The sequence below is a fragment of the Hippopotamus amphibius genome, chromosome 7 (assembly GCF_030028045.1).
Source record: "Hippopotamus amphibius kiboko isolate mHipAmp2 chromosome 7, mHipAmp2.hap2, whole genome shotgun sequence".
In the NCBI taxonomy this organism is placed as follows: Eukaryota; Metazoa; Chordata; class Mammalia; order Artiodactyla; family Hippopotamidae; genus Hippopotamus; species Hippopotamus amphibius.
Genome location: NC_080192.1, coordinates 133,468,203 through 133,538,919, shown reverse-complemented (window position 1 = coordinate 133,538,919; position 70,717 = coordinate 133,468,203). Strand labels below are relative to the sequence as shown.

Genomic DNA, 70,717 nt, shown 5'->3' with positions numbered 1-70,717 from the left:
AGTCATCCCCTTAGGACCCTGCTGAGCAGGGAAGGTGGGCAAGGTGACAGCCACACTGTTCATCAGGGCCCACCCTCCAGGTCTCAGCCAGGTAAGGAGGAGAGGCCCTGAGTCTGCTGAGTGGCCAACAAGAGGCGGTGGCCAGGATACAGAGCCCTGGACTAATCAACAGGAGCTCCCAGCATGGCTTACAATTGATTTCTCGGGTTGTGTGTGTGTGTATATGTGTGTGTGTTTTAAAGAACTTTTATTGAGATATAATTGACATACAATAAACAGCATAAAATTTAAAGTGTACAATTTTATACATTTTTTCTTATTAGTAATGTATATATGGCAATCCCAATCTCCCACTTCATCCCACCCCAACATCCCCTGCTTCAGGTTGTGTTTTTAATTACTGGGAACTTAGTTCAGAGTTTCTCCTGTGGGGAGGCCCAGAATATAGAATGGAGGAAGGAGTGAGCCAGCTCTTCCTCCCCATCCACCCCTTCAGGCCCCGAAGCACCCCCACCAAGCCCAGGGCTCCAGTGATTTGTTGTGACCCAGATGTCCACATCTCTTCATGACTCTCCCCTCTGTCCCACCGACACCCCTCCAACCCCACCTCTGGCCACTCTAGCTTCTCCTTGTTCCTGCCCTGGCTCTCACATGTTTTGACACTCTCTGCTTTGTCATCCTGGAATGCCAGTCTCTCTCTTCTCCTTACCCCCGCTTCCTCCCATTCTTCTCCTGGAAAACTCCTAGTCATCTTTCAAGACCCCAGCTCCTCTGAGAAGCTTACCTTGCTCTCCCTCCTCCCTGCTGCCCACACACAGGTAAAGTGGTCCCCTTCTTCATTGTTCTATACTCCATCGTCCTCACCATCGAAGGATTCCTCCCACTGCGTTTGAAGTACCCACTTCCCTGTTTGTCCGCACACATGTCTGGGCTCCTTCAGAGCCTGGTGTTTTTTCATAACTGCATTCCCTGGCTAGGCCGTCAAGGTGCTCCATTGGTGACTACTTAATGCAGACCTGGGGCAGCCACCAGGGACCTCAGCAAACTGGACCCTGGGTGGGATCTGGGCCACTTGAGTGTGTCTGGGGTCCAGCTCAGGGCCCCCCTCATGGCCACATAAAGTGGCTTAGCCTGCATCACTGCTAATCTCCACCTGAGGAGGAAGGCCCAGAGGAGGCAAGGCTGCGAGACCTACCACTCAGAGGTGCCTCATCCCCCACCCCAGGGCCCCTGGGCTCCCTCCACGTTCATGGCGCGGCCTTGAAACATGGGATTCACAGGCCACGGGCAACATGAGGCCCTTGGCCTCAGCCCTGGCCATTTCCCCCAGCCCAGCAGGAAATAAGCATCGGCTCCAGGACTCTGGAGCAAAGGGTCACTTCCTGGGCCAGGGTAACCATGGCAACACCATCTCTCCCTGCCCCCTATCCTTCCCCAGCAGCCTTGCACTAGCGAAGGGAATCTCCAAAGTTCGAATTTTGTCCAAATTTACCGTTTCAGGCTAAGGCAGGTCTTGTGCTGCTTTTTGAATGCTGGCCAGATTTCCAAGAGTCTGGGGCAATCTTGGATCTGCCGCTGACTTGCTGGGGGCTTCAGCAAGGCCCTGAGCCTTCTGCCTCCGTTTTCTCAGCTGCAGAAGAAGGAAGTTGATTTTGATGAGAGGTGATCAAAACTGGGTGTAGGAACCTTAAGGATTCCCCAGACATTAGAATACTTTTGCCAAGCAAAATACTTTGCCTGGAGAAAACTTTGATTTTTTTTTTTTTTTTCTGTCAAAGCTCTGGGCAAGATTTTTTGCTTGAAAAAGAAAATAAAGATTTTCACTGATTTAAAAAAACTCCTGATAATAAAGCTCTTAATAATTGGAAGGTAGGAAAACACAGTGGCTCAGAGTGCTGTGGGCTCTGGACCCACATTTCCAGTGTTTGACGGCTAGCTCTGCCTCTCACTAGCTGTGTGGCTTTAGGAATCTTTCATCCACCTCTCTGTTCTCATAGTCCTCATCCGTGAAATGGAAATAACAGTATCTCCTAGTTCTGCTGAGGATTAAATGAGTTAACATATGTAAAGTCTTAAAAGAGTGCCTTGGCAGTAATTTCTTGCTTCTGAATTTGCACCACTAAAGTCAGAAGTTTGAGGCATCATTTAAACGGAAAATAGTATTTTTTCCCTTTAAAAATATTGTACTTTTGTTTCAAGTCATGAACCATTAAGAAATGTTGGCCAACTATCACTAACATGTATTAGGGTGATATTTTAAGCTATTAACTTCAAATTTGGAAACACTTGGGAATTTTCCTTTTAACATTTTTTTAAATTGTAGTACACTGTACATCAGATAAAACTTACCATTTTTTAAGTTCTGTAGCATTAAGTACATTTATACTATTGGGCAATCATCACCACAATCTAGCTCCAGAACTTTTTCATCATCCCAAAATGACACTCTGTATCCACTAAACAGTAACTCCCCACTTCCTCCTCCCTCCAGCCTCTAGCAATCACCACTCTACTTTCTGTCTCCAAGAATTTGGCTACTCTAGATAATGCATATAAATGGAATCCTACAATAAAAAAAAAATCCTGAAAACTACTGGATTTGATTCTATGCATTTAGAAATCTTGACAGTGTGCACTGAAACTGTGGTAAGTTCTCAAAAATTAGGACTGGGAGAATTCACCGGAAAGAGGTGCTTTCTGTTTTCTAGTCCATAAACTGTTGTTGCTTTCGTGACTATTATCTTTCCCGGGCATGGCTAGAGGTCCTGGCATCCTCCTTAGCAGGGGCTTTACTGCCTCAGTGTGTGGCCTTGAAACATGGGATTGCTAGAGCAAGGCTCGGCCCCAGGTGGTTAGGGAGACAAAAACGGGGACCCCTGAGGTTCCCCACTTGGTGTGAGATAGGTGTAACCAGGAAGGCCTCTTTCTACCCTATACTTGTCTTCAGTGTCGGAATTTCTCTCATGTAAAACTAACTTCTTCAAATATATCATAGCGCAATTTAAACTCTTCTTTTAAACCTCCCTCTTCCTTCTCCAGGGGGGTACTGAGATGGTCAGCTGAGCTTCTCCCTGGCAGAGGGTCCCGGACACCTGGGAGGGAGGGGACTGATGCTGGGGAGGTAAGGCGCGGAGTGGGGAGTGGTGAGAATGGGCAGGGCGTGGAAATCCAAGACAGGCACCAAATCCAAAGTCTGAGCATGTCCTTTGGGGCTTGCTGGAGAGATTGCTGAACGCTGGTGGAAAAGTTTCCGTTTTTCAGCTTAGACAGCTGGCATCCAGTCCAGGCCAGTAGCAGAGGCTGTTGGGATTCTGAAACCGGAAATGGGGCAAGAAGATGGAGGAGCTGTCACAGCCCAGGGCTGAGTGAGGACACAGCAGTGGCAGCATGTCCCACACTCCCTGCTGCCCTGGGCCCAGGGAAGTGCGTCGTGCGTGGGCAGTCCTGCCAACCACCGCGAGCCACCTGGACTCATGCCCAGTTGGGGACACGGGTCTGCGTCACCCCAGCTGTCCTGGCCACCCAAGTCAAACAAATGAGATTTGGGTACTTTGAAATCAGATTTGGATATCTACCAAACCAGGACTCTGTCTCAGGGGACAGGACTGGGATTGGAGACAGCGGCCAAAGGAGCTTTGTGCCTCCTCTGCAGTGTTCTGTTTTATTTTGTTATTTTTTCAAGAAAAATGTATTCATGGACTACTTGGGGAAGAAGAAAAAGAAGAAGAAGGAGAAGGAGAAGGAGAAGGAGAGGAAGAGGAAGAGGGAGAGGAAGAGAAGAAGTTTATTTTTATTTTTTTTAAGATCAGACCTTAAGAACTTACTGTAAAAATATAAATTGTCTTACAAGAGACTCCAGAGTTCCTTTTCAGAGCTGGCATGAGGATTGCCTGGTTAAGAAGGTGCTCCTGACTTGCCAAATGGTTTGGAATCAGATCTGGCTCCTTGGGTCTCAATTTCCCCATCTGTACCAAGCGGAGGTAGACCCCACAGTCTCCAAGGTTCTTCAGCCCAGATATCAGGTAACAAGAAGCTTCACTGTCTGGCTGGGTTGCACAGGGCCTTCTCTGCTCTGCGAGAGTTCACTTTAGAAGCAGAAGCTTGGGCCATCGTTTGGGAGTGGTCCCAGGTCTGTGGGGTGACAGCAGAGCAGCCTTGGGGCTCTGTGGGCAGGTGAGCTGAGCTGCCCTCCTGGGGAGAGTTATGCCAGGCCCCAGAAAGCCTTTGGAGTCCCCAAGCCTCACAGCAGTCACACCAAACACTGGCATCGTGGTGAGGTTAGTCACGTCTCTCTCTCTCTCTCTCTCTCCCCGAGTTTGGGATTGAACAGCCGTGACCTGCGTGTGTCATTAAGACAGAGATGGTCTGGTTAGGGACATTGGCCCAGTGACCCTGCCCCCCAGCACCAATCACTATGACAACAGCTCAATAGGGTCCCAAGGGCCTAAGAATCCTGCTTCTACTGAGAGCGAGGTTGGCTGAGGTCAGACAAAGAGGGATTAATAGAGCCCTGTTCTCATTAAGCCACAAAGCGCCATTATTACCAGTCGCAACGGCCCTACCAGGATATGCATGATGCTTTCAAGTCACAGAGAGCCCAGTTCACTAAAGAGAATGGTTCCAGCCTCAGCCTCAAAGTCACCCTGAGCCCAGAATCAGGGGAGGAGGAGGAAAACTAGAAATAACCCAAGTGTCCAAAAGACGGTTACATAAAGCAAGAGACAGCCAAACGATAGCACAGACTGCAGTCATTCAAATGATGGTGTCCATTGTTTTTATTACATTAAAGTCCTCATGAGTCATGGAAACAAAGGTCACAAGTCTTTCAATAAGATTCCATTTTTGTAAAAAACAACAACAAAAACACATGCACATATGTACCCAGTAAAAATGTAGAAGAAAATATTTCAAAATGTTAGCAGTGGTTATCTTTGAAAAGTGAGATCATGTGTAATTTTCTTTTGTTTGGTTTATCTGCATTTTCTCTAATGAACATGTAGTTCTCTTGTATTTCTAAAAACTTTATTTCCTTAAAACTCGGTTCAGAGAATTAGAGGGTGCTCGGTCTCTCCCTCTGTAATCAAACTTCAGTTAATAAAACTCGTGAGAGGGCTTTGTTTTGGAGAATCAAGTTTTCTTTATAACTAATATTTTATTAATTCAAGAACAAATTTTTTAAAAAGTTTTATGTCAACCAGTATATAAGAAAATTATTCTAAACCACACTGCATATTCTCATGCCATCTTACAACAGAGTACAATGAGAAGAATTTACCACTAATTTCATCATTGTGAAGTGTCCAAATTCCAACTTATTATATAATAGGCTGATCTTCAGGGCTGTTGGATGAGCAGAACTATTTGTGCCTGCATTAAAAGGCCTCAGATTACTCGGCTTCTTATGTATTCAGATTTACCTTTTATAATTTTTCAGTCTCTTCCACTGCTGATGAATTGACAGTCTTAGTATCCCACCTTAGCAGCTATTTTACACTGTTTTTAACTTGGTGCTTCTAATCTGCTGTCATCTCAGAAAAAACACATACACAGTATTTGTTAGAACTGTGAGTAAACTAAGAGAACGTAGACCTGAGCGAGGGCTTCACAGTGGAGGCGTTGACAAGCTGAGATCCTGTGTGGGGAGGGGTTCAAAACTAATGGCTCTTGTAGGCTGGGGTTAGATCATGTAATATCATGTAAGTCATGTTAAAGAGTTTGGACTTTATCCTGAGGGTGATTGGGACCTATTGAAGGATTTCAAGAAGGGAAGTGAGGTGCTCATATTTGCGTTTTTATTTTTTATTTTTAAGATGTTTCTTTATTTATTGGCAGTGTTGGTTCTTCGTTGATGCTCGAGGGCTTTCTCTAGTTGCAGGGAGCGGGGGCTACTCTTCATTGCAGTGTGCTGGCTTCCCATTGCAGTGGCTTCTCTTGTTGCAGAGCACAGGCTCTAGGGGCTCTAGGTGCATGGGCTTCAGTAGTTGCGGCACACAGACTCAGTAGTTGTGGCATACAGGCTTAGTTGCTCCTTGGCATGTGGGATCTTCCCAGACCAGGGATTGAACCTGTATCCCCTGCATTGGCAGGCAGATTCTAAACCACTTGTGCCACCAGGGAAGTCCATGAGTTTTTAAAAGATTACTACAACAGCGACAGTTTCATATATGGCAGAACTGTTGGCAGGCAGAGATATGGATATGGAAACAGAAAGGGAAAGAAACTGGGCTGTGAAGAGATAGCTTATCAGGGACATTATATGTGTGCCCGCTTCTAGTTGATAAACCCAAACATATTCTCCCTGTAAGAGAAGCCATAGGAAAAATTTGTTTCTCTATGCCAGGAAAAGCAATGCCTCCCCTAAGATATAGATATATTTTTATCTCATGGACCTGTGAATCTTAGAAATAATTGCTTTTCCTCTTTGCTTTGGTCACTAGGAAGCTCTACATATGTAATTCTACATACTGACTTTACCCTTGGCTTCATTTCAGATACATTTTTTTTTTTTTTTTTTTTTTGCCTAGGGTATGGTATTCTTTTGTATTACTCAAATTTTCATAAGTGGCAGTGGCATCAAATGTTTTTGGAATGAAGTGGAGTATAATGAAAGAATTTTTTAGAAGTCTGAGCTTGAAAAAACATAAAAAGAATCACTACCTCTTGCTATTTTGGAATGGGCATATTTCTCTATGTTAAATATTGCTTTAAAAAACTGGGAAGTCTATGACACCAAAAGCAAAAACTGCCAAAGAAAAACTAGATAATTTGGATTTCATAAAAACCTAAAGTTTTTATGCTTCAAAAGACATCTCTTCAAAGGAAGAGAAAAGATAGCCGACAAAATGAGAGAAAATATTTGCAAATCACATATTTAATAAGGGACTTGTATCTAGAATAAGTAAAGAACTCTTAGAACTCAATAATAAAATTTAACCCAGTAAAAATGGGCAAATGATCTGAATACACATTTTTCGAAAGAAGAGAGAAAATGGCTAATAAGCACATGAAAAGATGCTTGGTATCATTAGTCATCAGGGAAATGCAAGTCAAAACTATAATGAGGACTTCCCTGGTGGCGCAGTGGTTAAGAATCCACCTGCCAATTCTGGGGACACAGGTTTAACCCCTGATCTGGGAAGATCCCACATGCGTCAAAGCAACTAAGCCTGTGTGCCACAGCTAGTGAGCCTCTGCTCTAGAGCCCGCGAGCCACAACTACTGAGCCTGCATGCCACAACTACTGAAACCCACGCACCTAGAGCCCGGCTTTCCAAGAGAAGCCACTGCAATGAGAAGCCCGCGCACCACAATGAAGACTAGCCCCCGCTCGCCACAACTAGAGAAAGCCCAATCACAGCAATGAAGACCCAACACAGCCAATAAATTAATTAAATTAAATTAAAAACTATAATATCACTTCCTATTCATAAGGATGGCTATAGTCAAAAAGACAGATATTAACAAGTATTGGGGAGGCTGTGGAGAAATCAGAACCTCAATACACTGCTGGTGAGATTGTAAAATGATGCATCTGCTTTGGAAAACAGACTGGCAGTTCCTCAAGAAGTTAAACATAGAATTACCTGATGATCCAGCAATTCTGCACCTGGGTATATACCCGAGAAAAATAAAAACATCTGTCTGCACAAAAACTTGTACATAATATTCATAGAAACATTATTCAGAATACCCAAAAGGTAGAATCAACCCAAATGTCCATTAACTGATGAATGGAGAGATGAAATGTGGTTTAGTCATACAATGGAATATTATTTAGCCATAAAAAGGGATGAAGTACTGATACATGCTACCACACAGATAAGTTTTGAAAACATTATGCTAGTTGAAAGAAGCAAGCAACAAAAAGCCATATATTTTCATTCCACTGACATTAAATGCCCAGAACAGGCAACTATAGAGAGACAGAAAATAGATGAATGATTGCTTAGGGCTGGAGGGGCTGGGGGAATTGGACTGTGATAGCTAAGGGCTGTGGAGTTTCTTAGGGGATGAAAACATTCTAAAATAGATTGTGGTGGTGGCTGAGCCACCCTGTGAATATAATGAAAACCATTGACTTGTACACTTTAAATGGGTGAACTGTACAGTGTATGAACTACATCTCAATAAAGATGTTAAAAAAAAAATGAGAAGTCACCATGCTTGGCCCCCTCAGTAGACTGAGAGTTAATGGGAACCCAAGTCTATGTAGCAGCAGAGATAGGTTCAAACTCCAGCTCAGCCACTTCCCAGCCATGCAACTTCCCCAGACAAATAGCTTCATCTCTCTGAAATGGAGACGGTGGTATGTGATGCACGGTGGGCTTGTGCTGGGTCGAAGGGTGCTGGCAACTCAGTAAGAACTGAATACACTGCTCCCCCGAGGACCCTCCAAGGTCACCTTCCTCAGAAGGTGCCAAACTTCCTAAATGAGTGGGACTTGCAGACTCTCTTCATGTGAATTGGCTAACATTGGCCTTGGTGATGTTTAAGTATTTAAATAATTCATCAGACTTTACAGGTCTGAGAAACTCAGGGAGGGCGTGTAGCTGGGACCATCTCTGCCATCTCTGTTCCCCAGGGAGCCTGGCCCACAATGGGACACAATGGGTCTTGTGGTCTCAGAGATGGTCTGAGAGGAGCTGTCTGCCCTCGGTGGTCATGTAACTCCTTGACCCTCAGTTGAGGAATCAACAGCTTTTCAGTCTATCCCCTACACCCTGCTGCTCTCACATGTTTACAAGCCAACCTACTTTTAAACAACTCCCAGGGACAGCCCTGGGTCTGGAGTTCTCAGTCATACAATCACAGAAAGTCAGTTCCAGACCCCCTCATGTTCAAGACGTGGAGACTGAGGCACAGAGACAGGCAGGCCAGGCCGCAGTGGCCTCCCAGCCCAGTTCTCTGGAGGATTTGGAGGCGTTTACTGAGCCCCTCTAGTGTGCTGCACTCTGCACCATGGTTCACGTGCGTCCCCTCACATAATTCCAACAACACACCGAGGAGGTAGATATTATTTCTCCCTTTTACAGATGAGAATACAGGGAGGAAGGTCAAGGTCACACAGGGAGTAAGCAAGCTGGATTCAAGCCCATGCTGATGGCAAAGCCCATGCTCATTCTCCGGGACCAGTGCTCCAATTTCTCATTTCAGAAGTGAAGCAGGTCACAGAGAAGAGGGGTCTCCTCCACTCCCACCGCCAAGAGGGATTCTGCTCCCAGACTCTGGATTTTCAGGACATTCTTGGGCCTCACCTGGTTGTGCTGCCTGCCCTCCCCTACCCCCCCCCCGCCCCCCCACTTTTGCTCATTTCCCTCCCCAGATGCTGGATTCTCTGCAGCTCAGCCTGCTCTGGTTTGACCCTCTCTAAACATGAGCTTGGGAGCTTCCACTTAAACTCCAGGGGGAAAAGGAGAAAGAATTATGGATACTTCCAGTTGTAAGCCTTGAGTCTATCTCTCAGGATGCTTTTTGTTGCCAAGGAAAAGGAAACAGATGTCTTGGCAATAGTTTCAAATGCTTCCTGCCAAACCAGGGGAGAGCTTGTCTTCAGTTTAGATTCAGCCAAGAAAGACAAGTCCCAGCCCTTATCATTCCCAGGAAACATGCAGACACACGGGGGCTTCTTCAGCCTGGGAGGCCTGCGCTCCCAGCAGACTCTCTTACCAGATTCAGCGTCAGCTGTAGAAACACGCTGCCTCCCTCTGCCTTTACTGGCTTCATGCCTTGCATTCCCTATGGCCCGCCAGGTTTCACATCACCCCCTGCTCTCCAACATCCGGTGACTCCTGGGCCTCTTGGCCTGGCAGGGCAGGGCCACCTTCCCCACTGGGCTTGTTCCCCATCATGTTCTTGATAGACTTGTGCATGCGTGCGTGCATGCGTGCATGTGTGTGTGTGTGTGTGGTAAAATACACACGGCATAAAATTTACCTTTTTAACCATTTTACAGTGTACAATTCTGTGGCATTTCATACATTCACAATGTTGTGTAGTCATTACCACCATCTACTTTCAGAACATTTCATCACCACAAAAGGAAAGCCCATACTCACTAAGTAGTAATTCTCTATTCCCCCTGCCTCCAGCCTCTGGCGGCCTCAAATCTGCTTTCAGTCTCTTTGAATTTGCCTGTTCTGAGTGTAGCACATAAATGGTACTGTACAATATGTGGTCTTTTGCGTTCAGTTTCTTTTGCTCAGCTTAATGTTTTCAAGGTTCTTCCATGCTGGAGCATGTGTTTCCATGTTGGAGTATTTCATGTGCTGAGACTTTATGGCTGAATAATATTCCATTGTGTGGATATACGCACAATGTATATTTCAATTTTCATTCATCAGTTGGGTTGTTTTCTTTTAGCTGTTGTGAATGGTGCCACTAAGAACGTTCTTGTACCGTTTTGTTTGAACATCCATTTCCAGTTTTGGGGGGTTATATACCTAGGAGTAGAATTGCTGGATCTTAGGCTAATTCTATGTTTTAACTCTTTAGGTACAACCCAACTTTATTTGACAGCAGCTGCACCATTTTACATTCCTATGAGCAGTGTATGATGGTTCAAATTTCTCCATATCTTTATCAACACTTGTTATTTTCCAATTCTTTTTTTATTATAGCCATACTAGTGAGTATGAAGTGGTAAGACATTGTGGTTCTGCTTTGCATTTTCCTGATGGCTAATGCCATTGAGCATATTTTAACGCACTTGTTGGTCATTTGTACATCATTTTTTGGAGAAATGCCTTTCAAGTCCTTTGTGAATTTGAAAATTGAGTTATTTTATTTTTGAGTTGTAACAGTTCTATGTATAACCTGGATACTAGACCGTTATCAGATTGATGGTTGGCAAATATTTTCTGCCATTCTCTGAGCTGACTTTTTACTCTCTTGATAGTATCCTTTGAAACACAAATGTTTTAAATTTTGATGAAGTTCAATTTATTTTTTCTTTTGCTGCTTGTGCTTTTGCTGGCATATCTAAGAATCCATTACCAAATCCAAGGTCATAAAGATCAATCTCTACATTTTTTTTTAAGAGATTTTACAGCTTAGCTCTTATATTTAGGCCTTTGATCCATTTTCTTTTAATTCTTGTACGTGGTGTGAGGTAGGGTCCAACCTCATTCATTTGCATGTGGATAGCCCCTCTGGCACCATTTGTTGAAAGGACTATTCTCTCCAGATTGAATGGTCTTGGCAGCCTTATCAAACACCCATTGACCGTATGTTTACAGATTTATTTCTGGACTCCTAGTCCATTCCATTGATCTATATGTCTATCTTTGTGCCAGTACCATACTATACTATTTTGATTATTGTAGATTTGCTGTAAGTTTTTTTTTAATTTTAAAGAATAAAGTTATTGTAAAATTTTTTAAGGTCTTTATTGGAATATAATTGCTTTACACTCTTGTACCAGCTTTTGAGGTACACCAAAGTCAATCAGCTGTATTTATACATATATCCCCATATCCCCTCCCTCCAGCAAATCCCTCCTGCTCTCCCTGTCCTGGCCCTCTAAGGTATCACCCATCATCAAGTTGATGTCCCTTTGTTATACAGCAACTTCCTACTAGATATCTGTTTTACAGTTGGTACTGTACATATGTCTATGCTACTCTCTCACTTTGTCCCAGCTTCCCCTTTGCCCCCCACCTCCCCAACCCCGTGTCCTCCAGTCCATTCTCTGCATCTGCATCCTTATTCTTGCCCTGTCACTGGGTTCATCAGTATCATTTTTTTTCTTTTTTTAGATTCCGTATATATGAGTTAGTATACAGTATTTGTTTTTCTCTTTCTGGCTTACTTCACTCTGTATGACAGACTCTAGCTCTATCCACCTCATTACATATAGCTCCATTTCATTCCTTTTTATGGCTGAGTAATATTCCATTGTATATATATGCCACATCTTCTTTATTCATTCATCTGTTGATGGGCATTTAGGTTGCTTCCATGTCCTGGCTATTGTAAATAGTGCTGCAATAACATTATGGTACATGTTTCTTTTTGGATTATGGTTTTCTCTGGCTATTTGCCCAGTAGTGGGGTTACTGGATCATATGGTAGTTCTATTTTTAGTCTTTTAAGGAACCTCCCAACTGTTTTCCATAGTGACTGTACCAACTTACATTCCCACCAACAGTGCAGGAGAGTTTTCTTTTCTCCACACCCTCTCCAACATTTATTGTTTCTAGATTTTTTGATGATGGCCATTCTGACCGGTGTGAGGTGATACCTCATTCTGGCTTTGACTTGCATTTCTCTGATGATTAGTGATGTTGAGCATCTTTTCATGTGTTTGTTGGCCATCTGTATGTCTTCTTTGGAGAAATGTCTATTTAGGTCTTCCACCCATTTGTGGATTGGGTTATTTGCTTTTTTGGTATTAAGCTGCACGTATATTTTGGAGATTAATCCTTTGTCCGTTGCTTCATTGGCAAGTATTTTCTCCCATTCTGAGCATTGTCTTCTTGTCTGGTTTATGGTTTCTTTTGCTGTGCAAAAGCTTTTAAGTTTCATGAGGTCCCATTTGTTTATTCTTGATTTTATTTCCATGATTCTAAGAGGTGGGTCAAAAAGGATCTCACTTTGATGTATGTCATAGAGTGTTCTGCCTATGTTTTCCTCTAGGAGTTTTATAGTGTCTGGCCTTACATGTAGGTCTTTAATCCATTTGGAGTTTCTTTTTGTGTATGGTGTTAGGAAGTGTTCTAATTTCATTCTTTTACATGTTGCTGTCTAATGTTCCCAGCACTACTTATTGAAGAGGCTGTCTTTTTTCCATTATATTTTCTTGCCTCCTTTGTCAAAAACAAGCTGCCCATATGTGCTTGGGTTTACCTCTGAGTTCTCTATTCTGTTCCATTGATCTTCCTTTCTATTTTTGTGCCAGTACCATACTGTCTTGATCACTGTGGCCTTGTAGTATAGTTTGAAGTCAGGAAGCCTAATTCCACCAACTCCGTCTTTTCTTCTCAAGATTGCTTTGGCTATTCAGGGTCTTTTGTGTTTCCATACAAATCATAAGATTTCTTGTTCTACTTCTGTGAAAAATGCTGTTGATAATTTGATCGGGATTGTGTTGAATCTGTAAATTGCCTTGGATAGTACAGTCATTTTCACGATGTTGATTCTTCCAATCCAAGAACATGGTATGTCCCTCCATCTGTTTGTATCATCTTTGATTTCTTTCATCAGTGTCTTATAGTTTTCTGCATACAGTTCTTTTGCCTCCTTAGGCAGGTTTATTCCTAGGTATTTTATTCTTTTTGTTGCAGTAGTAAATGTGAGAGTTTCCTTAATTTCTCTTTCTGCTCTTTTGTTGTTAGTGTATAGGAAAGCAAGAGATTTCTGGGCATTAATTTTGTATCCTGCTACTTTACTAAATTCATTGATTAGTGCTAGCAGTTTTCTTGTAGAGTCTTTAGGGTTTTCGACGTATAATGTCATGTCATCTGCAAAGAGTGACAATTTTGCTTCTTCTTTTCCAATTTGGATTCCTTGTATTTCATTTTCTTCTCTGATTGCTGTGGCTAACACTTCCAAAACTATGTTAAATAATAATGGTGAAAGTGGGTACCCTTGTCTTGTTTCTGTTCTTAGAGGGAGTGTTTTCAGTTTTTCACTATTTAGAATGATGTTGGCTTTTAGTTGCTCATATATGGCTTTTATTATGTTGAGGTAATTTCCTTCTATGCCCATTTTCTGGAGAGTTTTTATCATAAATGGATGTTGAATTTTGTCAAAAGCTTTTTCTGTGTCTGTTGAGATTATCATATGGTTTTTATCCTTCAATTTGTTGATATGATGTATCACGTTGATTGATTTGCATATATTGAAGAATCCTTGTATCCCAGGGATAAACCCCACTTGATCATGCTGTATGATTTTTTTAATGTGCTGTTGGATTCTATTAGCTAGTATTTTGTTGAGGATTTTTGCATCTATATTCATCAGTGATATTGGCCTGTAATTTTCTTTTTTTGTGACATCTTTGCCTGGTTTTGGTATTAGGGTGATGGTGGCCTTGTAGAATGAGTTTGGGAGTATTCCTCCCTCTGCTATGTTTTGGAAGAGTCTGAGAAGGATAGGTGTTAGCTCTTCCCAAAATGTTTGATAGAATTCTCCTGTGAATCCATCTGGCCCTGGGCTTTCGTGTGTTGGGAGATTTTTAATCACAGCCTCAATTTCTGTACTTGTGATTGGTCTGTTCATATTTTCTATTTCTTCCTGGTTCAGTCTTGGAAGACTGTATTTTTCTAAGAATGTATCCATTTCTTCCAGGTTATCCAATTTATTGACATATAGTTGCTTGTAGTAGTCCCTTGTGATCTTTTGTATTTCTGTGGTGTCTGTTGTTACTTCTCCTTTTTCATTTCTAATTCTGTTGATTTGCATCTTGTCCCTTTTTTTCCTGATGAGTCTGGCTAATGGTTTATCAATTTTGTTTATCTTCTCAAAGAAACAGCTTTTAGTTTCATTGATCTTTACTCTTGTTTCCTTCATTTCTTTTTCATTTATTTCTGCTCTGATCTTTATGATTTCTTTCCTTCTGCTCACTTTGGGGTTTCTTTGTTCTTCTTTCTCTAATTGTTTTAGGTGGAAGCTTAGGTTGTTTAGTCAATATTTTTTTTGTTTCTTGAGGTAGGACTGTATTGCTATAAAATTCCCTCTTAGAACTGCTTTTGCTGTATCCCATAGGTTTTGGGTTGTTGTGTTTTCATTGTCATTTGTTTCTAGATATTTTTTAATTTCCTCCTTGATTTCTTTAGTGATTTCTTGGTTGTTTAATAGTGTATTGTTTAGCCTCCATGTGTTTGTATTTTTTAGTTTTTTTTTCCTGTAATTGATATCTAGTTTCATGGCATTTTGGTCAGAGAAGATGCTTGATATGATTTCAATTTTCTTGACTTTACCAAGGCTTGATTTGTGACCCAAGATGTGATCTATACTGGAGAATGTTCTGTGTGCACTTGAAAGTGTATTCTGTAGCTTTTGGATTGAATGTCCTATAAATATCAATTACGTCAAGATGGTCTAATGTGTCATTTAAAGCTTATGTGTATTTATTTATTTTCTGTTTGGATGATCTGTCCATTGATGTAAGTGGGGTGTTCAAGTCTCCTACTATTATTGTGTTACTGTCGATTTCCCCTTTTATGGTTGTTAGCATTTGCCTTATGTATTGAGGTGCTCCTATGTTGGGGGCATAGATATTTACAATTGTGATATGTTCTTCTTGAATGGATCCCTTGATCATTATGGAGTGTCCTTCCTTGTCTCTTGTAATAGTCTTTACTTTAAAGTCTAATTTGTCTGATATGAGTATGGCTACTCCAGTTTTCTTCTGACCTCCATTTGCATGGAATATCTTTTTCCATCCCCTTACTTTCAGTCTATATGCGTCCCTTGGTCTGAAGTGGGTTTCTTGTAGGCAGCATATAGAAGGGTCTTGTTTTTGTATCCATTCAGCCAGTCTGTGTCTTTTGGTTGGAGCATTTCATCATTTACATTTAAGGTGATTATTAACATGTGTGTTCCTATTACCATTTTTCTTAATTGTTTTGGGTTTGTTTTTTTAGGTCTTTTCCTTCTCTTGTGTTTCCTACTTAGAAAATTTCCTTTAGCACTTGTTGTAAGGCTGGTTTGGTGGTGCTGAATTCTCTTAACTTTTGCTTGTCTATAAAGCTTTTGATTTCCCCATCAAATCTGAATGAGATTCTTGCTGGGTAGAGTATTCTTGGCTGTAGGTTTTTCTCTCTCAGGACTTTCAGTATATGCTGCCATTCCCTTGTGGCCTGCAGAGTTTCTTCAGAAAGTTCAGCTGTTATCCTTGTGGGTTTTCCCTTATATGTTATTTGTTGCTTTTCTCTTGCTGACTTTAATATTTTTTCTTTGTGTTTAATTTTCATTAGTTTGATTAATATGTGCCTCAGTGTATTTCTCCTTGGGTTTATTCTGTATGGGACTCTTTGTGCTTCTTGGACTTGATTAATTATTTCCTTTCCCATGTTGGGGAAGTTTTCCACTATAACCTCTTCAAATATTTTCTCAGACCCTTTCTTTTTTTCTTCTTCTTCTGGGATACCTGTGATTCAAATTTTGGTGCACTTAACATTGTCACCAAGGTCTCTGAGACCTTTATTCTTTTTTCTCTTTCCTGCTCTGTGGCATTTATTTCCCCCATTCTATCTTCCAACTCACTTATTCATTCTTCCGCCTCAGTTATGCTGTTGTTTATACCATCTAGAGTATTTTTAATTTTGGTTATATTGTCCTTTACTGTTTGTTTGCACTTTAGTTCTTCTGAGTCCTTATTAACTGTTCCTTGTATTTTCTATATTTTGTTATCAAGATTTTGGATCATCTTTGTTTTCTCATTTTGTCTAATTTATAGGATTTGCTGTCTCCTTTCCCTATGCTGCCTAGTAGTAATTCGTCTTGTTTCTGCCCTCTGCCCCCTGTGGTGGGGTTTGTCCAGTGTCTTGGGTAGGCTTCCTGGTGGGGGCATCTTGTGTCTGCTTTCCAGTGTGTGGCTCTGTGTCTTTTCTCTCTGATGAACAGGGCCACGTTAGATGGTGTGTTTTAGGGTATCTGTGAGGCTAATATGGCTTTAGGTAGCCTGTGTGCTGGTGGGTGGGTTCGTGTTCCTGTCTTGTTTGTAGTTTGGTGTGAGGTGTCCAGCACTGGCAGTTGCAGACAGTCAGACAAAGCCAGGTCTTCAACGCTGATACAGGGCTCCACGAGAGTTCTCTGCAGTTAATCTTCCCTGTGGCTGAGGACTCCCTAGTAGCCTAGCATCCTGGATTCAGTGGTCCCTCCCCAGAGCCTCCTACTTGACTTCTGATGGAGTAGTCCAGACTTCAGAGGTTGCTTGTCCTGGCAATAAAGGGGTATAAAGAAGACTGTCCAAGCCCCAGACTAATGTCAGAGTGTTGAATCAAACAAATACTAAATCAAGGAAACACATGCATGTATAAGACACACAAATACTGACTGAATCCAATAGAACATAAGGCACTAGAAAGACCTGACGGAAGAACCCCAGTATGCCATCAGACAATCAAAGAGAAAACCAACAGAAATTAAACACACACACACACACACACACACACACACACACACACACAAATCCATGGAGATTTTGAAAGCTAGGATCAAATATAATAAAGAGCAAGAGTACCACCAGACAGACGGAAGATTCTCAGAACAAAATCAGACAATTATACTTAGAACTAAGATAAAGACCAAACCTAATAATAAAAACCAAAGCAGTGTGTCATCTGGAGAATAAAGCAAGGAAACAGAGTGGACCGATAATATTGCTTATAAGTACATTAAGATAAAAGAAACTAAAAAACAATAGAAGACAGAGCCACAGAAGAGCGCAGTGTGACTGGAAATATGAAAAGAAAAAGAAAGAAACAGAAATGCATAAAACATAGAGATGAAAAGAAGGTAGGAGAGATATAGTCAGCACTACAAAAAACTTAGCTAGAATTAGAAATATATGAAAAGGCTAAAAATAAAAATAGAATAAAAAATAGAGTAAAAAAATATGTTATAAAATGTGTAGATCCCTTAGGACTAAGATTGTAATTAATAAAATAAAATAAGATAAACTAGAACTGACCCCAGAATGGACCAGATCAATAGAATTAATAATAATATTTCTTTTTCCTTAGGGGTCTCAACTGTAAGTGTCCTTCTACTTGCCTTGGGCTTTTTGTATTACTCTGCAACGAGCAGAGCTTCCTTTTCCATTCATCTGTAAGCACTGGTGTGTGGGGAGATAGAGGGTACAATAGTGGCTCCTTCCCCTGGGAGTGAGTGAACAGTGGCACCCTGCCTGTGTAACAGCGGCTTGGGCGGCTCAGGTGGTGCCTATTGCAGAGGGACAGTGGCAGCTCAGGCCAAGAGAGCGACTCCAACTTCAGCTCCTCCCCTCTGCTACGACTCCACAGGGGGCCCCTGTCTGGGTCACGGTGGCTCGGTGGGCTGTGGCAGTGCCTATTGCAGAGGGACACTGGCGACTCAGGTGTAAACAGTATGTCTCCAGAAGTGGGCCACTCTGTGGACTTTTGGCTCTCAGCTGCAGGCACTCTAGGCCAGCCCCCATCCAGGGGGCCTTTGTTATCCCTGAGTGCATTAGCCAGGCCCACAGGGGTCCTTCCTTTGTCCATCACAGGTGCCAGGAGAGAGGCTACACCTGTGGCTCCTGCCCCTTGCTTGTGAGTCAGCAGTATTGAGCCACTGCCATGGCTGCCCAGCTTTCCGCCGTAGGCACTCTCTGCTGCGGATTTCTTCCCTCCTGTCTTCTCAGTCCGTCTCCCCACTGCCAGCAATGTTTCTCACCCTAAACCAGTTCTCTGGTTCCCACTTTCCAGCTCCCAGACCCCCTGTTCAGCTGTGAACTGATGTCTCAGTCTGGACAAGCTGAGCCGTGGTGCAGACCCTCCATGTGTTTCTCGCTCTTTCCCATCTGCCACAGCTCAGCCGCTTCACCCTCTTTGAACAGTCCCAAATGCCTCCCTTCTGACCCAGGGAAATTACCTGTTGGAGAAGGTGTTTCCCATCAGATAAGGGACATTTCCCTGAATTCAGCATTCTCACCTCTATTTCAGATCCCTCCCCCACCCCAGGGTGTGGGGCCGATCCTTTTCCTTTCTTCTCCTCCTCTTTCTCCTTTTATCCCCCCTCTGTCCTACCCAGTTATGTTGGGATCTTTGCAGTCCTTTCTGGTGTCCAAGGTCATTTGCTGGTGTTCAGCTGTTTCTCTGTGGGAATTACTGCATCTTTTGGTGTATTCCTGATGCATCTGTGGTGAGGGATGCATTCCACATCCTTCTACTTTGCCACCATCTTTCTTCTCTTTCAGGAAAACTTTATTGATCCACAAATCTAATTGACACTTGAAAATGCATGCTCTTGTTATGGCTCATAGATGATGTCAGACTGTACAACAGAGTTCTCCAAATAAAAGTCTTGGTTGGCCAATAGGAAGCAAAGAATCAAGAAACAGAAATCAGCTGAATTCTCCCTCAACTGAGCTGCAGAAAATACAGTACAATAGTGCTGTAGTCTTTCTGACAGCTTTCTTATCTTCACTGGAAGTTTTCTGTAGCGCAGGAGGGCTCCCCAGCTCCTACTCCCTGAATCCTCCTCCTCCTCCTCCCCTCTTCTTTCTCTCTCCCTCAGTCTCCGCCAAGCACTCGTGGTGCCGGCTGGGCCCAACCCAACCAGTGTAGTAAGTTTTTAAATCAAGGCGTCTGAGTCCTCCAATGTTGTCCTTGTTTTTGAAATTGCATTAGCTATTCAAAGTCACTTGCAATTCCATATGAATGTTAGGGTTAGCATTTACATTTTTATAAAAAAGTCATTGAATCTGTAGGTCATTTTGGGGAATATTACCATCTTAACAATATTGTCTTCTAATCCATGGAGACGGGATGTTTTTGCATTTATGATTTCCATATTCTTTTATTTCTTTCAGCAACGTCTTATAGTTTGTGGTATACAAGTCTTTCGCCTCCTTGGTCAAATTTATTTCTAAGTATTTTATTGTTTTTGATGCTATCGTCTATGGAATTATTTTCTTAATTTCCTTTTTAGATTGTATTTAGAAATACAACTGGTTTTTGTGTGTTAGTCTTTTATCCTTCAACTTTGCTGAATTCATTTTTTAGCTATAATAGTTTTTGTGGTAGATTCTTTAGGCTATTTTATATATATGATCATGTCACCTACAAATATAGTTTTACTGCTTCTTTTCCAGTTTGGATATGCTTTATTTCTTTTTCTTGCCTAATTGTTTTGTCTAGAACTTCTAGGACAAGGCTAAAAAGAAGTAGCGCAAGTGAGCATCCTGTCTTGTCCCTGGCTTAGGGGGAAGCTGTCAGTCTTTCACGAAGTGCTCTCTTGACATTTGTTTGCTCATCTCCCCACTTTGCTCAGGGCTTCTGTTTCCTTGCCCTCACCTACTCTGCTGCCCCAAGGGAAACCACTCTTCAGCCTTTGTCACATCCTCCAGTCCCCACCTCTGCCCTCTGCAATCCAGGGAAGTTCCCCATCTTTCAAACCAAGAGTTTTTGAGGAGTTCTCTGAACCTCACCTATGTGGCCCCAAATAGTCAGTGTCTCTCCTCCCGGGCCTTCTCCCTCAGTCCTGACCATGAAGGGAACAGGAATAAAACTCATAAATGCTGGGGTCTTGAAAAGCACCTCTTTTTCAAGAACCTGAGAGGTGAGGCTTGCTGAAAAGAGCTATGTCTCTGCCTGCCTTGCCACAGGAAAAACAGATCACCAATTTTTGCTGGTCTGATTGGCAGGAGCCGAGAGAGAACCAATTGCCATTCAAGAGACACAGGTGTTCCAGGGCACCTGTTCCATGGCAAGTGGAGCCTGCCCACTTGGCATGGAAACCTTTGTGTGTGGGCTGGACCCTTTGCTCTCTTAGCTGAAGGGGAATCCTGCCAGTGCCCACCCTGATGCCCATGCTCCTGAGACCAATCACCTCTGTGAAGACAATGGCTTGAGCTGCAAAAAAAAGCAGGCTTGGAGCATAAATCCGGAGAGAGAAGCCTGGCGAAACCAGGACCGTGCGGTCCTTTGACTAATGTGAGATCATATCCTCACGGGAGCCCACAGCACCTCTCTGAGACCAGGCTAGAGGCTGCTGGGGACCCTCAACCACTACTGATGTTGAACAATTCCCAGGAGAACTGGACAAAACCATCATGACAGTGGAATGCTTATAATCTCCCCTCAGGGTCAAGTGCACCCAGAGTAAATAAGGATACAGAATTCTGAAAAACATAATAGTTTCAAAATTACATATGTATATGATCTACAAATAGAATATATATTTTAAAATATCTGTTGAACATTTAAAATTTGGTTTTATCCTAGATGTCAAGAAAGATTTTTAAATTACAGAAAGTAGCAGTCATATAGATTCCCATTCTCAGATCATAATGCAATGAGTAGAAATGAATTACAAAGAGATAATAAAAACAGTGCTAAAAACTTGGAAACAAAAGCACAAACATACCAACACTACTAGTATTTAAAATAGCTTTTCAGTTTTAAATAGGAAGTAGAACTACAAATTTAACTTCTTAAAAATTACCTAAAATGAGAACATTACATGATAAAATCTATGGGAGAGGGCCAATTTGCTAAAGGAAATTCTGTAGCTTAAGTATTTTTAAAATTAACAACAAGGAAAATAAATTTAGAATGTGATTTAAAAAAAACTAAAAGGAGAAACGGATAAAGTTAGAATAGAAATGAATGAACAAGATGGAAAAAAATAGTAAAACAGATCTTTAAAACCTAAAACTGGTTCCTTGAAAAGATGAAGAGGATAAGTTTCTGATGAATATAAGCAGTTAAAGAAAAGAGACAGAGCGGCTTCCCTGGTGAAGAATCTGCCTCCCAATGCAGGGGACCTGGGTTCGAGCCCTGGTCCGGGAAGATCTCACATGCCACGGAGCAACGAAGCCTGTGCACCACAACTATTGAGCCTGAGCTGTAGAGCCCGTGAGCCACAACTATTGAGCCCGTGTGCTACAGCTACTGAAGCCCAAGTGCCTATAGCCCCTGCTCCGGAACAAGATAGGCCACCGCAATGAGGAGCCCAAACCACAATGAAGAATAGCCCCCGCTTGCCGCAACTAGAGAAAACCCATGTGCAGCAACGAAGACCCAATGCAGCCAATAAATAAATAAATAAATGTATTAAAGAAAAAAAAATAGAGAGAAAACCCCTAGAAATGAAAATTGGATTATAACCACAAACATGATGATAATTTTTAAAGTTATAAGAGAGTAAATTACGTATTTGAAATCTGGATGGAGTAGACAATTTTCTGGAAAAATATAAAAGATCAAAATTCACTTGAAAAAAATTAGAAAAACCTGAGCAGATGAATGTTCATAGAAGAAACAGAAATAATTATCAATGAGCTAAGACCAGGCCCAGGAAGGATTTCCTTTGAGTGGCAGGTGAAGATGAGGCCCAGAGGGGGAGGAAGGGGAGGGGCATGCTAGGGGAGCTGGCTGGAGAGCTTGTCCCCCAGCTCTTGTCTTTTTCATGGTTGGTCTGCTGTCCTGTTCTCCACACGAGCCTGGAGACCCAGTTCTTAGCTTCAGCCTCTGGGATCCCTCCTCTTCCTTCCCTAAACGTGGAACCCTTGAGCCTCAGGTCTAAGGGGTACTCCTCAAGCTGAGTCCAAAGGCTCCAATGTCAAGAGAAAAATTACTTCAAGAACAGGCAGGTGAAACAGCAGGACTGCTTCTCACTTATTAGCAATAATAATGCTTTAGACTTAGATGATGAAGAAATGAGGTGCTATGTGTAAAAAGCTCCTAGCAAGTAACCATGCAGTGTGTCTTTTCTCATGTGACCACGGGACAACACGGAACACCTCCCCCTCTCTGATCAAAGCCTGCTGCAGGATGAGCCCCTGCTGCACACAAGGACCCTGACCTGCTGCTCTAACAGGGCCTTCCGAGCAGTCTTTCGCTCTCTGGCCCTTGAGAACCCTGCGACGGCTCTTCCTTGATCCCAGCAAGCAAGGATCCGTGCCCTTTCCAACCCAAGGGGAGAGCTGGTGGACACCTTTGGCAGCACTGAGACTTCAAAGCTGCTCCAGGGGTCCAGGTGGACCACTGAGTCTCCTCCCAGGAAGGCTCGTTCTCTTCAGAGCCCTTGTAGCCCAAGCTCCTGGAGCTTGATGGGGAGTTTGGGAGCACCTTGGGTGTGTTTTCCTGACCCTGAGGTCTTCAGCCTTGTTCCGCAAGGGGAGGGAAGAGGGAATCCATGGATTCATTCAGGCCATCTCATCTACCTCCGAAAGGTACCACCTTGCAATAAGTCCTCTGCATCTGCCTGCCTAGGGCAACACAGGGCAATGACAAGAAAGAAAAACAAAAGTTGGAAATCATGCAGAGGAGGAAAAGAGAGTAGCTTTCCATGAACCAAGGCCAGTCAGGGCCTGGGGCTTCCAGGACTTGAGGATTTGGACCCCTCATCTCCCCAGAGGACTCTGGGGCAGGTCCTCCTTTTCATCGGGTGCCCCCAGATCCTTCCCTCCATTTTGCCCATCTGCTGGACCAGAAACCTCTTTCACCACCAAATGTTTGCTGAGCCCCAGCTGGAGCCCAGGGCATCTGGAGGCTGTCAGGGAGCTCACTAAAGGTAGGGCATGGTCTGGGGAGGCAGGAGTGCTGAGTATCTTCTGGGCTAAGGAACTGCCTCACTGTGGCTCCTTTTAAAAAAAATAGGTTTTATGTTTATATGTTACAAAAGCAGCAAACAGTAAAATTGAGCAGAAAATGCAGAGTCCCATATACCTGCTGTCCACACTCACAGCCTCCCCACGATCAACATCCTCCACCAGAAAGCATGTTTGTTATAACTGATGAACCTACACTGATGCATCGTTATTATCCAAAGTCCATAGTAAAACCAGGGTTCACTCTTGATGGCGCACATTCCATGGGTTTGGACAAATGTATGACAACGTGTATCCACATTACAGTATCATACACAGTATTTTTACTGCCCTAAACATCTTCCCTGCTCCACTTACTCATTGCCTCCCTCCCAACCCCTGGCAACCACCAGTTCTTTTACTGTCTTTATAGTTTTACCTTTTCCAGAATGTTATAAAGATAGAATCATAGAGTACATAGCTTTCTCAGACTGGCTTCCTTCACTTATCAATATGCATTTAAGGGCATATTATGTCTTTTTTTGTGGCTTGATAGCTCATATCTTTTTAGTGCTGAGTAATATTTCACTGTCTGGATGTACCATTGTTTATTTATCCATTCACAGACTGAGGGACATCTTGGTTGCTTCCCAGTTTTGGAAATTCTGAATAAAGCTGCTATAAACACCTGCGTGCAGGTTTTTATGTGGACCTAAGTTTTCAACTCATGTCGGTAAACACTAAGGAGCATGATTGCTGAATCAAATGGTAAAGGTGTATTTACTTTTGTACGGTGGTTCCTTTTTCAACAGCTTTATTTAGGTATAATTTACAATAAGATTTCCCCATTTTCAGGGTACAGTTCAGTGAGTTTTGTTTATAGCCGTGCTCAAATTTTAGAATACTTCTGTCAGCTCGGAAGATCTCCTGACGTCTCCTTGGAGTCAATCTTCCCCCACTCCTACCCAGCCCCAGCCCCAGCCCCTGGCAATCGTTGATCTGCTATAGTTTGGCTTTGCTAGAATTTCATATAAATGGACTCACACAGTATGTAGTAACCACGTTTTGAGGTCCATCTGTGTCACTATATCTACTAGTAGTCTCCTCCCCATTGCTAAGTGCTATCACACCATGTGGATGTATGTGCTGGTCTATCCATTACCTAGCTGATGGATATTTGGGTTGTTTCCATTGGCTGGAGGTGGAGCTCTTATGAATAATGAGGCTGTGAACATTTGTGTATAAGCCTTTGTGGGCGTGGCTTCTTTTCAAAGTGGGATGCTGGACAGCCTCTGTCTCACTGCTGCCCTGAGGGACCAGGGCATGATGGGAAGTTGGAGTAGGTCCAAGGCGAAAAGAAGAAGGAGCATCCGTGCTGAGGCACCTCACACCCTCCTCCCAGTCCAGTCAGGCCACGAGGCTGCCGGAGAACTCTCCTTGACCTTCCCTTCCCAGCCCTGCCCCGCCAGTTGCTCTGAACAAAAGGTCAGGGGCCGGGAGAGGGAAGCGTGGTGTTTATTTCCTTGTCTCCACGGTGCTGGGAGAGCTGCACCAGGTCTGGAGTCGGGGGGGGGGGGGGGGGGGGAGGTGCTGAGATGAGCTTCCGGGGGGCCACAGCCCTTCTGGTGTTATTAGGAATCTTCGTCGGAATGACATCTTTTTCATCAGCTTGTTTCCAGCACTTTCCATCTACTGCCCTTCCCTAACCTTCCATGGCCCATCCAGATCTAGGGCCCTGGGCCCCCAGACACCAGGCCCCGCAGCGCCAGGGCCCCTTCGTGGGTCTCGGATGGGTTTGCATGTGCCAGCTCTCATGACCCCCACCCTGTGAGGCCGCAGGAGCAGGCTGTGCGCGCCCCCTCTCCACAGACTGCGACTCAGAGAAGCCAGCCTCTCCTCTCTCCTATACCCACCCTCACACACAAGCCCCGGCGGCTTCCCTTTCTACCCAAAGGTCTGGCTCTCACTCTTAGATCAAGAGAGGAAACTTGGAATTCCTTACAGCACAATGAACAACTAACAACTCAACGGAACTTTGATTATTCATATATAATGTGTACCAGGTACTGATCAAAGAACTTTACAAATATTAATTTTATGCCTATAACTATCTTAATGAAGCAGGTACTGTTATTATCCTCATTTTACAGGTGAGGAAACTGAGGCACAGACAGAGTAAGTAACTGGCCCGGCTCACACAGCGTGGGAAATGGAAAGCCAGGTGTTGGCCCACACTTCCAGCCGCTGCCCTCTGCTGCCCATGGATTTTTTTGTTTCACTTTCCAGTTATTAATTTTATTAACAGTTTTATTGGGTTAGAATTTAATGGTATAATTTAAAATTCACCCACTTAAAGTGTACAATTAAATGATTTCAGTAAATTTACAGAATTGTGCAACCATTACAACAAACCAGTTTTAGAGCATTTCCCCACCCCCTCCCCAGCCCAAAAAAAGATCCTTTGTGCCCACTGTTTCAACCTCCAACCAAAGACTACTACTAATCTACTTTCTGTTTCTGCAGATTTGTCTTCTGGAAATTTCTTATAAATAGAATCATACAATATGTGGTCTTTCGAGTCTGGCTCCTTTCACTCAGCATAATGTTTTGAGGTCGATCTGTGCTGCAGTACATGTCAGCATGTCATTCCTTTTTGTTGCTGAATAATATTCCATTGTGTGCCTATTCCACATATTATTTACCCAGTCACTAGCTGATGGTCTTGTGGGTGTCTCCACTTCTTGGCCATGGCGAAAAAAGCTGCTGTATTTGTGTACAAGTCTTTGTGTGGACATATGTTTCCCTTTCTCTTTGGGTATATTCCTAGGGGGGCAAATGCTGGGTTGTATTGTAAATCTATGTTCAGCTTTTTAAAAAACTGCCAAGCTTTTTATGCAAGGCGCTGCAGCATTTCTCATTCCCATGCCTGTGGATTTTATAGAGAGAGTGGGGCCAGGGTTCCAATTGTAGGGCCAATCACACAACCAGACCGAGCCTAATTAGAGCCCTTGACCATCTGGGCAGTAGGAGGGCCCCAGGCCAGCACTGGGTCGAGTTGAGCCTCTGCTGCTCCTGATGGTCCGAGAGATAAGTGGATAAGAAGTTAGCTGTTCTACTTTCTACTGTAAAAAAAAATCACCCTCTGGGACTGAGAGCACTTCTTACGGGGAAAGGTGCCAAGTGGCCATTAAGCCAAAAGAAAAAACCCACTTGAAGAAGCCAAGAGCAATCTCGCCATGGGAAGAAAACCAACTTGAGAAGGTTCAGGCCGCCAGAGAGCCCCTCGGGCACCCGGGAGTTGGCCCGCAGCTCTCATGCTCTGGAAGTCTTTTCCATCTTCCTCAGGGGCCCAGAGAGAGGATGGTGGGTGTCAGGTTGGGGGTGCGGGGGGTGGAGGGCAGACACCTGGGGAAGCCCTCAGGCCATTCCTGAGCCAGGGCTCCGAGCAGGAGGTTCTGTGGGTCCCCAGGAAAGGCCTCCAGAGCCATGTGACCCTCCAGGGAGGGAGTCACAGCCCGCCGTCAGCTAGGACGGCTCTGAGAGCAGCTGAATCTCCATCTTATACCACTTGTGGCTCTAGAGTCATCCTTACTAAGATCTGAAGCAAAGAGGTTCAACGTTTCTGGTGGTAGCTGAAAAGGAGAGAAATCTAACCCAGGCACCAGGTAAGTGTCCAACAAAGGTACCTCCCTCCCAGCTCCCTCCCCAACCCATCCCCTCCTCAGACAGGGTGCGGGAATAACAGGGTATTGCTGAAATACACAGCCCATGGTGACGTCACAGAGGCAGGACAGGAGGGGATGCTGCCTGCCTCAGCTCACTCCTGAACGGCATCCACTCAGAACAGGAGGTAATCAGACCCGTCTGGGCTCTGCCATTGCCCTGGGAAGGGGGTATGATGGCCCAAGGGGGTCAGGCCCTGGGGCTCCATGAGTCACATACTCAGGGTCTTGCTTCTGCCATTGGACACAAGCAATGCACGAAGTCCCAGGACTGTTGGGAGTGGTGGGGTGATTTTCCCCAACTCTGTGTGCTAACAAGGTCCCAAGACCACATACTACCAGGTGGCACCCAGTAAGCCCAGGAGCCGATGCAGGAGATATGAAAGTCACCACTTCTGGACTCAAGCATCTTAGCCTCCTGAAAGGTACCAGACCCTTAGGGACAGAAGTGGGTGGAACAGTGTCCCCCCCCCAGACCCACGTCCAGATGGAACCGGTAAATGGGACCTTATTTGGAAATAGGGTCTTTGCAGATGTAATTAAGGCAAAATGAGGTAACACTGGGTTCGGGTGGTCCTAATCCAACAAATGGTATTCTTACAAGAACAAGGAAATTTGGACACAGAAAAGACACAGGGGAGATGACCGACAGAGGCAGAGACTGCAGTGATGCAGCTACGAGCCAAGGAGCTCTAAGATTGCCAGCAACCACCAGAAGCTGGAAGAAGCAAGGAAGGGATTCTCCCCAGAGCCTTCAGAGAGAACATGGCCCTGCCAATGTCTTGATTTTAGGCTTCTGGCCTCCAGAACTGGGAGGGAATAAATTCCTGCTGTTTAAAGCCACGCAGTTTGTGGTACTTGCTACAGCTGCCCTAGGAAACAAACACAGTGACCAAGAGCTGGGCTCAGGTTGCATGTAACGCTGTACGTGCTGGGGGGTGGCAGGGGGTGGCAGAGGGGGAGGGGCAGAGAGGACCGCACTGGAGGAGGTGCTTTTTTGTAGTTGTGTCTGCTGTTTGGGCAGGAGGCCCAAAGAAGGGAACAGGACAGAACCTACAGCTCAGCGTGGCTCATGTTTTTTCATCTTTGCATCCTCCATCACGCCTGGAACCGGTGCTGCACCCAGAGGTGCTCAGGAAATGCTCACTGGCTGGGCTGGCCTGATCTCCCTTGCTCTGCGTCCCTTGAACACCTGAACTGTGCCGCCTACACAGTCCTTGCCACCCTCTGCTTTGCGCTGTATCGTTCATGCACTCTTCTCGGGCCTTGTACAAGCTTATTCACCAAACTGATTGATGCCCAGCGTGCCGGGGAGCTTCTAGACCAGAAGGGCTGACCTGCATTTTCCCTGTGCCTCACCCACCCGACTCCCCGTGTTCCACATGTCAGTGTCTGCACACAGTAGGTGCCGTTGAATGCTTAGTGTTTGGGGATGGGCTCCACATGTGAAGAAACAGACGTGAGTGGCTGGCTGGGCTGCAGAAAGCTACCTCAGCTTTACCAAAAAAGGAATTTAGAGGCTGCTGCTATTTGCTGAATCAACAGAGAAGCATCGGCACCTCTGAAAGTCATCAATAGGGATCCCTACTTACCGAGGCCACGCGCTGAGCCCATCGTCCCCGCTCCACAAGTGTGGCTTTATCCCGAGCGTAACTTGAGAAATGAAACCCCTCGGCTCTCACCGGTGGCCAGAGCCACGTTAAACCAGAACCAGAGGTCAGCCAGGAAAGGGATGAGCATTTGTGCACCATGTCGTACACCTGAGTCCCCTTCACCGTGTTGTATGTAGCACAACACCTGGAAGTCAATGTCAGTGCCCGGGGCTGGTGGCGAGGCTGGGCTAAAGCTGGACTGCCTCCTGACCACCCATCCTCAGTCTGCCACAGCCCACTAGCACCCATCTTGTCTTGGGCAGGGGTCCCTCAGGGATGAACTGGAGTGACCAGCTCAAGGAAAGTCCTTCAGGCACGAACAGGACGTTACAGCCTACCTGGCCCTTCACAGGAGCCCAGGGACATCCCTTCACTCGCCATGCAGGGTGAGGGGACATCACATAGCTGAGTTGGACTGGAACCTAGATCCCTCCAGGCTCCTGGAAGCTGGCCCTTTGGTCAGCTACCCTCAACCGCAACCCCTCAGGGAATGGTTTGGAGTGATCAGAGCTTGCATTGAATGGCACTGTCCACAATTTGACACTGGAAGGTCCGTCACTCAGAGGGGCTCTGAGTGTTGCCCATGTCTGCTCTGGGTGGCTGTCAACCCACACAAAGACCCAGCAGCCCCGGGAGGTGCCTGCTGTTCAGCCAGGGCCACCATCCAGGGGACGTGTGGGTAGCTCTTCTCCCTTCTCGTGTCCGCAGGGTACGCTCAGCTGGGCAGCTGCTGGGCTGGAGAGCCGAGCACGACTGCCCACGCCAGGTCTCCCTGGAAACAAAGCAAAGCCTAACACCGGGGTTAAGTCACCGCACAGAGTGTACTGACAATGCCAAGCTGGCAGCTGGGCATGAGGGCCACAGGGCCCCGAAAGGCACCTGGCTTCTGCTGCCTCATCTGCGTCTGGCGTGAGGGCTCGAGCCTCGGGACAGCCCCAGAGCACACGGAGGCGAACGGGCTTCCAGACGTGAGGCACTGATATGGTCACGGGACACCAGAGCACGAAAGGGTGAGTCCCCTCAGTGGAGCTCGCCTCCCAGCCCGGCCAGGACAGGCACTAGGATGGGGACTTTCCAGACCTGGCCAGAGTTCCCGGCTTCCTGAGAGGAACAATGGGGGACGGGAGCGGGGCCCCCGCGGCAGCTGGCACATCCTGTCCGCCGGGCTCACACGGCTTCAAAACAAACACTGCCCCCAGTGAGCCTCACTTTCCTTCCACGGGGAGCTCTCCGCTGCAGGCTCGTGGGCTGCGTGGTCCTTCTCAGAATGGCCCAACTGCTTGTCCTCGTGAGCCAAGACCCCCACCTGGGCTTAGCTGCAAGACCCAAAGCCAAGGGGTGGTGGGGGGCGGGCAGGGTGGGCTCACAGACTGCCCTGCCAGGGCTCCCTGGCTCCCAGGGACCCGTTTCTAGTTCTCCAGGGGATGTCAGCTTGCAGAGCCATCCGCTCAGAACCTCTGAGTCCCAGGCAGGAAGCAGCATCTCAGAATCTGACTCTGGCACGACAGTGGCGGCCAGGACAGGTTTGGATACGGGTGGGCGGGTTTATTCGGCAGGGCTGTCTTGTGTCAGGGCTAAAGGGCTTCTGGCCAGTTCAGACCTAGACAAGTCCCCACCCCAAGCAGACAGAGGTGAGGTCTGGAAAAGGGAAAAGTCCTCTTACCAAACAGGTCCTGGCTGAGCAGCTACTGACCAATGATCCCACGGGGCCTGAGCCTCTGGCCCCTCTGCCTCAGTTTACACAGTGGAATCCTCTCTCTCCCCCCGCCATGCCCCATCCAGCAGCCTGGGAGGCCTGGCATACCCTAGGTCCTTCAAGGGCAGCTTCCCTTGTGAGCCCACTGGTATAAACACAGTCCCCCACCAGCCTGGGCACAGAAGAGATCGCCACTAACAAATGCGGGACTGAGCCACTGACACAGAATTTATTGGATGACTGGGTGTCACGGACTGGCCGGTAGGTCACAGACCTGTGGTGCCCCAGGGCATCAGCATCTGGAGAAGTGCACGTCTTTGCTGAGGTGTCTGAATGCCAGGCCACCAGGGAGAAGGCGGGGCTCACAGTCCACGAGGCCACATCAGAGTGGCAGGTTCCGCCAATGACGCACTGCCCCTCCCCCAGAGGACCAGCCCCCCGCGGGCACCTGCCAGCTACACCCTCTGCTCCTATGTCACATGTTGGGGGGGGGTGGTGGGTTGGGAGAGAGGAAGCCAGGGAGGGAGGAGCCCAGAGGAGAGAACAGGGAGGAGAAAGGCCAAGGCAGCCCATCGCCTCACCACTCGCTCTTCCTTCGCAGGCCTTCCCGCAGTCAGCAAGGGTGTGGACCCCAGCGTGGGGTGGGGGGTGTGAAAGCCTGGCAGTGGAAGAGAAGAGGGGCAGCTTGCGCTGGGGGCCAAGGCTGTCCCCGAACCAGCTCGGGGCCCTGGGGAGGGTGCCCTTGGGGCCCGAGTAAGGCAGAGGGGGAGGAGGAATTAGGCTCTCAGCCCCCAGCCTACTTCCTCTCATGCTGGCACAGATGGAGGGGAGGAGGGACGGCCTTTCCAGGACTGGAGAGCTGACGAGGGTGCGTGAGACGCAGGACAGACCAGACTGAGTGCTCCCACCTGCCCTGCAGGTCCTGGCACAGGGCAGCGGGTGCTAGAGACTCCGAGGGCGGCAAACAGCAGCCTGGGTCAGGCAGAATCCCTGAGGGATCGGGGTGGGCTGCTGGCCCAATCGGGAACGGCCTGGGTCCTCATCCCAAAGCCCCCTTCCCATCCTCTCCGTCAGGCAGCACAACCCGAGGGACAACAGGGGTAACGTTTTCTTAAAAACCTGTGTTTCCTTAAAAGCTAATTCTGAACATGAAGAACATATCAAAAAAAAAAAAAAAAAAAAGGCATCCTTTGCTCCGTGAAGCATCAGTCATTCACTGAGCATTTCCTGAGCACCGCACCGTGCCCAGACCTGCATGCCAGGGTGTGGGGGTCGGGGAGAAGTCTAAGGCACTGGCCCTGCCTGGCACAGGGCTCCTTCTCCTGGGAAAGTGGCTCCCACTGGGGGAAGGTCAGTGAGCAAGTCCAGACCCCGAGGACAGGGAAGACCTGGCAGCATCCACCGCTAGATAGATGGGGCCCTTGAGGCAGCGGCCGAAGAGCTTCCAGCCCAGGCCTGCCGTGAGAAGGAAGGGCACTCCAGCTGCAGGTGTCCCTGGAGGATGCTGGGACCACTCTGCTCGGCACTGCAGTGGTGGGCGTGGCCCCTACTGCCACAGGCCCAAGGAGGCCATGGTTCGACGAGGCCTTCCCTAGGAAAGGAAGAGAGAGGAAGACCTGGGGCTCGTCAGGCCATCTACACCCCAGAGGCGGGCCGGGGCCTGACGTCTCTCCCGACGCTTGGGAAGGCACCCTGCTTAGCACCTGGTAACAGAGGTGGCTCGGCCACCCCATGCAGCCAGGCTCTCCTGGGCACCCACTCAGCATCCCTCCCCTGAGGACCCTCCCAGGGCGTGCAGGCCTCGAGGAGCCATGGAGACCAGAGACTCGGGTGGCTTGGCAGGGAGACCCCCACCCCCACCCCAAGCTGACCAGGCCCTCCCTCCTGTGCCGGGGCTGGCAGAGCCGGTGGGCACAGGTGGGCACAAAGTTTCCTACCCTGACTGGAGCCTCCCTGCCCGTCCCTGCCCCACCCCCAGGCTCACAACGTCCTGGGGGCTGGACTCCTGGTGAGCAAGGCATTCCCACATGCTCTCCCTCCACATCCGCATGGCTGAGACAATTTAGGCTCCAGTTCCTATGGTGACCTTGCTCTCTGCATCTTGCAGGGTTCCATGACCCCACAGGCCTGAGAAAAAGGAAAAAGGCAATTCAGGGGTCCTATGACCCGGGCTTCCACTCTCCCTCCCTTGGGAATAGAGGTTCTGCCCGACAGGGCAAAGTCTGCGCCTCACTACCTCCCCTCCACGGGAGAGGGGCTGCGGGCTCAGGAACTGCGCAGGGGTTGGGGGTGGTCAGAAGAGGCTGGGGGCAGCCTGGCCAGGCGCGTCATGGTCCCGGATGTACTGTAAGATGTCCATCTCGTCCATGGCTTGGATCTGCTGCTGCTGCTTCTGCTGCCCAGCCACAGCCTCAGATGAACCCACTCTCGGGGGGACGGTTGGTTTCCTGGGCAGTGCTGGCTTCGCTGCCCCTGGAGGCTTGGGCTTGGGCTTGGGCTTGGGCTTGGGCTTGGGCTGAGGCTGAGGCTGGGGTTTGGGCTCAGCCCCCAGGTTCAGAATCTGGTCCAAGTCCTCTTCGACTCTAGAGAAGCAGAGGGAGAAGCCCTGAGCACAACCTCCTGCAAAAGCAATAAGGCCCCCGCGGCCAAGGCAGGCACCCCCACAGGGCACTGGGCTCAGTCCCCCCACTCCCAAGCCTGGCCCTCCCACCCGTCCCGCCCCTGGGGAGGAACTGAAGGGCAGGCCTCTCCTTCCCTGCAACCCCACAGCCCAGCGAGAGCAGAGCCGGCCCTTCAGCAGCCTCTGCAGGATTCCTTTTCGGGTGACCCCACTGCAAACACGCTGGTTTCTTGAGGCGACTTTTCCTTCAACCCCTCAAGAAATAACAGTAACAGCTGCCACACACGGAACTCTTGCTCTGGGCCAAGCACTTTAGACCCATTATCTTGTTCTATCCCCGATGACCCGTGGGGAGGTAAAGCCCAATCTCCACCCTGCAGACACAGATGCTCATGTCCTAGGAGGCTGAGCCACCTGCCTGAGGTGACAGCATGTGGCCGGCCTGAGTCGGAACAGGTAGTCTGACTTGAGAAGCTGAGATCTCATCCAGATCAAGTTCAGACAGAGAAAGAATGAATGAGGGGTTCATTCATTCCCTCTGAGCCGTTGTGGGGTGGGGTCTGCCCACCCACAGTGTCCCCTGGTGGGCCACCCGGGCGCTAGACACGGCCCACTGAGGGCAGAGGTCAGCCTCGGCCAGCACCCACCACGACTCCACCACGCTCTGGACCTGACAGCCCGTCGGTGGGTGGCACTGAGGGCCACAGCAGGGTGACAGTCACACAGGACCAGCCCCGGGTACTGAATGGCAGGCAAGAAGGGCAGTCACATCACAACATTCAGTTTGTTACTGTCAGTCCCATTCCTTTTCCTTTAGAATCAGAATAAAGTTGTATTTCAAATATCTTTAAAAAAAAAAAGAAAGAAAGAAAAAGAAAGGCAGCCCCGCTCTGCCGTCCGCCTGAGGGAGCTCCTGCTGCCAGCTCCTCATGCAGGGACTCAACTTCTGGAGACCAGACGCACGATGGAAGGCCCATGCAGCCATCCTCCAACTTGCCCACGCAATCAATGTCGTGCTGAGTACCTACCACGCCCGGCCATTTCCACACCTGTTAATTCATTTAGTAATCACAAGGCACTGTCCGGTAGCAGATATCAGCTCCATTTTACAGATGTGAAAACTGGGGCACAGAAAGATGAAGGGCCTGGCCTGGGGCCCTCAGCTAGCTGGGGACAGGGGAGGGAGGACACAGGCACTGCAGGCAGAAGACTGGGCAGGGTGCCTCGCACAAGCCACCTGGCCTCTCCAAGCTTTGGTTTCCCCATCTGCCAAATGGAAACAGCAGCATCTCCCCACAGGGTTGTAACACCGTGTCCAGAGACACAGCACGGCAGGCAGAAAGCAGTTCCCTTCCTCACCCTGCTGCCCCTTCAGTGGCCTCAGTCTCCCCATCTGTGAATGGGATTCAGCTCAGACCCCAGCAGGGCTGAGTAGAGGCAGGAACAGAGGGGTGGCACCTCTGGGCAGAACAACTCCTGGCACCACAGGGCCTGGCAGAGGCCTGCATAAGGGTGGAGGTGCCCTTCCCGGGAGGGGCTACCTGCCAGATACCAAATCCTGAAGGAGCTGTGGGCCCTGCTTCCTGGGTCAGCCTCCTGTGATGGGGCACACACCCCAAGGGGAGAATTCAAAGCCTCCCAGGGATGGCAGAGATGTGAGCAAAATGTGTTCCTCCAGACCCGGAGGGACGTGCCCACGCCAGGCCTTGAAAGAGTGAGTTCTCGGCAATCCCAGGAGGCATCACCCCAGGACAGGCGGCTCCTGGCAAGCGCGGCTCAGCCGTGTCCCAGCTCCCTCCAAGCGGCTGCCCTTCCTTGGGCCCCTCTGGGGCAGCTGCTGGCGCACCCTGCAACCCCCCACTGGAGGCTGGGTGACTCAAACAGGGACCCTTAGGGAAATAAAGCGGTGGCTAAAAGCTTGTGTCAGAGTTCAGGATTTATACTGCTTGGCAAAGCACTGACTCTTTGGAGCTAATCAGAAGCTGGATTTGCTCCGAGGTGGGAAGGCGGGGCAGTCGCACCCGGGATACAGGTGTCTACAGAGCATCCCTTGCCAAGCACCCTATTTCCAACTGGGCTCCCTGAGTCATGTATAAAACCAAGTCCCACTGACACAAGGTCCAGCTCCCCTCTCTTCCAGGCCCCGCAGGTGTGAGGTCAACCACCGAGGGGCTGGAGGGAGGTCTGAAGACCTCAGGCCCACTCCTCCTCCCCAGGTCCCTGCAGAACTCCACGAAAGACCAAACCTGGGGCCCCACAGCAGAAGGGAACGGGGGCTCCTCAGATTCCAAACCTGCTCAAATGCCCCTCCATGCCGCCTCAGGATGGCAGACGCCAGTGATGGAATGAATGGTGGACAAATGAATATTATGAAGTTTATCATAAGGAAGCTCGATCACTGCCTGGAGAGTCCCAGGTCACACACGAAGGAGAATGAAATATGGTTCCTGCTCTCCAGAGGGTAAGTCTTCCCTCGCCAGATGTCTGGTAGAGCAGAGGCAGGGCCGCGGGACGCACATTCTCTGAGGCAGTGACTCCCAGAGAGCCCTGCGGGATGTAGGAGGCTTTATAAAGAAAGGGTCCCAGGCACCCACTGGAATGTGAAATGCCACGTGGCACCCTCCTTGAGCCATGCATGCCCACACACTAAAGGCTTGGAAAGTCCTGCTAAACCTGGCCATCTGGCCACAGAAAGCCTCTGAAGGTAACACCTTTCGAAATCCCCAAACTGAATATTACTTAGCGAAATTGAGGAACCAAACTGAGTTACTTGTAGTGAGGTGGATGGACTTAGAGTCTGTCATACCGAGTGACGTATGTCAGAAAGAGAAAAACAAATACCGTATGCTAACGCATATATATGGAATCTAGAAAAATGGTACTGATGAACCTAGCAATAGGGCAGGAATAAAGATGTAGACATCGAGAACAGACTTGAGGACATGGGAGGAGGAAGGGGAGGCTGGGATGCAGTGAGAGAGTAGCACTGACATATACACACTATCAAATGTAAGACAGATAGCTAGTGGGAAGCTGCCACAGAGCACAGGGAGATCAGCTTGGTGTTTTGTGACAACCTAGAAGGGGGGGATGGGGAGGGTGGGGGGGAGGCTCAAGAGGGAGGGGGTATGGGGATATATGTATAAATATAGCTGATTCAATTTGTTGTACAACAGAAACTAACACAACATTGTAAAGCAATTATACTCCAATAAAGATGTATTAAAAAAAATTAAAAAAAAAACAAAAAAAACCGGTGTTCTGCAGAACATGGGTTAGAAAGTGCCAGTGTAATGGATTTAATATAAATGATGCCCAAAGGTCCCACTGGTTCTGCCCTGCGAGGACATGCTGAGTCCTGGAGATGCCAGAGGCTCTCCGGGGCTGACCTGCTTCCCTGGGCTTCGGTGTCACCCGAAAAACATAACAACAGTCCTAGCTTCCCCCAGGGAGTGTTGCTGCCAGGGTGTCAGTGGTGAGGACACGGGATGAGCGTGAACAGCTGCCAGGGGCCGTGGGGACATGTAACAACAGGAGCCGTCGCTGTGACTCGGGCTCAGCGGGCACTCAGGGGGCTAACAGCCTACAGCTGCTAACGAGGGTGCAGATGACAGCCTCCCGGGACCGCACGCCCAGCGTCACGTAACTCTTCCTGGAAAGAGACAGCTCGGCGTCCTGTAAATCGCCAGGCTCAGCCTGCATCCTGGGAACGTGGATGATGTGATGCAGAGACGCACGGTGCTGAGCGTGCCAAGGAGGCAGCAGCACGAGCAGAAGCCCAGGGAGAGCCTGCCGGCCGGGGGTGGAACTCCCGGGGTCCTGGAAGGGTGGGAGGACGGGACACAGGCAGGCTGACCTGGGTCCCCACCCCGGCCTCTCACTTGGGAGCTGTGGTCTTGGGCCAGTTCCCTCTCCGGCCCTGCGTTTTCTGTAAAAGGAGGTAACAGCACCTATGTGGAGGGTGGGGGCGGGAGGGGGCTGCTGTTGTGAGGATTAAGTAAGATAACGTGTAAAAAGAGCCCTGCATACTGTTGGACACACACAGCATGCACCCTGCGGGGGTCAGGTTTGCACGTGTTGTCAGTCGACCTCCACGTAACAGATTAAGCCAGGCTCTCCCCTCTGTAAAACCTGCCAACGGGCCCTGCTGCCGTCCAGAGCATCTGCACTTTCCTCCCTCCAGGGGAGCTGCATGCTACCAAGAGCCAGTTTTATTTGTTCCCAAACCTGTTTATGCCAGTTATACTTGCTCCTGCAATTATATAATTTAATTATTCTTTATATAAACTATATGTATATATGAAGTTCTCTCTTTCTAGAACCTAACAGCTGCTCCTCCCCTCCCCTCCTCCCCACCCCCAACCCCATTCGCTGCCTCTTGGTCAGCTTCCACCCCCAGGCTCCTGCCTCTGACGGGTCAGGCTTCCCTCCCTCGGAGCCCAAGGATGGTGAAATGCCCCCACATGGGGATGGGTCCCTGGCTCTGTCCAGGCCACTCTCGGACCTGGTGAAGCATCCCTGGGGGCAGGTGGTACCTGAACAGCTCCTCGGAGGCCTCCCTGTGGCCTGGGCGGGATGTGGATCCTCCACTCTCGTAGGCAGCTGGCAGCAGTAAGGGGTCGCCCAGGGGGACGGCTCCGCCGAGGTCGGGGTCGTCAAACAGTTTCAGGGCTGCGGGGAAGGCAGCAGCAGGGGGGTCAGAGGAAGTCCTAGCCTGTGGTCAGCCGCCTGGGGGGTGCGGGGTGGAGACAGTCCGGCCCAGCCTCCTGCCACAGCCAGCAGAGAGGCAGTAAGGCTGTCCCTTCGGTCTGCAAGGCAGAGCATACAAGAACCAGAGGAGCGGGGGCCACGTGGGGCGAGGGACTAGCGCTCATTGGGGCCTGGCACACCTGTCTGGCGAGCCCGCCCCCAGCTCCCTCCATGCCACCAGGCCAGAGCCACCTGATGGCACCTCTCCTTGTTTCAAGTCCCTGCAGCCTCCCCACTGCTTTTAGGAGGAAACAGCCTCTTCAGCTCACACCCCAGGCTCCCCATGGCCCCAGCCAGCTGGATCTCCCAGCTCAGCCCCCAGGGCTGCACCCCAGTCTTCCTACAAGAGCTCACTGAGTGCCAACCACCAGCCCAGGGCCGCCAGCTCTGGGCTGCAGGGACGAGCAGACACGGCTCTGCCCGCAGTCCCTGCCTTCGAGGAGCCGGGGTCTGCTCCCCACCGTCTCCCGTCTCCGCTGCTCAGCGCTGCCCTTCGTGAAAGGTGACTGCAGCCTCTTTGCCTGGACTATGCTTTGTCAGCAGCCCTGGCAAACTCCGCTGACCTTTCAGGGTCCAACTCAGGTACAGTTCCTCCACCTGACCCTCACCCAGGAAGCCTTCCCAGGGGTCCTCACAGGCACAGACGTCCCGCTCAGACCTGTTACAGGCCCAGCTACCCTGTAATGGTCAGGAGATGTCCTGTCTCCCATGCGAGGCCCCGAGGCACTGGCTCTGTGACGAACTCATCCAGGTGTTCTCAGGCCCAGCTCAGAGTCTGGCCGTCAGTGGGCGCCTGGTACCGGCTAAATTAAGGGGTGACATCAATTCCCTACCCTGGATGCGGACCCGTGCGGGGGGGAGGAAAGATCAGACCCAGGGATGAATGTGGACGTTCCAAGGTTGCTTGGCCTCCCTGTTCCAACTCTACACTGGACCTTCCCTTGGGGTCTCTGCAGGGGACACAGAGCCTCTCGTTAGAATCCAGGTCACAGGGAGCCCCAGCACGCCGGGGGCAAGCCAGCACCCACTCTCCACCCGGTGCCCACATCTGGCTGCAGAGGTAGCAAAGGTACTTTTACACCAGTCACAACCCACACTTTTCAAAGCAACAAAGAAAACGACCCTTTGCTTCTGAGGGATGATGCAACATGCGAGACTGGATTTCTCCAGCAGAAAATCTCCACTGACCGAGTCCGTATCGTGTCACAACAGGAGAAGGGAAGACTGCCATCCTGCTCACGTGTGGTGGGTCCAAGACCACACGCAGAGGTTGACTGGATCACCCGGGAGACACCGAAACTGGAGGGAACACTCTAGGGCTCTACTTACGGTCCCTGGGGGGCGTGTCCTCTGTGGGGCCCCGGGGAGAGGGCTTCCTGCCCAGGCCAAAGAGCCCCTCGTCGGGGTCCACCTCCTCATCAAAGATGGTGAGCCGGGGCGATGGTTTGGGCTTCACGGCCACTTCGGGGCATTTCTTGGGTTTCTTGGAGCTGGAGAATCAGACAGAACTCGAGATTAGGACCTCTCACAAGAGCCCTGCAGGCCGGCCCAGGTGGCCTGGTCAGACCCATAAAGGCACTGGGTAGGCTTCAGCAGGTGTAAGAAGGAACTTCCCTAAGAGCTGACAACGAGGTGGTGACACTGCTATGGAAGCAGCCCAGCCCTGTGCCCAGGGAACCGTGTGTGGGGAGAGCAGGCGGGTGTCTGGACTACACAATCAACTGCAGACAACTCCCAGCGCTGAAGGGTCAGCAGGATGGGTCACAGGTCAGAGGACGTGTCTTCCTCCCGGAGCTGCAGGACCCACTACCTCAGCACTCCCTGGGGCCAGGCTCAGAGAGTCACCACACAGCCGCTCGGACACAGGGATGGATGCACTCAAGGCTGCAAACCTCGGGGCCTGGACCCAGGGGAGAACGGAAGGCAGCCTTGGTCAATGCTCCCTTGTTTCCCCTACCCCGACATCCTCCCTTCTCTTGAGCGGTGTGACCTCCATCATTATAGAAAATGCTTCAGTCCCACTGAGCAAACCTCACCTCCTTCAGGAAACCACTCTGGCTACTCAGAGCTCCAGTCGCCCCTGCACCCCTCAAGTCCCTTTATGTCGCATTCGTTGACTGGCCAAATCCTTCCTTGGGCCAGACACTGCTGTGGGAAACCAGGACGGGGCTCGAGGAAGCTTCTGAGCCCTGGGAGGGCTTTAGTTCCTGATCCGGGTGGTGATTAATGGTTACACGGCGGACACGTCAACCTTCAGGGAACTGAAGGCTGCAGATCTACACATGTCACTGGAAGTTATACCGCCAGTAAATAAACAAACTTGGCTTTATTTTAACAAGGTGATCCAGTCCCTGCTGGTGATGCCTAAATTAGCCATCTTAAGGTTCCTGCAAATAACAGAAATAAGCTTTTAACTGGAAGTGGGATTTCCGTGCGCCTGCCTGCCTGGAGGGCAGTTCTACTGGACTGAGGTCACCATCTGAGCTCATGTTGGTGATACTGTGCAGCTAAACTGCTCTGGTACCACAGTAAACAACGCGCAGATTAACCAGCAGCAGATAAAAATAGCAGCAGGGCGGCTCAGGGTTTTGGAGGGCAGGGCGCTCAGAGGTGGCCGTTCCCATGGTCTGGATTCAGATGTCTGCTAGAATTTCAGGCTCCCGGCGGAGATGGGGAGAAGCTAGGAAAGGTGGGGCTGAACCTGCCGGAAGGACGCAGGACCAACATACCTCTGCGATCAGGGCCGAGGCCCCGCAGGGAAGCGCTCTGTCGGCAGATGAGGAAACAGTGGTTCCAGAAGCTAGGTGTCTACTCAAAGCCACACAGCAGCCAGGGCCAGAGACTCAACAGCCACATCCCAGTCCCTGCACTGTCCTCCATCCTGGGGGACAAGCCAGACAGGCTCAAGGCGTGGGCCCCAGGGCCACGCCTCTGCTGTGGTGCCTTCCCGGGCGCTGCCTGCGGTGCTGGGCAGGGTGAAAGGGGCCTGGGCTCCTCCAGAAACGTCGTCTGTGCTTCCTCACATGCCTTAGAGAGTCAGGGTGTCCTGCTCTTCCTGGGAGGTTCTCCCCCTCTGTTTCACAGACTAGGCAGAGCCAGTGTAGCTCTAATGACCCCTGAGAAGCGGGTACCACAGAGGCCCTGGCCCTCGGGGCAGGCCAGCCGGAGATGGCCATCGCCGGCCGAGACCCACGGAGTCCGAAGCCCCGCGGCAGCCCTGGGAGCTGCCTGTGTCCCTGTGGGCTCTGGGGAGCCCTGGGCAGGACAAGTCTGGGGCCCGCGGGCTCCGCCCCACGGCTGTCCCTCAATTCCCCATCGCAGCCGCCCTTCGCTTGGCCCTGCTCCTGGGTCCGGCAGGGGCTGCCGCAGCGAAGGGCGGGAGCCCCCAGCAGCCCCCTGCCCGGGGCTGCGACTCCCACGGAGGCCAGGGCTGGGCCTGGCTGCCCCGCAGCCGTCCACCGGCGTGTCCACCCCGCTCGGAACTGGCAGCCCTGAAACCTGGGGGAGGCACGCTCACGTCCTCTCCGGCAGACGCGCCCCCTGGGGCAGGGGCTGGGGGCTTCCCTCCAACCAGAAATCAGAGGGAGCACAGAGAGAAGGGAGGGCCCGGAGAACGAGGGACGGGAACGGACAGACGGGATTAATTCTCTCTGGAGAAGCCACGCAGAGACAATGACTCGCCTTCTCGCACCCACTTCTGGTTCGGAGAGCACAGGTCAGGCCTGGCTTTCCTGCTCTGTGACTTTCTCTCTCAAATTGGATGAATGCTCCTGTTTTTCTCCCCAAAGACATTTTTTATCTTCTGTTGTCTTGAATTGAAATAAAGTGACTCTACGACGCACGGGGCTGCTCAGTCAGGCGCCACCTGAACCCCACCCCGGTCCACCCTGGCCATCCTGTCTCCCCGACTCCCCCCAGTCCGTCTCCAGCGGAGACAAAGAATAAGAAGAAACACAGAGCTCTGACACCGGAAAGCCCCAGGGTCCTGTCCTGGTTGGCCCCAAATTCCATCTCTGGGGGCTCAGTAGTGTGTCTGGTCTAGAGCAGATGCTCAATAAATACCAGATGAAAGGACGGATGGATGGAGGGGTGGCGGAAGGATGGACAGACAGACAAACAGATAGGTGGACGAACAGGGTAATATTATTTCTACCTCCTCCCCCAGGGAGGCGGGGGGGGGAAGGGAGTGAAGAGAGAGGGGCTGCCAGCGTTGTCTCAGACAGAGACCCTCCACTCCACGGCTCCTCCTCCAGGGATCTCACAGACACCCCAGCTGGTCTCTCCAGCAGCCCCTCAGCCTGTCCGTAAGGAGCCCATCCTTTCACTTAGAGTGACTTCTATGACCCAGCACTCAGGAAGTAACTCCCACAGGTGAGAACCTGTGCTGGGTGATGAGGAAGACCTGGCACTGTCCCCAGAAGCTCACATCCAAGCAGAGGCACAGACACCTGTCATCACCATGACAGCCAGAGCCCAGGGGAAGGAGCCAACCCAGCCTAAGAGCTTCCTAGAGGAGGTGGTGTAGAGGTGGGCAGTGACCTGGGGGGCTGAGGGAGGAAGACAGACAGAGGCAGAGAGACCCTCAATCTGCAAGGGGCTGCAGGAGGCGTGACTCAGGCATGACCAGGTCCCCCATGGAAGCTTTGCTTCTGGTCCGCGGAGGAATGACTGGGGCCCGGACTGGAGATGATGAGAGCAGGGAAGATAAAGCAAAGTGCTGATAAAGGTAGACTGCTGAAGTGACGCAGAGGCAGAAGGGACAAGTTCAGGATGGTGTCAGATTCCCACTCAGGGACAGAACAGGCATTTCAACGTGAGGTGAGTCGCTCCAACTCCAAGCCGTTCCTTCCCCTTGCTCACAGGTCGTGTGGTGTGGACTCAGGCTGCACACGGGGCTACGGCCCTGGTGCCCCTCTGTTCCCCTCGCAGCTCCTTCTCCACCCGTGTCCGCCCAGCTGTGTGCAGGACACACCTCCCAACTCTGCTGTGCCCACCACCCGCCCACCCTCTGCACCGAGCCACAAAGGATGCCCCCCTTCTCCCTCCTCCAAAGGAAGGCCAGCGCGATGAGACTCCTGTCACCAGGGATGGGGCACCTGAGCGTCAAACAGAGAGGTCTTCAGTGGACGGAACCGCAGCTACCGACCTTGTGCGGGTTCCGGCAGAGCACGGGTTGCAGGCGGTGAGCTGGGCGGCGGGCAGGGGGTGGGGGTGTCCCTGGATGGGTGCAGGCACATGGAAGCGTGCTCCTGCAGTACACACATGTGTGCATGAACAGACATCAGCTGTGTGTGCCTGATAGAAGACAGATGTCCAGGCCAGGCCACGTTCTGCAGGCGGGCAGGGAGCGCACGTGAGTGAGAGGTGGCAGGTGCCGCAGCTGACGGCTCTGACAGGCCAAGGAGCAGCCTTGCTCCACGGGGCTCAGGTGGCTCTGGTGACAGTGATTGACACGACAGCGTCCTCCCCTCCGGCCACCCAGGGGGCTTGTGTCAATATTCCTGGATGCGCCTGCCCTGTGGAAGGTCCCCGATGGGGACCAAGGGCCCGGGTCCTGCGTGCACTTGAGTTGCAGAGGCATCTCCTAGACGAACTGGAAGACGGTGGATCCTTCTGAAGCCAAGACTCACAGACAACATGACTGTTACCTTCAAAGCCACAGTGGTGCTAAACCAGACACGGAAATCAACCTCTTTCCAAGCATACAACTTTCCTGCTTCAAAATAAAGCACTTTTCATTTTTTACTCTTAAATTCATTTTTTTTTTCAATTAGAAAAAATTCTCAGTGTGTCAATAAATGAACTCGTTAAGTTCATTTCAGGCAACGTTATTTGCAGCAGCACCAAGCAACGGGCTTCCATGCTGACCCCACAACGAGAGTCATGCGAACCATGGAGGAGAAGCATTTACCCTGTGGGCCCAGGCCAGCCTCACCGGGACAGGGGATTCAGGGAGGCCCTGGAGGAAGGATGAGAAGGGTCGGGAAAGCTGTGCTCCAGGCAGAGAGAAGGGCCCTGCGAAAATGCTGAGGTGGGAAGGGCTTGGCATGTCCAAGTGCCTGACAGCTGGACGGCAGGTGCGTGGAGGGAGAAGGGGAGGGTCTGAGCAGAACTCAGGCCACAGCCTGCAGGGGGTCGGGGTGATTCTGACCCGTTCAGAGGGAGGACCCCCTGGAGGGGGATGCGGGAGAACCTGTGTACGACCCCAGGCCAGTCCTTTCACTCTCTGTTTCCTTATCTGTTCAGTGGGCATAAGGGATGATGTGGAAGCTGCGAAGTGGAGCCTGTATGCTGCTGAGCTGCACAAAGCAGAGGCCTGCGACCACAAGTGGTGCATGAGGACGTCTAGCTCACACTGTGTTTCGACCCAGTGGACTTCATTCTGGGCTCTAAAAAGCAAACTAGCCAGTCCAGGTCGCCGCCTTGGAAGCCCATCATTTGCTGTTTTCCCTGAGTCACACTCTCAACAGCCACAGCCCGACTCTCCGGCCACGGTGACCAGGGACCAGGGCCTCGGGGACCTCTCTCTCCTCTCAGCTTGTGGGGATGACATTTCTCCTTCTCTGCACGGGCGCCGCATGGTGCCCCTCACCCACCGCAACAGCAGCGCCAAGAAACCAGGGCGGCCCAGCTGAAGGGGCTCTGCCACCCCCTGCTTGAAAGCAAAGCACCCAACCCTGGTCACACCCACAATGGCCCCGAGAGACAAAATGAACAAACAGGCAACCACCAGGCCCCACAGCCTGCAGCCACCGGCCCAGGCAGCCACGCCACGATCTCTGCTGCTAGGGCCCCAGCGGCCCAGCCTTGACCAACAACTGCCAGCTTCCCTAGTCTTTACCCTGCTTCCCACTTACTAGGCTCAGCGACAAAGCCAAGCACGCTGCCCCAACCAAGGACACAGGCTGCAGGCCGCCCCACTGCTGGTTAGGCCTCTGGCTTTCGCATGCCAATAGCCTCCAATCGGCACACCCAAGCCTTCCCTTTAGCCACCAGAAATCTTTCCCACTCCCGGCCTGCCTGTGAGTCTCAGCCAAAGGCAGGTGATGGTGGCTGACCCCTCCCTTACAGTGGTCTGCTCTGAATAAACAGCCTTTGCTTGTTCTCATTTGGGTGGTCTTCATTTATTGCAGCACCCCCAACGACACCCCCATTGCTGACAAGACCAGTGGACGCTGGCAGTCCTTGCAGTGGAGATCACCCATCACCCCCATCGCCCACCATGGAGAGCAAAGGGACCGGGGCTGTGAGGCTGGCACCCAGCACAGGTGAGGGCTCAGTCTGGGGGCGATGGGGTAAGTCCTGGGCCAGCAGTCTAGAGGCCGAAGCTGCTGCTTGGATGGTGGCCCGACTGTGTGATCTTGGGAAGGTTCCTCGATTATAACCACAAAGAGCTGGAGGTGAGGAAAAGGCCTCTGGGCGCACAACACACGAAGATGCTTACATCTGCATAACAAAAACAACAGGAAATGGAAAAGCTGCCTCTTCTATTTCTATTGTTTACTTTAAACACCCAAGAGCTTTTTCAAAGCAAAGTAAACCTGAGAGAGTGATAACATCATACAAAGGAAATTTCCTGTACTTCATCCCATTTTATCCTTACAACCACTGGGCCTGGACTTTTTCTCTAATTTACAAAGAGAGAAGCTGAGGCTCTGAGAAGGTCAGCAAACTGGCCCGTGCCCACCAGCTGCTAAGTGGTGGAGCTGGGACGTGAACCCGGGACAAGTCAGCCTCTAACCCTGCTCTGGGGTGACCACACATCCCAGGTTTTCCAGCTTTTCCAGTGGCTTTCAAACTACGCTCAGGGGCCCTGACCTTCTACAGAGCTGCCCAGGGCCACCAGAGAGGTGGGCTGAGGCTGAGGGGGCAGAGATCCTGTCCCCGCTCCTGTCCCAACCGGGCCAATCCTACTTCCCCGGTCTGTTTCACATCTCAGGGTTCTGTATGAGATTTCTCTTGAACCAAAGCGTCTGCTACTCAATTAAAAAGGTGGAAGGCACTGTTCCCCGTGTTGTCCCTGACAGTCTATGCATTCAGGCCAGACCATGTGCACAGCGGCACACGGGGAAACACAGCTGGTGCAGCAGGCCCGCAGGGGGCTGCTGCGGTCACTCCGCTGGTGGCTGCTGCAGCAATCTCCGTGACAGCTCTAGGGTGAGCCAAGGGGGCCCCCCATGCCCTCTGCTTCCTCACTGTTTTGGTCCCAGGACAGGCTACGTGCTGTCCGTGGAGGTACAGCGCGAGGCCGCCAGCCCTGGTTCACAGCCCCCTGCCCCGACAGCCATCAGGGAGAACAGCCCTCAGGCAGGCGACTGACATGAGACAGGGAAACTGAACTGGAGAGATGGGGGGCGGGGAGGGGAGGACTGAGAGTAACAGGAAGGGCCACCCTGAGCCCGCCTCCTAGAGCCCCCTGGGGGTGGCAGAGCCTGGTGGCTGGCATCATGTGGACCTGCTCTCTGCATCATCGCCCTCCTGCTTCTCCAAGACTTTCCTTTAAGCTCAGTTTCAGAGACTCCTCAAGCATGAATGTGCCTGTAGAGCACGTCAAGCGCTTGTTAACACAGGTTCCCGGGCCCCACCCAGGTCTGAGGGACCTGAGAATCTGCATTTCTAACCGGCTCCAGGTGCTGCCTAGTTGCCAGCCAGGCTCTGCTATCCTCGGCGGGGCTGGCACCCTAAAGGGGCCCTAAGCCTGATAGGGACGGCCGCACTTTGTAGCAAGAGGAGTCAGAGGAGAAGCAGCTCCTGGGGCCCCTCGTGAGGTGGGGCTGAGGCCAAGCTGTCCCCGCAGAGCTCCCATTCTTGGGGGGCCGTCTTGCTTCACAGTTTTGGAAATAGCGGTTATGTGAGGCGCTAGGTGTTTAAGTGACCTTACTGTGGTAATCATTTCACACCACGTAGGTGTATCAAATCATCACATTGTGCACCTTAACCTTACACAACGTCATATGTCAATTTTATCTCAACAAAGATTGCGGGAAAAATAAATAAATCTTGGGTTAGTAGATCTGGGGGCACTGGGCAGTGTGCCAGAAGCTTTCACAACCACAATCATCCCAGAGCAGCAATTCCACCCAAATACAGGAAGCAAGATATTTTTATACTAAAACACTTATGGTTAGTTTATGAAAGATAAAGCAAAATTTGTATAAATAATTATGACAAAACACATGATTCACGTTCCGAAGAAATGTCCAGCTTTGCCACTCGAGGCCATGGCACAGGGCCTGGGTGCCGGCTCCCCCTCCTGTGGGCAGAGAGCAGGAAGCCCAGTCTTACGGGAAAGCGAGTTCATGCAGGAACCAGCCTGACCCTTGGGAAGCTGAGGGTCCTCAGGCACCTGGGGCCTGGAGGTGGGGCTCCCGGGGCACTGGGGAAGGGGAGGGGGCAGCGGGCCTTGTGGATGGGCAGGGTTTGGAGACGCAGGGAGGACTTCCCAACACCAGGGGATTAAGTCTCTAAAAGCCCCTCTTCACTGCAGAGGCACCACCAAGATCCTCAGCAGAAGCTTTTAGGACCTTGCTCTGGGGCAGGTACCTGGGGGAAAGCTCAACAGAATAAACACTCCATAGAGGAACAAGTTCTCTCCTTGCCTGTAAGAGAAAAAACCTACGGAAAACACCACAAGGTCCCCAAGCAGGGGCCTGGGAATGCCATTTTCAGCACATCAGCCTGATGGGCCAGCACCAAGTTAAGAATGTAGGAGTCCACTCATTGATCCGGAAAGACCTAGTACGTAAGCTGAATAAAAGCAAATTACAGAATGGCGCACATAACACAATTCCATTTTGGTAATAAAACATGAATATCCAAAAGTGTATACCTTTTCGGACGAAAGGGCTTTTAACTGTGTTTTCAATATTTCTATACTAATCATATATTATTTGAGCTACAATTTAAAATGTTCCTAGCAGAGTATTTCTGGCAGAAGGCAGAACTATTACGGGAGAACTTCAACTTTCTCAGAACTGTGAAGTCTCTAAAATAGAAAGTTAAATATGAAAAGTATGTTCCACATGGAAACTGATCATGAGGACATTAAGTGAAAATGCAGAGTATAAAAAGGCATGTGCACTAAGTCTGCAGTTACGAATCAGGCCGGGACAGGGACACACAAAAATCCTGAAAATAGAGTGGCAGTGTCTGATGGGAGGCAGTGAGGGTGTTTTCTATCTTAAGGCACTTCCTGATGGTGTAGTAACGCGTCCTTCCCTAATGGAAACCAGGTTTAACAGACAAAGAAAAGCCAGGCTTTGTGCCCGCGGCTCCCACCCGCCCAGCAGCCCCACAGTGGGGCAACAGCGCCCCATGGTGGCCACGGCAGGAAGGGCCGACAACACCTGTCGCCTGGAAACGTGACTGCTTGGGGAAGGCCAGCACCAGGCCCAGAGGGACGCTCAGGGGTGGGGTGGCTGGGAAAGCAGGAATGAGACATCCGCAGAGGAACTGAGGGCACAGGATGGAGAAATATGTGTGCCAACCATACGTCTCCTACAAAGAACAGAATGTTCCTTACCAAAGGGTAGGGTAGGCAGCATGGTACAAAGAAGTCAACAGGCTCACCTGGGTGTCCCAGGAGAGGCCGAGGGGAAACCCTGACTTCAAGGCCAAGCCCTGCCACACATAAGGCTCCGTCCAAGTCCCTGATCAACTCTGTCCTCAATTTTCCCATCCCTGAAAGAGGGACAATCCTAGGGCCCAGCCTGCCTCCTAGACTGTGGGAGACTGGAATCCAGGGGCAGGGCAGGCAGGTGACACTGAGTCCTGCCTCCGCCATTTGGGGCTGGATGAATCTGGAGACGCCAGCTTCCTCACACACAGAATGAGTCTGATGCCAGCTTGACTCCAAACGCCAGCTTCCTCACACACAGAATGAGTCTGATGCCAGAACGAGCTTCCTGGAGCACCATTTGCCAAACCAGACCCATAGAGGATCCAGAAAGCAATCTGATTGAGTCATGACCTTTAAACAATTTTTTAAAGAAGAAATAGGATAGAAAATATCTATTCATGTAAATGCTAATCAGTTCCTGACATTTAATAAATTCTCAAAAACTGTTAGTTGTTATTATTCCCAGTGGAGGCGACGGCACTGACTATTGTCACATTGGTATTAAAAGAAAGACTGGCAGAAGGTCAAAAGCCTCCGGGATCCCTTTCAGGTGCTCAGCTCTCCGAGGATACAGGAAGGAGGCGCCTGAGTGCAGAGCTGGGGACAGCGCTGGGGGGCAAGGGGTCCCCGGAACAGCCAGCACCTCACCCAACAATCTGCGACTGGAGTGAGTAGGAAATCAAAGGCGGCCCTTGCCAACCCCAAAGAGCATTTTCCTACCCAAAAAAGGAGCCACTTTACTAAGCACGTCCTTTAGCCAAAGGCTGGCACAAACCACACAAGCCCATCTCAGTCTGGCAGTGAGTAACGTGTGGTTACTCAGAACAACAGAGAGGCTGAGTTCAAACAAACATAGCCCAACAAGGCCGTCGGGTTGCATGAGGCTGATAAGGAGCAGCTATTACAAACTTCTCCCTACATAACCTTGCTGTCGCTCCCACAGGGCCACTGACCCCCTCCCAGGACAGGGCCAGAGTTGGGGAGCCAGAAGGGGCCTGACTCCTGGCACAAAGGAGCTGCAGGACCTCCAGCCCTGGTCCCCCATCTCCCCAAGCGCTTGGGATCTTTCCCGAGTCTGAGTCCGCATCCCCTCTAGGCTGGTCTCACGGTGACCCTGCAGCCACATGTTCCTGTGTGCCCACCCTCACACAGCCCACTAGGAGAGGAAGGCCTGTGAGCAGTGGGTAGCACTCTCTGGCCTGTATTTTTCATGCTGTATAAGTTTAACTTGCCCCCACCAGATTTCTCTTTGGCTCTAATTTCTTTCTGGAACAGAACCTGCGAGACAGGGAGAGAGAATGTCACCATGGGTGTGTGTTCTGACTCTGCAGAGGTGGTGGGGCAGAAAGATGGGGCCATGACATCTAACTCACTTAATCTTCATGAAATTCGCAAGAGATGGGTGCTATCATCCTCCTGCTTTCGCTGCAGAAAACGGAAGGAAAGGGGTAAATTGCTGGGATTCCGGTCCAGGTGTCCGGCTCTGCAGCCCAGGACAGGGCCCTGAGCTGGGTGTGAATCCCAGTGCCATTACCCACCAGCCGTCTGACCTCGGGCAAGGCACCTGGCCTCTGCAGACATCAGTTTCTTTAATCTGTCAGACGGCATGATAACAGCTGTTTGCTGCGCAGGCTGTCAATGAGACACGGCTGGAAAGTGCAAAGCACTATGCCTGGTGCGTCTTAGGTGCTCAAAATCAACAGTTCCCACCTTGTTTCTTGCTGATTTGGGCCAAGTGAGGATCTTGGTTGGGGGGGTGGGGTGGGCTGAGTCTGTCTAGCTCCCCTCCATCTCCTTCTGGTTGGGAGGTCCTGCCCAATGCCTCAGCCTGTGCCCATCGGGAGGGACCTGGGGAGCAGACGTCTGGCTTTTCAGCCTTACAACCACCTTGGGGAGGCAGGGCCAAGGTAAACCGCCCTGCTTGACCCCAGGGCAGCGGGACATGGTCCAGGGAGCTCCAGTCACGCACCGCAAGTCACAGGCGGTCAGTGACGGGCTGGAGGGAGGATCCAGGCCTCCTGGGACGGGTGCGGGCAGCCTGGGCTGCTGAACTGTCAGAGGTGGGGGGCAGCCCTGCCAGGCCTCAGTGGAGAACTGGGGGCTGGGAGGCCACCCTGTGAACAGGGAGGGGCAGGCAATACCTGGGCCAAGCCCCCAAAGACTCAGATGGTGTCCAGGATGAGCAGGGAGCCAGTTCCCCGAGTCCACCAGGCCCCTAGGGGCAATCACCCAGGGAGACCGCTTCTCTCAGACTCCCAGGAGGGAGGCAGGAGCCTGAAGCCAGCCAGACGGGGACCCCACCCAGAAGGGGAAACATACCGCATGATGCCCAGAGGGTCCAGGGCTTCCTCTTCCTCCTCTGAGGACTTCCCTGCATCCTTGCCCTGCTGGTCCAGGGTGGGGAGACCCTCACCCTCCACTCGGTCCTGCTGCTGGAAGAAGTCGAAAGCATCCCCGTCGTCCCCTGCTTGGCTGTCTGTGTCTAGGACAGAGAAGTCTCTACTGCTGAGATCCGCAGCCCCGGGGGATCTGGTGCCTGTGGGGGGAGACAGAGAGGGCATCTGACACCCACCGCCAGGGGATGAGGAGGCACCTCCTGGCACACAAGCTTCTGTGCCAGCAGCCGAGGCTGGGGGCTTCCTACAGCATCCTGGGACCAGGATGGCGGGCCTGGATGGAGCGGGAGCAGCAAAGCCTGGGGTGGAGCAGTTACAAGCGGGAGCCTCAGAGACAAAGGCAGCAGTTCCTGAACCTCTGCAGCCCAGGGCCTGCGGGGACTACAGACGACAGTCCACAGGCCGGTGGCAGGAGAAGCCAGCCAGTGTGTGCGGGTTCCCATAGAAGAGTTACAGAAACATTGTGCAGTCGTGGGGCACATCGGGGCACTCTGCCAAGCCCACCACGGATGAAGACCTGCTCCGAGGGTCTGGGTGATTAGACTATGAACTCAGTGACTGCACAGCGAGCACATGGAAGATTCCAGAATACACTGTGAGGGCTTCATTACAAACTGGCTCACATAAGCAGTTCTCAAAGTGTGGTCCACAGACGGGTGTCCACCACGTGGTAGCTACAGAAAGAAAAGGGGAACCTCCAGAAACTTCCACAGCACCTTGAGATGCTGTCTGCAACAGACTGGGAATAAAAAAGTTAGTCCTTCCCCATCGATGGTTTGAGAAGCATGGGTTTGGACTACTTGTTTATCTCTATCCAAATAGTTACCGAATAGTATATTTTTGAAAGCAGTTACTTAAAAAATATGTCACCCTGTGGGTAAAGAACCCACCTACATGCCACAGGGTGCCTGGCACACAGGATGTAACATGGATACGGATACAATACGTAGAACTAAGTGATAATGATTGTATTGCATTATATTATGCTTTGTTATTTTATTAGGACAAATAAAAATCCCATTCAAAATCTCATGAACCTTGCAGCACTATTTACAATAGCCAGGACATGGGAGCAACCTTAATGTCCATCGACAGATGAATGGATAAAGAAGATGTGGCACATATATACAATGGAATATGACTCAGCCATAAAAAGGAATGAAATTGAGTTATCTGTAGTGAGGTGGATGAACCTAGAGTCTGTCATACAGAGTGAAGTAAGTCAGAAAGAGAAAAACAAATACTGCATGCTAATATACACATGTGGAATCTGGAAAAAATGGTGTTGATGAACCTAGTGGCTGGGCAGGAATAAAGATGCAGGTGTAGAGGACAGACCTGAGGACACGGAGGAGAAGGGAGGCTGGGATATAGTGAGAGAGTAGCATTGACATATATACACTACCAAACGTAAAAGAGCTACTGGGAAGCGGCTGCAGAGCACCGGGAGCTCAGCTTGGTGCTTTGTGGTGACCTAGAGGGGTGGGATAGAGGGGTGGGAGGGAGTCTCAAAAAGGAGGGGATATGGGGATATATGTATGTATATATAGCTGATTCACTATGTTGTACAGCAGAAACTAACACAACATTGTAAAGCAGTTATACTCCAATAAAGATGTATTTTAAAAAATCTCATGAACCTTCAATTTCACAGAATAAGTATCCTATAATAAACATTTTTACAGGTATAGATTCATTTAAATATTGCAAAAATCCCACGTGAGAGATCCTATTTGTACTTCCATTTTACAGATGAGGAAACTGAGGCACAGAGAGTCTAGGAAAGTCAGACCATCCTATCCTGCTTCCCCGTAACAGAGAGGGCCAGAAGATGAGTTTCTTTTGGCCACAGATGGGCTGGAGCCCCCTTCTTACAGCTAACACAGACCCAGAGAGACGCAAAGGGCGGAGGGCTGTGACCTCAGTAAACAGGAGGCCGGAGAGATCCCAGCCCGCAGACCCTTGCGGGGCCCGTTGAAAACAACCGAAGAAAACTGAGTCTTACCCAGGCTCAGCCTTCTGTGCATTCACTGGTTTTGCTTTTATTTCCCCAACTTGATTTCTGTTTAAAAATTGATTTACTGTTAACTTTCTTTTGAAAAATTCCCATCTTCTTATGAAACCAGGAGATTCACAGTAGTTAGAAAAAGAGTTAAATGGAGTGATCCAAAGGGGAGGAGAGAACATCAGGGGTGAGCGCCCAGCACCTCCAGATGGGACCCCTCCCCACCCTCCACCTGCCCTGGGGCATCTGTGCAGGATGGGGACTTGCCTGGCGTGTTCTGAGTTCAGTGGGTGTGCTGAGTGGGGATGAAACGTTAGCCATGGCTTCTACTGCGCCTTCTGTGCGGCAGGCCCTGTTCCAGGCACTCTGCACATCAGTTCATGTGATTCTCACAAGCACCTATCAGATGGGCTATTCCCATCTGACAGACAAGACTAGTGGAAAGACAGGAGGCAGTGGGACCCGGACTGCAAGGGCTCAAGGTCCCCGTTACTGGGTCGGGGGCTGCCTGGAGCTAAGCCCAAACCCTCTCGGGGAGGGTACAAGCTGAGTGAGGTGTTCCCAGGGCCAGGGCACCAGCCTGGCTGTGGGAACAGAGGTTTCTCTGGACTTTGCAGGCCCTTAGGCCTAGCTGGCAGGAGGCAGAGGGGTGTGTGTGTGTGTGTGTGTGTGTGTTTGTGTGTAGGGGTTGGGGGACCTCTGGCGGGAGGCTGGCCAGGAGGGAAGAGAGTGGGGTCAGACTGTGGAGAAGGCCCCTGGGTGAGCCCCGTCCAGCACCCAGGCAGTTAGTCCTCCAGGGCTGGGTCCCAGGCCCCTTCTGCCCAACACCCTGGCCCAAGCATGACTGTAAGGCCCATGTTCCTCAACAGCCTAGCCGAAGCTTTTGGACGGCAGGGCTCACGGTGGACCCCCTCCCTCCCACCAAGCCGGGCAGTGAGGTCTAGTTCTGGGCCAGAGGAGACCTTGGGGATGTGGACAGAGCCTCAGGTACCTAAGAATTCTAGCAGCTCGGGGCTGCCTGCCAACTCAGCATCCTTTGAGACACAGCGCAGAATCTCATCGAACATGGCTCTCCTCTCCCGGATGTCACACTCCCCAACAAACAGGACCTTCCTGGGGAGTGGGGGAAGGCTGGCCGTTGGATAACGACTGTTGAGTTTCTGGTAAAACTCCTCCATATCACTGTACTTTTTGGAGACCTGGAATGAGAGGGGCATGTGGTTTCCTGAGTGAAGAGGGAAAGGAGAGAGGGCTGCTCCTCCCCCAACAGAGGTCCCAAGAGGGCCGGGCTCTTCCCCCACGACCAGCCACGGGAGGTGTGCCTCCCTCCCGACCCTCCACCCAGCTCCCTGCCTCAGGTTCCACTTCCTAAGCCTCCTGGTCGACGCTGGGCACAATCCTGAAAGTCCTCGTGGCCCAAAGGAAAGATGCAATCACAGTGGATTCCAGGCACCATCAAAGGTCTGGGTAGAGATACTTGATACAGGGACCCGGCCTGCAGGTAACTGTGACCTACACTTCCGTTATGGGCCTTCAGTGCATTAGCAGGGTGACCTCACCATCTGGCCAGCTGTCAGGTCATCTTCCTGCAACAACGCGTCACATTTTTGCAGTGTCATCCTCCCGTGAACTCGCAGCAGCCTCCGACAAGGCCAGTCCTTACAGTGCTCAGGTGGGGGAGACTCAGATATTGCTAAGCTGGTTTCTGGCCCTGGTGCCAGCCAGGACCCCACTGCACACTGGGACCTCAGGGAAGCAGGCCAGGGCTCTTCCTGGCCGCTAGAAGGTGGTCCTCGGTTGTCAGAGTCACCCTGGGGCACTCGGCTTCCTGCAGAGCTGAGGCTGACTGCTATCACCTCTCCGTCTTTCACCAGAACTCCCACTACAGCTAAGGGCTTGTCCACTCACTTATTAAGCTCTTGCTGTGTGTTTACCCTGTATGGGGACACCCAGCGTGGTCTCTGCCCCCAGGGCTCCAGGTCTCAAGCTATGGGAGCAGCTGTAGCACAGCAGGTCAGTGCCGTCGCTATGGTCTGTATAAGAGAACGCAGGCACTCAGAGAAGAGTCACCCACTTCACACCACACCCTACCAACAACTCAGGGTCCTCCCTTGTCTTGGACTCCTCTGTGCTCTCCCCACCTGTTGGGCCTGTCTCCCCAGCTCCTCTGGGGGAGCATTAAGAATGAAGACAGATATTTCTACTTCTGCTCCCAGGCCAGGGCCATGCACACAGACAACCACTGAAATGCTGGTGCGGCTGATGGGCTGAGGGGTTTGGCTGCCTTCAGACAAGGGACACCGGGCAGTGCCATTGCACGGCTCTGTTGGAGCATGCAGCCCTGGCTAAGCAGTAAGATCATCAGAGCCCCTGGCTTGTGAGGGTTCCAGATGCCGGCAGGTGGCTGGGGCACTGGGGGACTTCAGGAATTCCTACTGGGGATTCATCTGGAACAGGGGATTGTGGCCTGCAGTTGTCAACACAGAGCCTGGCCAGGGAGCTTTACTGAGAACAGCTCTCAAGGAAAGGTAAGAGCATCCTTTCACAAAAGTGATGCAGGCTCTAACTCCTGGTGGTCCTGAGAACCTGAGACTCCACCAGGTGGGGACAGACCGCCCTCTGCTGGCCTGACTGCTCCATGCAGGCCTGGCCACCAGACCCACCAGGACCTGGGTTCTGGGAGCTGGGCGTCTCCAGGGCACTGGCAGCATGGGTAGCTGGGGAGCTTTAAGTCTTGGATGCCAGCCCATCCAGGGCTCACATTCATCAGTGTTCCAAAGCAAACGCTTCTGCTCCCTTTGAGGAGTAGAATACAAAGTGCACATTAGTTTTTTAAAGCTAAATCATGAAACCTTAAAGAAAGTTCAGGTTTTGGGTTACACCCCTAGATCTCATAGGGAGTCAAAGTGATCTTTGCCCTCACAGGTGGTTCAAAATGTTTGGGAAGCACCTCCGTGCTCAGGCATCCATGCACACAGCTACCAACAGGGCAAGGGTCGGGAGAAAATGGCACTGGCGTGACACGTGGAGGTGTCAGAGATGTCCCCACACACCATCGCTTGTAAGGCCAGCCCTCTGCATAGGACTAAGCGGGCTGGCAGGGCCTCCTCAAGGGCCCCCAAGTGCTGCCTCTCTATCTTGTCTAGGGACTTGGGTCTCAGATATTCTCCTCTTTGCTTCCGTCCCTGAAAAACATGGGTGCATTGAGCTCCATCTGGGTCAAGTCGGATTACCAGGAGCTGCAAAGCACCCAGTGGAACAAAGCAAACCCAGAACCATCACCTGCCATTACATTACACCTTGGTTCTCACCAAGAGTCTAAGAAGCAGATGAAAAACATCACACACTCTTATAAACACTTTCCAGGATGTGCTGAATGCCTCTTAATGAAAGGACTGTGCCCTAAACTTTTATCCCTTAGAATCTGGTGTCTCCAAACTGGAAAAGGATATTTGTCATGCAATGAATATAAATAATATATACAGAATTCCTAAACGTAGTGAGAAAAAGACAGCCAGTGGTTCAAAAGGAATTCCACAGACGAAACCATGTTTCACAAGCATGTGAAAGGGTGTTCAACCGCATGAGTAATCAAGGAAAGGCATGCTAATACCTATCAATTCAAGATTCACAAAATCCAAACGTCAGACAATGCCACGTATAAACGAGCACATGAAACTGGGGCACTGCACAATCTGCTCGCTGGTAGTGACCGTCGGAGAACAGTTGGCCTTGTCTGATGACGTTAAAGGTGTGCGCACCCCTGTGGATCTTTTGCCTAAAACATGTTTTTTCTTAATCTTACTAAAAATATCTTTTTTTTCTTTCTGAATTCTTTCTTCCTTTAACTACAACACGGATCTCTTCATTTTAGTTTTACATCCATCCTTCTTATTCTCTTTCGATAATGGAATTTGACTTTCTCTTTTTTAATGGGGATTTATTCCCTCATCTAGCTGATCTTAAACATTTCAGTATCAAGATCCCATTAAAAACGTATTGAGAACCCCAAAGAGCTGTTGCTTACGTGAGCTGTAGCTATTGCTATTTACCATATTAGAAATTAAAACTGAGAAGAAAAAAAAAGAAATCCGGTGTCTCTTCCAATAGGTCACCAGGGCCAGGTAATTCGCCCTTCACCAGCAAACCAGCCCGTTGCTCTGGTCTGGACCACAGGACGCTTGCTCATTTTAAATTTATCTCGCAGTCCTGTGCCTGTCTCTCCTGGGCACAGCTCCAGACCTTTTTACAAGAAGCCAAAGGTAAATACTGAATGAGTGAGTTTGTGGTCTCACCCTTCCTGGAACTCTCTCCCCCCGTAGCCGCCTTCTCTACCCTCGGCCATGGCTCCTTCTCCCTGACTGTCCCTGAGGTGCTGGTGTCCCAGGGTTTCCTCCTCAGCCCAAACCTCCACACCCACATCCGCTCCCTGGGCAACTTCACCCGCTCCCAGACTTTTAGCATCGCCTCCAAGCTGATGCCTCCCACATCAGCCTCTTGGGCCTGCCCCTGCCCCAAGATGCAGCCTCGTGTATCCATCGGGCAAACACTTCACAATCCAAACGTACCCCTTCCACCTGCCCCTCCACAAGAGCCCTTTATTTCAGTCACTGGAAACAGTCAGTCAGTCAATTATGCGCACGTCACCTTGGAAATACTTTCAACTCTCTCCCTCCTTCCCGCACCACCCCTGCTGGCCTGCCCCCAGCCCCCACCTAGGCACATGGGCTTCAGTAGTTGTGACACATGGGCTCAACAGCTGCGGCGCATAGGCTTAGCTGCTCTGTGGCATGTGGGATCTTCCTAGAGCAGGGATTGTACCCCTGTCCCCTGCAATGGTAGGCAAATTCTTAACCATTGCACCACCTAGGAAGTCCCTTGAGTTGATTTTTAGGCATGGTGTGAGATAGTGGTCTGGTTTCTTTTTTTTGCATGTGGCTGTTCAGTTTACCCAAGACCATTTATTGAAGAGACTATCCTTTCATCATTGTATGTTCTCTGATCCTTTTGTCATAAATTAATCGTTCATTTGTGTGGATTTATTTCTGGGCTCTCAATTCTGTTCCATGATCTATGTATGTGTTTTTCTGTCAATACCACGCTATTTTGATTACTATAGCTTTGTAACATAGTTTGAAATCAGGGAGTGTGATACCTCCAGCTTTGTTCTTTATTTTCAAGAAAAAAGATTGCTTTGACTATTCAGGGTCAATTGTGGGTCCACATAAACTTTAGACTTTTTGGTTCTATTTCTATGAAAAATGTCCTTGGGATTTTGATAGGGATTGCATTGAATTTGTTGATCACTTTAGGTAATATGGACATTTTAACAATGTTAATTTTTCCAGTCCATGAGCATGGAATATCTTTCTATATATTTGTGTCTTCTTTAATTTCTTTCAACATTGTCTTAAAGTTTTCAGTGTATTTGGTTAAATTTATTCCTGGGTATTTTTGTTGTTGCAATTGTAAATGGGATTGCTTTCTTAATTCTCTTTCTGCTAGCTAATTGTTAGTATATAGAAACACAACAGATTTTTGTGTTGATTTGGTGCCCTGCAACTTTACTGCATTCATTTATTATTTTTTAATAGTTTTTTTGGGTGGCATCTTTAGGGTTTTCTATATATAAATTCATATCATCCACAAATAGTGAAAGTTTTACTTTTTTCTTTTCCAATTTGGATGACTTTAATTTCTTTTTCTTGACTAACTGCTCTGGCTAGGACTTCCAACACTATGTTGAATAAGAGTGGTGAGAGTGAGTGGAGCCTGGTGGGCTGAAGGGAGAAAAAGAAGGGGCAGAAAAAAAAAGAGTAGCAAGAGTGAGAATCCTTGTCTTATTCCTGATCTTACAGGGATAGCGGAGGGGTTTGTCATATATGGCCTTTATTATGTTGAGGTATATTCCTTCTATACTCATTTTATGGAGAGTTTTTATAAATGGGTGTTGAATCTTGTCAAATGCTTTTCCTGCATCTGCTGAGATAACGTTTTCATCTTTCATTTTGTTAATATGGTGTATCATGTTGATTTATTTGTGGATGTTGAAACATCCTTGCATCCCTGGAATAAATTCCACTTGATCATGGGGACCAAGTATTGTGGATGTATTGTTGTATTGTTTGTTAATCTTTTATTGAGGATTTTTATATCTATGTTCATCAGAGATATTGGCTTGTGATTTGTGTGTGTGTGTGTGTGTAGTGTCCTTGTCTGGTTTTGATATCAGGGTAATGTTGGCCTCATAAAATGAGTTAGGAAGTGTTCCCTTTTCTTCAGTTTTTTTAGAAAAGTTTGAGAAGGATAGGTATTAAATCTTTGAAAGCTGGTAAAATTCACCTTGAAGCTGTCTAGTCCTGGACTTTTGGTTTGTGATTATTGTTTTGATTTCTTTACTGGTGATCAGTCTATTCAGATTTTCTGTTTCTTTATGATTCAGTCTTGAAGAGTTGTATGATTTGTCCATTTCTAGGTTGTCCAATTAGTTAGCATATAGCTATTCATAATATTCTTATAATTCTCTGCATTTCTGTGGTATCCACTGTTGTTTCTCCTGTTTCACTTCTGATTTTATTTACCAGAGTCTTCTCTCTCTCTTTTCTTAGTGAGTCTACCTAAGATTTGTCAATTTGTTTATCTTTTTAAAGAATCAGCTCTTAGTTTCACAGATATTTTCTACTGTTTTTTTAGTTTCTATTTCATTTATTTCTGCTCTGATCATTATTATTTCCTTCCTTCCACTGACTTTGGGCTTTGTTTGTTCTCTTTCTAGTTCCTTTAGGTATCCAGTTAGATTGTTTGAGATTTTTTTGTTTCTTTGTTCCTTGAGGTATGCCTGTATTGCTATAAACTTCCTTCTTTGTACTGTTTTTGCTGCTTCCTGTCTGGCACGTTGGCATTTTAATTTGTCTTCAGTTATTTTAAAAGTTTCTCCTTTGATTTCTTTGTTGACCCAATAGTTGTTCAGTAGCATGTTGTTCAGTCTCCACATGTCTGGGATTTTCCAGCTTTTTTCTTGACTTCCAGTTTCATACCAATGTGATGAGAAAAAATGCTTGATGATTTCAACCTTCTTAAATTTACTGACTTGTTTTGTGTCCCAAAATATGATCTATTCTTGAGAATGTTCCATGTGCACTTGAGAAGAATGTGTATTATGCTGCATTTGAATGGAATGTTCTGTGCAAATATATCAAATCCATCTGGTCTAATGTTTCACTTAAGACTGCTGTTTCCTTGTTGACTTTCTGTCTGGATGATCTATCCATTAACGTAAGTGGGATGTTAAAGTCTCTTGCTATTATTCTGTTGCAGTCAATTTCTCCTTTTATGTCTGTTAACAGTTGCCTCATTTATTTTGGTGCTCCTCTGTCAGGTGCATATATACTAGATTGTTATGTCTTTTTGATAAATTGTCCTCTTTAATATTATATACTGTCCATGTTTGTCTCGGTATCTTTTTTGGCTTAAAGTCTATTTTTGTCTGATGAGTATGGCTATACCTACTTTCTTTTGGCTGACATTTGCTTAGAGTATCCTCTTCCATCCCTTCACTTTGAGTTTACGATTGTCTTTAGAGCTGAGATGAATCTCCTGGAGGCAGCATATAGTTGGGTCTCATTTTTTGATCTATCCTGCCACTCTGTGTCTTCTGATTGGTGGATTCAATCCATTTACCTTTAGGGTGATCAATGATAAAAGAGGACTTAGTACTGTCATTTTATCTTCTGCTTTCTGGTTGTTCTATATCTTCATTGTTTCCTTTTCCTTGTGTTTCCATATGCCATTTATGTTTGGTGGTTTTCTATGATGTTTTTCTCAGCTTCCTTTATTTTTTTAAACGATTTGTGCCTTTGCTCTAGATTTGTGTTTTGTGGTTACCATATGGTTTGTATAAAATGCTCATAGATAAAATAGTCCTTTTTCTGCTGATATCTTCATCTGCCTATATGGGTTCCATCCTTTTCCTCTTCCTCTTTAATGTTTTTGTTGTCTCAAATTATCCCTTTTTATGTTCTGAGTTTGTTACTAAATTGAAGTAATGAGTTATTTTTACTAGTTTTTTGTCCCTTTAAACTTTGTACTATAATAAATTATTTAAAAAACTATTCTGATATAGAGTTGCACTTTTCTGATTGTGTCTATTTATCACCTTATTCAAAGTTTTGTGTACTTTTGCCTTTTTCTTTCAGGTAGAAGAGCTTCTATCAACATTTCTTAAAAGGCAAGTCTAATGATGAACTCAACATTTGTTTGTCTGGGAAAGCCTTTTATTTCTCCTTCATAACTGAATGACAACTTTGCTGGATAGAATATTCTTGGCTGACAGTTATCCTTCAGCATTTTTTTTTGAGAATGTTGTTCCACTCTCTCCTGGCCTATAGAGTTTCTGCTGAGAAATGTGCTAATAGCCTCTGGGGGTTCCTTTGTAGACTACCTTCCTTTTTTTCCCTGGCTGCCTTTAAAATCCTTTGTCATTGACCCTTGACAGTTTTAATATAATTGTCCTGGAGAAGGTTTTTCTGAGTTGAGACAATTAAGTGTTCTCTTAGCTTCATGGACTTGTACACCCAGTTCCTTCCCCAGGTTTGGGACATTCTCCACTATTCTTTCTTTAAATAGATTCTCTGCTCCCTTCTCTTTCTCTCTCTCTCTCCCCTTCTCCCTCTCCCACTCTCCTGCTTCTGGAACATTCACTTTCCTAGTGTTGCCCCTCCTGAAAGATCTGGATGGTTCTCATAGAATTTCCTTTTCTTTTTCTTTCCTTCATCTTAATTCTCTCTCCTCTTCTAACCGTATCATTTCTAGATTTCTGTCTTTGAACTTGCTAACTCACTCTTCCACGTGGTCTGCTCTTTTCCCAATCCTTTCTAATGCACTCTTCATCTCACTTACTGAGTTCTTCAAACCCAGAATTTGTTTGGTTCTTTTTTAGAGTTCCAATCTCTTTGGTAAAGTATTTCTTCTGTTCATTAATTTCATCCCTGAGTTCACTGAACTGCCTTTCTGAGGTTTCTTATAGCTCGTTGAGCTTCTTCTTGACAGTTATTTTGAATTTTCTATCAGATTGCACTGTTCTGTGACTTTGAATTTGGTTTCTGGAGAATCATCATTTTCTTTCTGTGATACAGTGTTACAGTGGCTCTTTACAGTGCTTGATGAGCTGTTCCTCTGCTGGTACATTTGAAGCAGCAAACACCTTTCTTCTTCAGGCAAAGCTTCACTCCCCACCCCTTTTTAAACTTGATTCCAAGTATTCAACTGGTTAGGGGCTTTTCTTTTCTTTTCCAGTAGGTGGCGCTATAGCACAAGTTTTGGGGTTCTCTTACCTGAGCTGCCTCTGGTTATACTAGAGGATTGGCACTTTCCAGCCTCCACTGCCCCTGTCAGAGGTGTTGCCTGGCACCCTCATTGTCACTGCTTGTGCCTCCATGGTTGCTGGTACCTTGCTGCTGTCACTGTGGCCTCTGCCTGGGTCACCGGGGTGGTGGGCACTTCTGCCATGTCCAGGATCTTGAGTTACAGGCTCTGCCTCCATTGGAGGGGGTGCAGCTGGGGTCACGGGCACCTCTGCCGTGTCTGGGGTTGTCGGGCTTAAGGATGCCACAACTGTGGGTGGGGGAGAGAGGGCTAGACTTGTGGGCAACTCTGCAACTGGAGGGAGAGTACTGCAGGCCCTGCTGCCCCTGCTGCCAAATTCCCTGTGGCTGCGTTCCGCGGATGTCAGGAGGCTGGAGTTGTGTGCACCGCCTCCCTGATGCTACTGGGTTCTCTGGGGGCTGTGGGCTTGGCTGCTGGGGCCGGGGATCCGGGACTGCATACACCCCCTCTACTGTTCCCCCAGCTCCCCCTCTGCATGTTCCAATCTGCCCACCTCTAGATGGACAGATGTGTGGGACACTTGTGTATGTTTCACTGGCTATAGATTGAAGGGGAGAGACAAAGGTAGGGTCTCATCTACCATAATGCTGATGTCTCCCCTTGTTCTTCAAAACACAGCTCAGCCCTGGCCTCTTCCGAGACATCTTCCAGAACCCTTTTCCTAGGATAGGTTAGGTGCCCCTTCTCCAAACTCCCACAGTCCTCCCCTCCCCTTGGGCTCCTGTCTCTTTACAAGTCTGTCTCCCCACAGGTTGCAAACATCTGATTCATGGGTGTCCTTACTGCCAACACACTCTGACACTCTCAGGCCGAGTGAGTGCTCGCACCCTGATGCTACGTGCACCCTGGTGGCAGATGTGTCTGCCCAACTGGACCCTGGACCCTGGGCATCCTCAGGAGCATCCTGGCAGAGCCCCCCGCTCACCAAGAACTGGACGACATCCTCGGGCCTGTGCTTGGCCGACTTGAATGCAGCCAGCCGGGTTACCACCAGGATCTGGTACTCCACGTGCCCTGACATCATCTTGCCCCGCACCTCCTGGTGCTGGGGCACAGTCAGGTCCAGGCCTGTGTGGACATTCTGAACTCGCCTGCCAAAGGGAAAGAAGCAAAGGAAGCTCAGGTTCAAGTCAGCAGACTTTTCAAGCAAAATGCAGGTGAGACCTCAGGTGGCCTGGCCTGCTGGCCATTCTCTGTGGTCACAGCTCCAGGCTACCCACCCTGCCACATGCCAACCCCTCATAAAGACTGGCTTCCCAGACCTGGGCCCTGCCTTTGGGTCACTCAGGAACGAAAGGCTGTTTTTGCAGGAGGAAAACAGGTGACAGCAGAGAAGATGGGGCTCATGGAAAATCAAAAACAGCTAGGTGTCTGACACAAACTCAGCACAACAGCTCCTGTAGGATTTGCAGGGATGGCATTCCAGGGGCTCTATTCAAACCAAGGGAGGTACCTGGCTTTGTGTCCACGATGCAGGAATGAAACCCCACCAGGAATCCAGAAAGAGAGATGCATCTCTTCAGTGAGCCAGAGAGCAGCAGAGCTGCTACAGAACCTGCCCAGCTGAGGGAAGATGAAAAGGGCACTGGATACCGGGCCCTCACTTGCCCTGGGGCCTCTGCAAGGCACTGATAAGGCCTGCTGTAGGAGGCTTTGAGAGGATACTCAGCAAAACGTTACAGCTCTTGGAGAATTTTTAAATGCTACACAAACATAACGAATTGCATGTTGAGCAAAGAAGTTATGAAATGTTTTCTCTGAGGTGAGAAAAGAAGGTTAAATGTATTCCTCATTCTGTGTAAGGGTGTAATGGAGACCCACGCACACAAACATACATCACACAAGCACCTATGACAGGATATGCTGGGCACACTGTTCTCAGGGTCGAGACCTACTGCGTGCAGGACAGGACTTTCAGAAGACAAGAAAGGGGAGGCCCCGAGGGGTGGGGGCTGCCGGGGCTAGAACTGTGCCTGGGGCAAGGCCCTTTCCCTCTCTGGATCTACACCCCGATCCATCAGGTGACACCCTGCCCCCCAGCACTCCTTCCACACAGATTCCTCCCCTTCCCACACTAGGCATGTGACACGGTCACCATGATGCCATGTGTCACCGACTGGGAGGACAGCCCACCACATAGCCGCATAGTAACCATACAACCCTCTACACTCATGAACATTTTCACGGGGTGTAAGGATGCTAAATGAGTGTGAGTCACTTTGAAAGGTCCAGGCGGACCCGCCTTCAGGCAGGTGTTAAACGAGCCCAACGTACACTTGCCAGATGGAAAAACACCAGACCATCAGCCCTCTTTTCCTTTGGCCAGTTCCTGGTCTTGCACTAGGTACAGACCCGGCTGCCCCTGGCGCGGCGCGCAGTGTTACAGTTACTGCCGCGAGCACAGGCGAGCAGAGGGGACTAAAGGCGAGAGGCAGGCGTGGAAGCCGCGGCTCTACTGCGGGCTCTGCTCTAAGGACCTGCCTGTCTAAGGCACTCCTGTCTCCTGCAGCCCTACCGAGGGGCACCGCCACTTAGAGCCCCTTCAAGTCAAAGAAACAGACCCAAAAGGGGAGTCAGCTGTCCTCGGGCTCAGCAGGTCAGAGGTGGAGCCGGGGTTCAATCCAGGCTGCCCTCCCCTCCCCGCTGACCCGCACCTCCTACCAGCCCAGTTTGCTCCTTCCGCTCAGAATCCCACGTCTGACAGTTCCTCCAGGGCCTGCCTCCAGGACCCCTCCCCCTTTCCACGGTCCCCGCCCCACCGTCCTGTCGCACGGCCCCAGCTGCGAGGCCCCACTCCACTGCTGGGATCAGGGCCTCATCCTCAGCTCCCCTGCCCTCTCCCCTAAACCCTCCAGCTCTCTGCGTCCTAGGCACTTGTGTCCGGCAGTGGCACGTGACTGGGATAAACGCACAGACGCGCTGAATGGTCCCACCTGAAATTCACGGCCACAACCTGCGAGCTGCAGTGCCGGGCCTGGCAACCCCACCTGGGTCTCGAGCTGAGGTTCTCAAGCGTGGCCCCTGCAGCATCAGTGTCACCTGGGAATGTGTGATGAGCAGCTCCAGGCTGCTGAGTCCATCTTCATGTCAACAAGTCCTCCAGGAGACTCCCATGCACCTGAGCCTAAGCCGCTCTCTCCCCTGCTCCCTTAGGCCCCCCAGAAAACTTCTTCTGTAAAGAACCAGACAGGAAATATTTTAGGCTTTGCAGGCCGCAGGGTCTCCATCACAGCTACTCAGCTCAGCCACTGCAGAGCGAAAGCAGCCACAGACAGCACACAAGCTTCATTACAAAAGTAAGTGGTGGGAGGATTTGGCCCTCAGGTGCAGTCTGCCTACCTGTGCCCCAGACCAAACTTCGCAAACTGTGCAGTGCATCCAAGTTGCCTGGGGATCTTGTCAATATGCAGATTCTGATCCAGGAGGTCTGGGGCAGGGCCTGAGGGTCTGCATTTCTAACCAGCTGCCATGGGAAGCTGATACAGCTCTGCATGGTTAAACCCAAAGGTTAACTCCCTTCTCCTCGTACTCCAGTGGCACCTGACGGTCTCCGTCTCCTCCTTGAAGCTCTGTCTTCACTGGCTCCCGGGACCCCCACTCTCTCTCGGTTTTCCACCCTCCCCGGCCCCACCTGCTCAGCTTCCCTGGATGGTCACCCATCCCTCTCTCTGGTCTGGACTCTCCCCGCAAGGCCACACTCCTTCTCCCAGCTGCCTGCCCGACATCTCCACGTGGCTGTCAACAAGCTTCTTCGTGAACGTGTCCAGACAAATGGTGAGTCTCACCTTCCTAAACCTGCTCCATCCACAGCCTCCCGGCTTGGTCCATTGCAACCTCCCTCTTTCAGGAACTCAGGGCAAGTCTTGCAGGCAATCTTGACCCCTCTTTCTTGTTCTCATGGCCCACATCTAATCATCTGCAAACGCTGAAAGCTCAATCTTCAAGATATAGCCAAAACGCAAACATTTCTCACCTCCTCTGCCACCATCAGCTCTCACATAGATCACTGCCAGAGCCTCCTTGCTGTGCCCTGCTCACATGCCTTCTGATCAACATGGTGGCCCAAAGACCTTTATGAAATCCAAGGCAGGTCCCACCACGCCCAGAGCCTCACCTCAGCCTGGGAGGCCTGTCCTGACCGTCCCCTGCCTCCAACTCCCCAGCTCTGCACCACATCACCGAACACTCTCCTCAGCTCAAGACACTCCAGCTACGTGGGCCTCCTCGTTGGTGCCCAAGCACCCCTCTGCCCCAGGACATTGGCTCCTGCTGCCCCCTCTGCGTTGGTACACTCTTTCTCGAGATTTCTCTTGCGTTTATCAGGAATTTACCCAACTGCCACTCTCTATCGGAAAGACACTCCTGGACCACACCATATAAAACAGCGTCCACTCCTCCTAGCACCCTATTTCCCTACCATTTTATTTTCCTTCACACCATTCATCAACCCTGACACACCTACTGTCCATCTGCCCCACAAAAGCACATGCAGGCGACTTTGTGTTGTTCACTACTGACTCCTAGAACTACTCACCTGGCCTTTGCCACTAGCACATGCATCTGTTAAGAAGCCCTGTCCAGGTGGGGCAGTGAGGGAAGCCACCCAGCCAGCCCCTTCCCAGGCTCCCAGCACCAAAGTCACACCCCCACGGGTCTGCTGCTGGCCCTGCTCACACCAGCCAACCTCAAACCCCCTTTGTGCAGAAAAGGAAACTGAGGCTCAGCGAGAGCAGGTGATTCGCGTGGCACAAGGGAAACCTCTCCTGCCAACAAGGACACAGCCAGCAACCATGCACAGGAGACCAGGCAGCTTCCGACATCAGGGTTCACTTAAAGAATCACACTTTTCTAGACCTGAAGCTACAGGGATGTTCAAATTACAGCTGGAAAAATAACATTCATTTACGCAAGAAACTGATGTCTTAGCCTAAGATTCTGTGTAGGGGGAACAAGGGTGGAGTGCCTGAAAACACCTGCAGTGAGTCACTTGGCAGACATTAGAAACAGGGAAAGAGTAAAACTATGTCCGTTCCAGCCTTCAGGATTCATCTTGCTCTGGGTCCCCCAGGCCTGGGTCAGGGTAGGCCCACCCTGCATCCTTGGCCTCCAAGGACCCTCCACAGGCCTTTGCGGTAACTGCACTTTTCCTGAGCTACCTGTTTGAGCAGCTGCCACCTCTTCTCTGCCCTTCACCTGGTTAACCTCCACTCTTCCTGCAGGACCTGGCCTCATGCACCCCCTCCTAGAAGCCGGGTTACACCCTGCCCTGTGTTCTTACAGCAACCTGAACCCACTACCCCCGCTCAGCATCTGTCCCGCGCGGATCTGCGTTCATCCCCGTTCCCCCTGCTGGGCCGAGCCTTGCCCGATTCACCCGGTCCCCGGTGCCGGCCTGGCACACGGTAAGCGCTGATGGGATGCATAACTAGATCTTCGAAAAGAAAGGAAGGTAGGTGGGCAGGAAAGGGGAGAGGAGAGCTCCCTCTCTGCCCGCCTGCGCAGGACCAGCCAGTCCAGGCCTTCCCCTGGGTCTTGGGTGAGCTCGTTACTCTCTAGGGGCCTCAGTTTCCCCATCTGTAAAAGGGGGGGGGGGTGGAGAGGGGCGGGGCACTGGCCGCCTCCCGCCTCTCCCGCAGGGCGGTGGAGGGGCCGAGCCCAGGTCAACGGCCAGCGCGCTGGGGACGCCCGGCGGCCGGCGGGGTCCTCGGCACCAGCCGCCTCCGCGGGCTCCTCCGTCCCGGGCGCATCGGGCCGCGGCTCCCGGGCACCGGACTCCACGCTGGCCGAGACGCGGCGCCGGGCGCGGGGTCTGGCTCACCTGGAGGTGACGAGCACCGCCGGAGACTGCATGACGGCGAGGCTGCGGGCGGGGCGCGCGGTCACGGGACCTGCGGGCGCCGGCGTCGCCGCGTCCCCGCCCCGCGTCCCGCCCGCCCCGGTGCGGCCGTGGCCCGCCGCCTAGTGGCCACCGCGCTCGGCCGGAGGCGGCCGTGCATTTCCAGGCCTCTCTGGAGTTCTGGGCGGAAGGTCAGGGCTGAGGGCCCTGCGCCGGCTCGGCGCTGCTGGAGGCCCCCGCCGAGCTGAGCGCGCCCCCCGCGCGCACCGGCTCCCTGCGCGCGCCTCCGCTCCCCTCGCCGCAGCCACTCCCGAGTGTCCTGAGCCTTCCGGAGGCGCGCGCGTGCTGGTTTGGGCCTGATGTCCCGGCTATTAGTGACAGCGCCCCTTTCACTCTTAGGAGAGCCCACAGTGTCCCGGTTCAGAAGAGAATTACTTGGTTTTCCTTCCTTGGGGAGAGTTGTTAGGGAAACAGTGCATCGGTGCTCAGGGCCTCAGGGATGCTCAGGGAGATGCTAAGAGGGTCCAGCGAACAAGATAAATCAGACCCTTCTGCCGGGGGGTGGGGGTGGGGGGGCGGTGATCCAAAGAAACAGCAGGCTGACCCCTGAGGCCTTCCAGTACCTTCCTTAAAGAGGCCAACAGGGCCTCCCCAACAAAAGCTTTTCAGAACTCTGTTTCTTCTCCCTCACTAAGGAAATGTCCCGACGCTTGTTAAAACAGTAAGGAAGACTGTTCAAGACTATTGCAACAGGGGTCAAGACTATCCCAATGCAGGGAGAGCTCAGGCTCAACCCTGAAGGACAGTGGAATTGCTGGCCATGGAGCAGGGAGGGACTGCAAGGGTAGGGGGATTCTTGCTGAAGGCAGGCCAAGGGCTTAGACATCAAAGGTGGGGGATGAGGAACTTCATCAAATACCAAGAGTGATCAGATATCACGTGCGGGGAGCCTCTTTAAACTGACTTAGCAGGATCCTCGCTAAGACTGGGCTGGGAAGACCAAAGACTGGGCAGGGACCAAGATCAAGGCCCAGTTGAGACGAGGGATCAGAGGAGCCTAAAGTTTGGTCAAGAAGAGGATCTTTGTCACCCAAAGTTTCCCTCTCAGAGCGCTGCTAAAACTCCCTCCCCCTCTGTGTGCAGACCCCTCTCTCCAGGTACCCTCTCCTCTCCTGCCCTCCTAAGCACACTCCCTCCCCATGATGCTCCCTGCCCTCTGGCAAGAGGAGGTGGGGCTTCTGCTTGACTTCATTCTCTCAAAAAGCCAGCCTCCTGCCCCACCTCCTGCACCGCCCTGGAACTCTGATCAACCAGTGTCCAAGCTCTTTGCAACCACCTGTAAGACACTTAGCTCAGGACCTGGCCCAGAGGGATGTTTAATCAGTGCGAGTGTTTGTGTTGCTCTAATGTTTCGCAACTAAAAAGACAGGTCTCTCTGCTCTGCTTCTGCTACTAATCAGACTCCATCACGAAGCTACTCTCCTTGCTCCCTTGTGGCCTCTTCTTTCATTCATTCATTCATTCATTTGTTTGTTCATTCATTCATTCAAGTTATCTACTGAGCTGGGCCTCTGTTCTGGGCCCTGTGGAGGCCCTGGAGCCACTTGGTGATGAGGGCACTGCTGTCCCATGCCCCCACAGTGTGCCAAGGACCTGCTGCCTCAGCTTCCCTTTTCCTGCCCTCTTTTCAAGGTTCTAGCTCCTTTCTGCTGTCTGCTCACTCTCTGTGCCCACAGAGAGCCTTCAGGGAGCCACTGCCTGGTGGGTGATGGGGCCCCCGGCCTGCCTCTGATGGCTGCCTTTGGGTCCACAGCTGGGGCCAGAGTAAGGACGTCCAGGGGCCAGTTTCCCTTAGGAGAGGCTTAGGGGTAGAGGCACACAGAACATAATAGACACTCTCATCATAGAGTCAACTGTCCATGGGATCAGACACAGAGGTTGTGTCACCTCCCATAGTGGCCCGGGAAGAGAAAAGCTCAGTCTGGAAACAGGGTCAGGAGAAAAGTGCAAACCCCGCCCTTATTCTGTGCTCTCTCCACGAGAGCCCTGGTGACAGAGGACAGCAGAAGCTGGGCTTCGTGGTACCAGACCCTCGATGGGGTAATGTCCACCATGTTTCTTACAGGAGGGACAGCATAGCGGTGTCCCTGTGGGCCTCAACGCCCCATCCACCACCACCCCCACCGCCACGACCAACAAAGTTATTACCTGTATTTGAGTCAGATTTTCGTGCAGAAATCCTACAGAGAAAAGTTTTGAAAATGAATCACTTTCCCCACTTTATCTCTTGAATAAATACACGCGTTCACATGTTTCGATGGGTTGTTTCAAATTTGTTTGTGGACAAGGTGAGCAATGATGCTCAGGAGGGTGAGTGAGCCAGTGAGCGGGGAGCGGAAGGTCTGCAGGGACACCCAGTGCGCTGTCTGCTCTGCCTGTCCACCTCCCGTCTGTCTGTCTGCAGGGCAGCGCTGGAGGTAGCAAACGGCCTTTGTGTCTGGCTTACACTGACATGCCCCACCTCGGAGAAGGCAGAAGGAGCGTGGGCCTCGGCACACCAGGAGTCCGGTGCACTGCAGCTCCTGGGAGGGGCGGCCAGTCCAGCAGTCACCACCGCACAGGCACTTGTGGACCATACACCTCATGCTGGGCGCTAAGAACAGTGAGCAAGGCGCAGCGCTGCCCTCAGTGAGCTTCTTTGCCCTTATACTCGGGGTGGGGTGGGGTCCGGGAAGGTACTCTGAAGGAGCCAAAGTCCAGGTTCACCTGAAGAGATAAGAAGGAATAGGGCAGAGTGGAAGGAGTATCATCTATGAAGTCC

The 70,717-nt window shown here is 50.2% G+C and overlaps 1 protein-coding gene across 3 annotated transcripts; it reads right to left on the bottom strand.

Annotated features, from left to right (window-relative positions):
* Positions 1-30,496: 30,496 nt before the first annotated feature.
* Positions 30,497-67,940, bottom strand: HS1BP3 (HCLS1 binding protein 3). Of its 3 annotated transcripts, none has more exons than XM_057742651.1 (8): positions 67,879-67,929; positions 65,100-65,232; positions 62,986-63,151; positions 53,668-53,875; positions 50,595-50,811; positions 38,987-39,147; positions 37,444-37,579; positions 30,497-32,870 (listed from the first exon to the last, which is right to left on the bottom strand). In XM_057742651.1, the coding sequence occupies exons 2-8, from the start codon at positions 65,144-65,146 to the stop codon at positions 32,582-32,584; spliced, it is 1,224 nt and encodes a 407-aa protein (XP_057598634.1). In that variant the 5' UTR covers positions 65,147-65,232; positions 67,879-67,929; the 3' UTR covers positions 30,497-32,581. The 3 variants fall into 3 exon arrangements, with proteins under 3 accessions (XP_057598634.1, XP_057598633.1, XP_057598635.1); XM_057742650.1 differs by lacking the exon at positions 67,879-67,929 and adding an exon at positions 65,846-66,891; XM_057742652.1 differs by lacking the exon at positions 65,100-65,232 and having other exon boundaries at positions 67,879-67,940.
* Positions 67,941-70,717: the final 2,777 nt, after the last annotated feature.

Excerpts from the sequence above, each read along its gene's own strand:
- HS1BP3 (XM_057742651.1), bottom strand. The coding sequence starts at position 65,146 with ATGAAGATGGACTCAGCAGCCTGGAGCTGCTCATCACACATTCCCAG. Across the intron at positions 63,152-65,099 it reads TGCTCATCACACATTCCCAG|GCGAGTTCAGAATGTCCACA; the intron begins GTGACACTGATG and ends TCCCTTTGGCAG. Across the intron at positions 53,876-62,985 it reads AGGATGTCGTCCAGTTCTTG|GTCTCCAAAAAGTACAGTGA; the intron begins GTGAGCGGGGGG and ends CTCTCATTCCAG.